Below are 72,089 nucleotides of genomic sequence, written 5' to 3'. Positions count from 1 at the left end.
CGTTCACACACTTAGTCACTTTGTTGAAGTTCTAACGACCTGATTCCCCTCTGACAGTCAGACCATCACCTAGCCATCGACTCGATCGACTGTCACCCAGAACAACGCAGAAGAACTAAGAAAGCCATTTCAAGTTGCACTACTCACAAGCAAATCAATTAACCTTCATGTTGGTCAACCAGAGAGTTTGACCCGTTAGCCACCCCTGGACTGACTCCCCTAAAAAATTGTGCTGAGGTTGTAGACCTTTCCCGTTCTGCTCACTGAGAAAACTGCAAAGACAGGTTGGACAGACACAAAGTGCCCGTCCCTATCCCCCTCATAAATTGCATAGTTTTTCCAATCAACCCTCCAGTCAGTCGGCCGGTTGCTCACCCGAAAAATTGTGTAATTTTAATGAGCAAACCCTCTTCTGCCTAGCAATCCACTCAGCTTAGAAACTACGCAAAGGTGATCAGCAGGCTAATCTCTCAACATCAGTGTAGATTTTCTGGCCAGCCGACTGCTAGTTCCCCTCAAGAATTGCGCAATTTTGGCTACCAAGCTCTAGCAGTTGACTACCAGTTCCCTCTAAGAACTGCGCAGTTTTTATTGACAATCTCCCGGTAGCTGACTACCAGTTCACCTCAGGAACTGCATAGTTTTTGCTTCCATTGACGAAGTGGCTAGCTGCGCGCTCCCTCCAGGAATTGCACAGATTTGGTTGCCAAGCTCTCGCTGCCCACTCATTCCAGAAATTGTGCAGATTTTTCCTACCCAGCCTTCTTGCAGCCTGAACTGTTCCTCTAAAATACTATATAGCTTTGTCCTCCAATTGAGCCAAACCCCGTGGACAGTCACTATCAATCCAGATTTCCCATCTCCATCACCCAATCACTGCTACGTAGCTTTCATCAGCAGTGCCTAGAACCTCCTCCCCACCTCGCAACCTTGTCTCCTCTCTCGGTCACCTGAATCTGAAACAATCATGCATCATGGTAGACTAGGAGGTTTATGGATTTGATGTCATCTCGTCATGAGTGGCTGCAGAGATAGGTACACAAACAAACATGGAATGACGACGAATGTGATGCACAAAAGAAGCACATGCAGAAGGACATGTTCACCAACAGATGAACAAATGATGCATGCATAAAGATGTGCTCGTGAATGGATGATCATGCAAAGATGTGTTCGCGGACGAACTAATGAGAAAATATGCAAGATGTGTTCATGGACAGATGAACAAACGAATATGCACATTTCTCGAACGGATGAACTTGTCGAGCTTCCTAACATACAAGCAAGGAGCAATGTGTGAATGCAACAACAAGCTAAACAAAAACCATCGAAAATTCCGTGCACTTTTCCACGTGGAGGTCAAGCTGTGATACACCATGAGGACATCCACCACTAGTAGCACTGTAGCTCAACATGCACACCAGCAACAACACTAATGTACCAGCACTATCATGTCGAGTCTTGTCATGCGTCATGTCGTCCACATCTCTACTATGGGCCACACTATCAAACAATGTAATGTAACATGGAAGTCCAAGAGACCCACTTGTTGTATGAAGAGTCATGAAAAGTCGAAAAGTCATGGAAGTCAAACAGTCATGAGGGTAGTCGAAAATCCACAAGGTTTAGTTTCTTGTTAAGTTTTTCTCATTTAACCGTGTTTCAATTTCTAATATCATGAAATTACAGGGAAAATTGTTATGCACATGAATTATTTCTATACCAGCCATGAAAGCCAGTTTTGATTATCAGATACTAAAATTGGGGAATATCCCATTGTAGGTATTGACAGTGGAATTCATTCCCTTCATCCTTATCTTTGGTTGCAATTACATATTGAGCTTGGTTCAGATCAAATGGTTAGGCATTTATCGGAGACAGTGGTGGAACAACATGTGCATGTGGATGATCGTCATACTAACTTCTGACGTGGTTGCAACTTTTGAGGTTTTTCTCAACCTGCTAGGACTCAAGGATTAAACATTCTTGATCTCTCCAAAGTCACCTCATGATGATCATGACAATGCTTCTGCAAGTGAAAGTACAGTAGGGGAAGATTTTAGTTTTGATTATGATTCTTCTATATTCATCATCCCAGCAGTGTATGCTTTGTTCAATATATGGGGATTGATAAACGGTCTGGGTGATTCCATGCTTCACGGAAACATATTAATGACTAGTGAACTCTTGTGTGTGAGTTAGATCGTGTTCAATCTATTCCCATTTGTTTGGGTATTATTTAGAGAGGAGATAGAAGTCGGTGCTCTCGGCCTCACAATGGCTCCCTATTCATTTAGAATTGTTGATGCATGTTCTTTTCTTCTACTTCTTTACAATGTTGTCTCAAATGAATTCTACAGCCGATAGAAAAGGTGGTGTCTGCTGCACAGAGAGAGAAATTATATTTGTATTGTATTGTTTGTGCATGTTATATTTTTGGCCTCCCGAAAGTGGCAATGAGTGGGGCCCTTAATTAATTACTTCAAGGTGGAGCTCATGGCGTAAGTACTTTTATTTATTATTCTCCTGTAACAGGCTCTAGTAGCGCACACAATGTAAACATTATGGAATTATATTTACTACAAAAGATGGTGAGAACCATTCATACTTGAGATTTGTAAATTGACATGTTTTCTTCACTAAATGCAGTAAGGGATTGAGACTTTTCATGGCTTCACATGTTTTCTGGACCAAATATTGCTGTTACATATTGAGATTTGTCATGGCTGGTTTGTTAATTCACATGTTTTCTTGACTGATTGGGTATTAACAATGCACTGTGTCGGCTAATATGCATTAAAGCGGATTCTACAACATTCTCCATGAGTCTTGGATTGATCAGCTCCTTATGTTAAGGATGAGTCTATGTTTTCTGTCATGATTATCGAGTGCCATGAGATGCTGACATACCTCTATGCATATATTGTAGTCCTGTCAATCTTAGTGATCATTTAATAACCGACAAGGTTTTGCCATATTATTCCTTGTGTTAGGTGCAAATTCGAACACACAGTCCTTAGCACCCTCATTTTTTGTATGTCATGTTCTATCAATCCTTCCCCAAATTCCTTTGGAAACAACTATTCACTAATTACCCATGCAAAAATACCTCATGCTTAGCACGAAAGTTAACGGAAAAATACAAGGTATGTATGACAGTTTGATTACTGGAGATGAAACAGAATTAACCCTCACCTCACCTCACCCAACAAATTACAAATAATTAACTCTCACCTCTGCCATGGAAGAACATGCAGTGCTATGCTTTTCGACTTGCACAATCTTAACAACTCTTAACAGCTGGGAACTAGTGTTATTACGTTACTATTGATAAGGGGTTTGAACTAGTGTGAAAAGGCAGTGTTATGTCATTTGACGTGCAGAATTTCCATAGTTAGGAACTAATGTTATGACTATGCCATTTCACTTTCAGAATTTCCATAGCTACTCATGTTATATCCTTACCATGGATAAATTTACCATAGCTAAGAATTATAATGTTATTACTATGCCATTTGAGTTGCAGAATTTCCATAACTAGGAACTAATGTTATAACCTTACTATGTATAAATTTACCATAGCTAGGAATTATAATGTTATTACTATGCCATTTGAGTTGCAGAATTTCCATAACTAGGAACTAATGTTAGTACTTATGTTAGAATTAATGTTATCCGAAACATGGGGAGAGAAGAATATTTAAGAGAACCCTTTCCTTGGATAAACATGTAATGATAAGAATATTTTTCATATTTATTATAGGAGAGGAAAGTTCTTTTGGCCAGCTTATCCTGTTTAAGTGAACCTGCCAACAACTTCAATGTAATTTTTCCAATGATTTAATGTGTTTGGAGTTTTCTTGTGACACTTTTTACCTGAATTCCTCATTTTTCTTTAGAGTCATCCAATACATAATTTGGAGATATTGGAATTTTCCAATACATGATTAGGAGATATTGGAATTTTCTTGTGACACTATTTATTTGAATTCCTCATTTTCTTTAGAGTCATCCAGTACATGATTTGGAGATACTACCCCTATTTTCCATATGTAGTGTCCACTCCCATGCCCCAAAGACATGGAAATCCTTTTTCAAAGAAGAGTAAGATATATGTACATTGTTTAAGACCTTAGTTTTTTACTAGGATATGTGTATTTTAAATATTTATCTTTTTCATTTTAGCTATTAATGGGTTTTGTTTAATATTTAATTAGAAATTTAAAAGAAGTATTTTTAATATTACAAATATCAATGGTCAAATATTATCATTCAAGTAAATTATTATATATTTCAATATACTTGTAACTTATTAATGAAAATTTGTCATCTTAGCAACAAATACACATTATTGAATTTCAAAATTGGTAAAAGAAATTTAAAAATGACAATTTACAAACTTATCCTAATAGAACATATACTAGTTGCCTAAGAATGCAATCCTTCTTTCCCCATGAAAATCAAATACGTAATACAACATCATTGTCTAAAAATAAAATATATAAAAAAGTTATGTATGTACACTGAATTTTTGGTCAATGATGCTTCATTGGATTACCCTCTAACAAATAAGAAAGAGTGAAATTCAAGAACCTTCTCATTTTTAACCATCTTGAAGAATTGAAAAATATATAAAGTAGAAAATGTAGGCCTCTAACATTACACAAAATCAAATGTTCACTTGGTGGAACAAAAGCGACTTCCATATCATTTGGAGGCTATCAACATAAAAAACTCCTCAAGAACCATGAGACAGATGATGATGAGTTTCCAAACTTCAAAATGTTGTTTGAATAACATAAAATTGAGTTAATAGGTTTTAACTCATTGCATTATAATTTCATTTTTAGCCACCCTTTTAGTATTAGAAATTCTTTCATAGGAACTCATATTTTCAATTATGCACAACATAGAGAGCATGTAGCAATGACGAATACTAAATCTCTCTCAGTGTACTTTTTTTTTGCCAAATAAGAAAGACTTCCAAATCTAATTTCTATAAAATTACATACTTGGTTTGTTTTGTACTCAAATTTAATACCTACATATGTGTATTTTAAATATCTAACTTTTTTTGGTTTTACTCCTTAATGGATTTTGTCTAATATTTAGTTAGAAATTTAAAAGAAGTATTTTTAATATTTCAAATATTAATGGTTAAAATTGTACAATTCATGTAAATTAGTATATATTTCAATATACTTGCAACTTGATAAATGAAAAAATGCAATTTTAGCAACAAACACAAATATGTAATTGAAGGTGGAGTTCATGGCGTTGGCCTTCAACAAATTGTTTTCAAAATGTACTTTTATTTATTCTCCTACAACAGGCCTGAGTAGCACACATAATATAAACATTATGGCATATTTACAAACAATGGTGAGAGCTATTCATACTTGAGATTTTTCATGTCTGGTTTGTTAATTGACATGTTTTATGTACTAAATGTTCTTAGGGATTGAGATTTTTCATGGCTTGACATGTTTTTTGGACTAAATGATATTATGTATTGACATGTTTTCTTGACCAAATGTTGTTACGGATTGAGATTTTTCATGGGTGGTGAAGAAGAAGAAGAACAAAATCGTTGGAAAAAGTAAAGTTTAACCACTTATTAACCCATTCCAATATATCAACATTTGCATGCACATATACATGGTCCAAAGCCCACATCCCTGTGTTCCTTATGGCTTACAATGTTTTCGTAAGGGAGAGGAAAACCTCACATTTGATAAGGGGCCATTGGAGATCTCCCTTGAACAAGTGGGAACAATCCATCCACAAAAATGTTGGGATCATCAATTTTATTTCCAAAATTACACATAACTACCATCTTGACATTAATCCCCATTTACTTATGCATTTTTCATAGATACACTCAAAATAACACCAAAGAAATATAATGTCAACCATTCTTCCAAACTGATATTCTCATCAATGAAAATGGATGGATAGTCACTACTATAAACATGCTAAGAATCAATGCCCAAATAAAATACATACCAATTTTTCTTTGTTGGTTTAATCAAAAAATTCAAAACTAATTGAAAGAAATAATGTCTTTCCCATCATAAAGATACAATTTCATTCGCTTAAAATTTTACTACAAACACAAAGCTAAAATTTATAAACAACCACAACTTTTTACCAAGAACAATGCCTTTAAAACAACTTCTTGAGTCTTATCACAATGGGTCAAAAATGTCACCCCATAGAATTTGAAATTGAATGGAGGGGATAGCATCCCATTGTGATGACCACTACGTTGTCTCAGGAGGAGACAACCCATACCTCTTATTTATCCAAAATATTAATACTTAACAGTAAGAAAAATTACCAACATTCAAAATAAGATAGAGTCTCAAACATCAAACCTAGACCTAAACAAAAACTCTATCTTATCACCCCCTCCCAAAAACTTAAACCGCAAAAATTTAAAATATCACCCGACCACCCTAAAAAGCCAACAAAAAAGACACCAAAACTTCAAAAAAGATACGAGGTGCCATGAGGAGGAAAATTGCCAAGTCCCTAGCCTAGCCATTTCACCCAACAACGTACACATGATGGACAATTTTTGGTTTTGAAATCCAAAGCATTACAGTTTCAATCTGCATGATTCATTGATTTAAAAAAAAAGGACTCTTTTCCAGTTTATTTTCCATATTTCATGTGAAACGCGAGGATTTTTTGGCTCTAGCTTTCTTATTATGTTTATTGTCTTATTTATATTGAATTTAAAACATTTTCGAGCTCTTCTCAATGGATTTTGGCAGTGCATGCTTTGATTTTATTTCCCACTATTACATAGATAACCACAAAACTCTGGAACCTCGCTCCTTTTTATTTCAAAATTTTGTCAATGGAAATTAAATCCAATTAACTTGTTTGATTTGAACTTTTATCAATGCATAAACTTAGACTAAATAGAAAAATTAGACTTGGCTAAAAATATGACAATATGGGTGCCACGTAGTTCAAACCATGTCCTTATGTTAGAAAAACGAGACTCGCTAAAAATATGCTAATCTGAGTGCCCTAGAGTCAATGCCATGCCCTTTTAGTAGAATCCAAGACATTTTAAATTATTATTTTGTCTTCTTCTATTTGCAGTGTTGGTTCTAATAAACCTAGTCACAACAGGTCATAAATAAAGGTTGAAAGTCGAAATACCCCCCAAAGAAACACAAAAAAGGAAAAAAATAAAATAACAACAGGAAGTTTTTTGAACCTCTACAAATGCAATAAAAAAATTTTAAACATTGTTATGCTTTAATTTTTACTGGACACTTCCATTTGACTATTTTTCCAAGCACTCTCTCTAAATTCCCGATGGATTTTTTTTTCAATAGATCATTGTACCAAATGTGATATTCCAAGCACTATATCCCTTGAAGACACTTTTAACGAACTTCTGGTTTTAGGTTGAAAGAACTTATACAAAAGTGTTGATATGAAGTAGTATATATCCTGATTTTATTTTCCAGTAAATGACACTTGTTTTGGTAATAATAGAAGCTATGACCTATATTCATGATAGAATGTTTTACAAATGTGGAAGTAGAAGGATTGCCCCTAAAGCAGCTTGGACATGACTTGGATATTAAAATTGTGACCTTGTTGGCGATTGCAAACATTCTAATTAATTTAAATTCTACCCATATCCCCAAGTTTGAAGTCCCCTTAATTGCATGACATGATGGTGTTCAAAGATAGATTCATTCCTCCTCAATTTTGGTTCAATAGAAAATCAATTGCTTGTAGAAAAATAAATGTATGCAGTATCGCAAAGTGATGGGAAAGATAATGTTGGTTCATTTGTTTTTCAACTGAAGGAGTTGTTCCCATTGGTTTAGGAGTAGCTCTAACTAGGCATTATGGTTGGGAAGTCTATGGATGGCCTTATTACGAGAGTGTTGAAGAATATTTGTTGCAATACAGAGGGGTTTTGGCTAACAACAATAGGAGGAGGAGGAGGTGTGGATATCCTAGTAAAATTGTTAACAAATGGGCATTATATTGCTAAATCAAATTCATGATGTTTTCTCCTTACTAGCATGATGTCAGTATACGAGTTTGTTTGCTCCCACACTTTGCAAGTTGGAGCTACTAAACAACTTATGATTTTTCAACCTGGAAATGAAATCTCAATTTGAATAGAGGTTGTTGGTGCAATAAAAACTCGTTTTTGGAGTTTAAGGATGCAAGAAGTGATACTCTAAATGCTAAAGGTATTTCAAGTTTGAAAAGTGTAATAATTACTTGTTCAAAAGAGTTGATGCAAGGAAAATTCCCACAAGCATTTCAAGAAAATGTAATGTGTAATATGGCTAACATATCAGGTGGACTATCTTTAGTAATTTCAAGTCCTAGGGAAAGTGTTTAGCCTTTCGCATCACATTCTCAAATTGTTGATATAATTAAGCCTTAGCTTTAGCCCCCATGGTCATTGAGGGGAGTGAGAAACACTCAATTTCGGTAATTCCGGTATTTATTAAACCATTATTGACTAACCAATTCAAGGCTCAATTATCTTTCTTGTTCAAGAACATACGATAGAAACATTTATTATCTTGTAAAGTAATAGGCACTTAATTAACAAGCTCCAAAATGTAGAAACAATGTGTTTTCTTGTGGGATTAATCACAGTGGCTGAAGATGATGTTTAAGAGGAGCTCATAAGGTCTCATGAAATTATTTGCCACAGTGCAAGTAATTTTTTGAATGAAAATGATAGGGAGAGGATTGGACCTCACTGCATTTCCTACATTGTTATTATTACAAGTCACTTTAACACTATGAATATGCATGATGCATATAGGATTAAGAAGGAAAGGTTAGAAAGAATGCCACAAAGTAAATGAAAGATTTTAGGAATCGAAGATGGTGAGTAACATCCAAGAGTGGAGGTGCAATCTTATTCATCCTCCTCCTTAGATCTATGAGTCTATATCTAAATAGAGTTTGTATTTGGGCAATAGAAAACAAACATTCTTTACATAAAGGATGCATAAAAGAGGCATTATTTCCAAGGGGAAGGTAGAATCTCCATAGTAAGATTACTATTGGGAGTGACCACTGAAGGCATATTACGCTTTGATACAAACTTTCAAGTTATGCCTTTCCAAAAAATGGGCAAAAGATTAATTATCTTTGTAGAAGAAGGTGGGACGTCGTTTCCAGCAGAAGTCTTCAATTAGAATCTTCACATGACAACGTGTACAATGTGATTCCATTCTGAATGTGGATGACAAGGTGAGCATCAGAAGATAACATTATCAATCCACATAGATGTTCACAACTACCTTATGTAGTTCCCTATACAACTAAACATATGCTTGAATTTGAGAGCAATTTGACATCCACGTAATGTGCTTAGTTAAGGACTAGTTTCAAGGATGCTAGGATTGTCCACATTTGAAGTTTCATAGACTAGTTGGTCTTGTACATGCTAGTCAATCTAGTATTGGTATCCCCTCATTGAATTTGTAATGCACAACCACAGATGTAACAACACATTGTCTGTGTATTTGATATCTATGCCTTGGGATATGGCATCTGTTTTTGGTCCCAAAGGAATGCCCCCTAGACTTCTGGAAAACCACAGCATACTGCTAAGTTTCTAACTATTTTCATCAAAAGAAGAATGTTTTTCCTTTCCAATTTATGTTATATCACTCTAACTGACTACACAATGAAACTACTAGTAAAAATTATACACGTACGTCAAAATTGGTAAATATTATTCTGTATCTCTACATGTAAATTGCAGAGACAAAACAATCCAGATGTTATAACAATATTAACAGATATAATCACACTAGCCATAAAAAAAAAAAGAAATAGTAGCACTATACAACAAAAAATAGCTACAATATTGGCTAAATTAAGCAATAAAGGTTTATGTCTTACAAATTCCCAAGTAGTGTCAATAGAATTCATTCACTCGGAGTGCTGACACTTGACTGGCTTGCCTACCATAAGATCCTGATGAAGCTTTGACAAGACAATATATTAACTCAAGCATAAAATATAATAATATTGCAATTAATATGATAACGGACTGCATGTCTTGTTTAAAATAGAATCAAAACTTTTAAATGGAGCCAGAGAAAGAAAAAAATAATGAAAATGGTTAACATCCACCAGAACATAAATGACTGAATGAAAGACATATTTATCGGTTTTGATGGGTCAAAATAGGTGTCGATAGGTATCATTCATATCAAATAACAATGGAAGATCCCAAAAAAACCTGGCGCAAATATCGAACAGAACAATTTTGTATATGTAATTAGACATTTTTTAAATCTATAGAAGCAGCCATCATGTCCTGAGCATTAGGGTGAATCTCATGAAGAATATAATTTATCCCAAGCCAATCCTGAGATCTGCAAATATGGATTTTGAATAAGATATTGGTTGGAAAAGAAGATATTAATACAAACCAAAGACCATGACGTGATGAAATAAACACCATTTCTTCCTCTTGATTCATAAAGAGTAAAATGCAGTTAATTGTTACATAATCTAGGTCTATTCTAGAGAGACTGGGGATGGAGGATTAGATAGCCCTTCTACATCTGTGTGACTAAGGATCTTTCATGTTTGTGGCATGCCTAGAAACCCCACTGAAATTGCCCGTCACTTGGACAAACAATTGATGGCCAAGGATCCTATGGCCTACTAGTTGACAAGGTACCCATCCACCTAAAAATAACATTCTTATAAGCACAAATTTTGGAGATAGATTCTACTACTAGAAGGGTCAGTGGTCAAGAGAATGGGGATGGATTTGGCTTGTGATTTGTGTCGCAAGGATGAAATGGAAGCTACAAAAATATTTATTTTGGACGTGGTATCAAGCTGATTTTGATTTCTTCAGCCCTACCCTACCTTCGTGGAAAGGTCCTCTTATGGGTGAGACTTGGATTGTTCATAACAATTGAAAATCTCTATGGCATCTAACACAAGTTATTGTTATTGCCTTTCTGCCGAAGCATCATTGTAAAGTTATTATTTTGGACCCCTCTTCTTTTAGCATAGGGGATTTTAGAAGCTTTAAACAGGATTTGGCTCTGCTTATGAGATTCAAACTCTGTCCATGTCATGATGTTGAGTCTCTCTCTTGGTGTGCGAGTTCATGTGCTTTTCCGTTTTGGAAATTTTTAAGGAAGGATTTTTATAAAATCAACAGCTATCACATTGCATGTGAGAAGGAACTAAGAATGAGGTTGTTATCCCTCTGAAGTACTTCCGCTTTGTTGTAATCTGGAATATTGGGGAATTTGCATCTATAACTACAAATTTCGTATGACACATGTTATGGCTAGATGATTCATGAGTTGCATGTTATCATGTGAAAACTAGATGGGTTGTTCATTCATTCAAAGGCTCACTACCTAATCATATTTGCTTATAATCTAATGTTATAATTTTCCTTCATCATTCTATGATTGAAATTATCTTTTGGATACATCTTCATAATGTCGATGGTGCATCTTATAGAAGGGCCCTCATGTACTCTCATTAACCTAAAGGATCTAATTGGACTAGTCGCAATACATCAGTGTATGGCATGTATACAACTTCTCCAAATAAATTCAAACCCTCTTTGTTTGTATTACTTGATTTCATAGCCCTTGGTTTAGCCTCTGCTAGAAAATAATCTTCAGGAATTGTAGAGATGCCAATAAAGAAAGACCACCCTCCATGCATCTGCCTGCTTCCTGCTGTAATTCCAAAAGGTAAGGAGGGGTAGTGATAGGGTCATGGAGGGACAAGTGGCTCGGGATATGGTTGACAAAGAAGAAAGGTTGCATCACCAAGTACCTTGTGTATTTTCTATCTTGATTTATTAAAATATAATTCCAATCTTAATTTCATTTCAAATTTCAAGTTTCCTACTAATTTCATAAACTTCCTTCATGTTCGAGATATGATTCCCTGTTGCTTCCTACTGTAATTCCAGAGGGTAACCAGGGGTAGTGATAGGGTCAATGAGGGACATGCAGCTCAGGATATGCTAGTTAGAGCAGAAAGACTACATCATCGAGTACCTTGTGTCTTTTCTATCTTGATTTATTAAAATATAATTCCAATCTTAATTTCATTTGAAATTTCAAGTTTCCTACTAATTTCATAAATTTCTAGCATGTTTGGGATACAATTCTCTGTTGTGGCCCATTCATAAGAGAGTTCTTGAGAAGCACCATTTATAAATAATTCAATGCTTCCATAGCTTAAGACTCTTGTTTACAAATATTCTGTCATTGGGTATTGTGACAAACAAAAAAAGTGAAGGCAAAGATGAAATTTTTTAACAACTCCCCACTTCCATAAAAAAGTTCCACCTAAATTTGAGGACTATTTAAAACTAATATTCTAGATTTGAAACAGAACATGCTAATTTGTTTGCAAACAATATATCACAAATTACTTCAAAATATCAAGGCAAAGATTGCATGTATAAACTTTATGCCAGTACCATGCTAAATTTGTCAAAATCATATAATGATGTCTAAGACAAGTCAATTATGAGTTCTGAAATCATATCCTTCGAAATTTATTATCGCATTCCTCTGCTGTCAAATAAATTTTCACTTCCTATCCTCTACAATCAAGAATAGTTTTAGTTATGGCACAATTTTCATCTGCTAGAATTCATCCTATCATAGTATGTATCCATGTATTTTGTTGCAGTACATCTATTCTTGAAGATCAACATACACAACAAAATGCATAGGCAGGAAGTAGTTTACCTTAACCAGAACTGGATGCAAGACTTATCTTTGTGCACTTGCATGTGATCACCATCAAACTTGCACTCAACAGTAATTTCTTTCCCTTTCATCTAAAACATGGGACAAAATGATCAGAATGCCTAAAAATCCAATATATAGTGGAACAAAGTTAAAACAGAGAATTTATACATTTTAATTTTGTATAAACACAGTTTGTATTTGGGCAATAGAAAACAAACATTCTTTACATAAACGATGCATACAAAAGGCCTTATTTCCACGGGGAAGGTAGAAATATCCATAGTAAGATTACCATCGAGAGTGGCCACTAAAGGCATATTACGCTTTGATACCAACTTTCAAGTTATGCCTTTCCAAAAAATGGGCAAAGGATTAATTATCTTGGTAGAAGAAGGTGGGATGTTGTTTCTAGCAGAAGTCTTCAATTAGAAACTTCACATGACAACTTGGACAATGTGATTCCATTCTGAATGTGGATCACAAGGTGAGGATTAGAAGATAACATTGCTAATCCACATAGACGTTAAAAGCTACCCTATGTAGGTCCCTATAAAAATAAACATACGCTTGAATTTGAGAGCAAATTTACATGCAAGTAATCTACTTAGTTAAGAACTAGTTTCAAGGATGATAGGATTGTCCACATTTTAAGTTTCATAGATTAGTTGGTCTTGTACATGCTAGACAATCCAGTATTGACATCCCCTCATTGAATTTTTAATGCACAACCATAGATGTAACAACACATTGTGTGTGTATTCGATATCTATGCCTTGAGAGATGGCATCTGTTTTTGGTACCAAAGGCATGCCCCCTAAGACTTCTGGTAGATCACAGCTTACTGCTAAGTTGCTAACTATTTTCATCAAAAGAAGAATTTTTTTCATTTCCAATTTATGTTATATCACTATAACTGACTACACAATAAAACTACTAGTAAACATTATACACGTACAACAAAATTGGTAAATATTATTCTGTATCTCTACATGAAAATTGCAGAGACAAATCAATCCAAATGTCATAATACTATTAACAGATATAATCACACTAGCCGTAAACAAAAAATAGCTACAATATTGGCTAAATTAAGCAATAAAGGTTTATGTCTTACAAATTCCCAAGTAGTGTCAATAGATTTCATTTGCTTGGAGTGTTGACACTTGACCGGCTTGCCTACCACAAGATCCTAATGAAGCTTTGACAAGACAATATATTAACTCAAGCATAAAATATAATAAGATTGCAATTAATATGATAACGAACAACATGTCTTGTTTAAAACATAAGCAAAACCTTTAAAAAGAGCCAAAGAAAGCAAAATAATGAAAATGGTTAACATCCACCAGAACTTAAATGACTGAATGAAAGACATATTTATCAGTTTTGATGGGTCAAAATAAGTTCTGATAGGTATCATTCATATCAAATATCAATGGAAGATCCAAAACAAACCTAGCATAGATATTGAATAGAATGACTGTGTAGATGTAAATAGACATTTTTTAAATCTACAAAAGCAGCCATCATGTCCCGAGCATCAGGGTGAATCTCATCAAAGATAGAGTTTTCTCCCAACCCAATCCTGAAAACTGCAAATATGGATTTTGAATAAGAGATTGGTTGTAAAAGAAGATATTAATACAAACCAAAGACCATGACCTGATGAAATAAACACCATCTCTTCTTGCTGATTCGTAAAGAGTAAAATGTAGTTAACAGTTACATAAGTCAGGTCTGTTCTGGAGAGACTGGGGGTGGAGGATTGGGTAGCCCTTCTACATTTGTGTGGCTAAGGATCTTTCATCTTTGTGGTATGCTTAGACACCCCATTGACATTTCCCCTCACTTGGACAAACAATGGATGGCCAAGGATCCTATGGCCTGCTGGTTGACAAGGTACCAGTCCACCTGAAAATAACATTCTTATAAGCACAAAGGTTGGAGATAGATTCTACTACTAGAAGGGTCGGTTGTCAAGAGATTAAGGATGGATTTTTCTTGTGCTTTGTGTCGCAAGGATGAAATGGATGCTGCAAAAATATTTATTTTGGACGTGGTATCAAGCTGATTTTGATTTCTTCATCACTACCCTTCTTTTGTGGAAAGTTCCTCTTATGGGTAAGACTTGGATTGTTCAGAACAACTGCAAATCTCTATGGCATCTAACATAGTTGATTGTTATTTCCTTTCTTCTGAAGCATCATTGTAAAATTATTATTTAGGACCCCTCTTCTTTTAGCCTAGGGGATTTTAGAAGCTTTAAACAGGAGTTGGATCTGCTCATGATAGTCAAACACTGTCCATGTCATGATGTTGAGTCTCTCTCTTGGTGTGCAAGTGATGGGAATAAGACCACAAGAAATAGAACCCAGTTCAGGGAGGTCACCAACCTGTCCAGTAGTCAACCATGAGCTAGACGCTTAATTTTTGTGCATTTGTGCCTCAGACTAGTCGAATTGGGCATACCTGAGATAAAAGCAAACAATTGTGTGAGTGATATGATTGAAAAATGAAATTGACTAACGATCCGTGTGAACATAGTGCGGCCCATAAATCCTACATGATGAATCAAAGAGAAAAGGGTCATAACAATAATTAAAACAATTAGACACCATAAATGGATTTTCATAACTACCCAGGTAGTACTGACCTGAGTTCAGGAAAGTGCCTAACCAAGGAGAGATGGAATAACGAGGAAGTTTGTGTATTCCTCTGTCAATAGAAGGAAAAAAAAATAATTAGCCATAAGTAGATGTTAAACATTGCAGGGAAGAAAACATTGGAGTTCATGGATATAATGAATAAACAAACACAGACTAAATATATTACCTACTTCGCCTGGGGTGGTAGCCTAGTAGAGTCGTCACAGGGATTATCTGTAGTCTGTTATACACCAAGGGTAGATGGAGACCAGGTAGCTATCCACGAGAGTCCAACATCGTGACAATAGTCGAACCCTCCTCTCCACTTCTGCGTTATAGATTGCAACAAGAATGACATCCTCAATGCAGAATATAAGAAAACAAGGGTAGGGTTTGTTTAGGACAATCTAAACCGTAGATTGAGCATAGTGCATCTAGGTGATGAGAGGCTTGCTTTCCAACTAAATGCTTGGGTTGTGTTCCCACTGGACAGGTGTAAAACATATAGGTCAGCAGAAATAAATGACAAAATAGTTGGTATGGAGGTAGTACGCATCCCGTTGGGTTCATGGTACAAATTAAATAGATACAAAAACTATGTATTAAAGAGAGAGCAGTAGATGTGGGTGAGATACGGAGGGTATTTAGGGTAGTATACATGTCATTATTTAACAAGAGGGGTTGCACGGTAGCTAGTCCCTGCCCTATGTTATTGTTGGTTCAAGTTGTATTTGGCACAAGTAGCATAGCAAGCAAAAACAATACTAGCTAGCTAGCTTTTATACTTGCAGGTTTGTGCTCTTTGTTCTCATTGTGTTGCACCAATTAAACCAATGGAAGCACCACTAATAGTAGAGTAAGAAGCAAGGGTTATAGTACCTATTGCATGACCCATTCGAGAGGTTGTGAAAGAGACAGTTTCTCAAGATAGAGAGTCTTTACAGTTCTCACCATGGTCCAAGCTCTATGCTATGAACCATGAACCTAGTACTTTGAACATTGAAGTCCCTGTTTTTTTCATGAACCAACCATCTTACATGAGCAACTCCTTTATTAAACCAGAGGGCTTTTATAAGACTAACGAAAATGAGGAACTATGTTATAAGAACATCTGTATGCCCGGGTCTTAGAGAGGTATACAGATATTTTTAACACCCACTAACAGCAGAGTAACTACATTGCCCCAAAAATATCCAATATACCTTTAGTGAGTTCAAGATAATGAATGAAATCACAAAAAGGGAGGCCGCTAGAATCTTGAAACCCTTGAGTTTCATGTCCATAGTACTTGCCTGATCAACAGAGAAATTTTGCAGTTGTGCAAGGCAACATTATGTCGTAATTGTACTCGCGAAAATGGGTAACATTCTCAGCATTGATTTTTTTTCCTCTACTTGCGTGACTGTGTAAAGTTTCCATTGACTTATACAGTTGAGATCCTTCAATCTAGTGTTGTTGTCAAGGATAGCTTCATTGTCCAAAACCCTGAACCAATACGACAAACCTTATACGCATTAGGTATAGATTTTGTAAAACAAAATTACGTTGCAATTCATACAACATTCACAAATAATTATTTTCCTGCTACATTTCTCATAACCAGTTGTGCAATTTAAAATTTATCTCCCCTCTTAAGCTAAAAGTTGATGTAGTTGATCGTTTATTTTTTTGGTTTAGTTATATGCAAAGGTTTTATAAAAAAAATTGCATTGTTATATGCGAAGGTTTTATAACAATTGCGATTACATTTAAAAAGGTATTTTTATCAGGGTAGATTTAGGAATATCTAGGAATCCAATGGATAGCAGAGTGGTTGAAAAATTGATCCACTACGAGAGCTAGTTCCCTCTATAAGGTTCTCTTAATGATGAAGTTGTGGATACTTTTAGGAAGGTAGGTTGGCTTGATTTCTTTGATAAGTTGGAAGGATATGATGATGCAGTAGCACTGGAGTTTGCCCAGAATTCCTAACATCCCCAAGAGCAAGACTCTAAAAAACATGAATTCTACACGACTTTTAGGGGATTCAAGATCTTTGTAAATAAAGAATTTCTCAGTGAAGTTATTGGAATTCCTAGGGGACAACCTTGGGAAAAGGATGATAGAGTACTCAACCTCAGAGCCAAGACCAACCCTTTCGGATCCTATGATAAGTATGAAGAAAACAGAGATGGGGTGAAAAGGGAGTCTCTTCCATATGAATGGGAAGAGATAGCATATCATTTCATTAAATATTGAACTTGTGAGGGAAGGCTAAGCATTGTATATTCTTACTATTTTCGAATTTTGCATAAAATTCGAACCCTGAGCCATCAAAAACCATAACAAAGGATAAGTATCCCCCATTTCCTACTGCATTCCCGATAATAAATGTGTGTTAGAATTCAAAAGGGGAAATTGGATGCTATAGCACATCATTGCCTATTTAAGTTGATCATTTGTCATGAGTTATAGTAAAAACTCCCTCTTCTATCATGGGACCAATTTGTCTCTTCAGGGTTAGGGCATTATAAAATCTAAGAAATAGAACACCCCACAACACCTCCTTTAGTGAGAGTAGAGGGTCATAAAAGTGGGAAGAAGTCTCGTCAGAAAGAATCCAAAAGGAAAAGGGCAGTAGTTTCAGATGAATAAATTGATCATACATTAATCCATCTATCAACTCAAGGCTTTACACCCCAAAGATCCAAGAATCCCAAGACTTCAGTTTTGGTAGTTCAAACGCTCAGGAAAAGAAAAATGATTCTTCAAGCGACACAAAAAATGTCAACCTGATGACCAAACAAACTCAGTTCATACATTATCTATTCATAAATGCAAATTGACCATTAGATTGAAGTACAATAAGAACTCAACAAATCATATCAATTAGACCATGTTAAATAAGGACCACAACCAAATGTAGATTAAAAAAGAAAGTGAAATTTGGGCAATTCTCGAACAAAGTAGCTTGAAAATTGACCGTGTGAAAATAAAATGACATAACACAACTAGAATCTGAAAACTTTGAACTATTGTTTATTGGGAGTGAAAAATCATGTGCTTAATTCCATTATGAACAGAAATTATGATAAGGACTCAGTAACAAATCATATCAAGTGCAAAATCTTGTGCTTAATTGCGTTATGAATAGAAATTATGATAACAACTCAATACCAAATCATATCAATTAGACCATGTTAGATAAGGACCAGTTCCAAATGCATATTAAGGAAGAAAGTGAAATAGGATCAATTCTGGAACCAGCTACCTCAAAAATTGACCAAATTGAAAATAGAATAGTGGTACAGGATTTGAAACTGAATAATTTGAGATATTGCTTATTTGGAGTGCAGAGTTATGTGCTTAGTTGCACTATGAAGAGAAAGCAAGCAAGGAGTTCCCTTTTGTACAAGAGATGTTGCTCTGTCTCTAGTTGTAGGCTTTGTACATAAATTTCAGTTCTATTTCAGCCTGGTCTCTAAACTGGCAATATCCACACTATATTTTCCACTCTATCACCTAACATTAAATATTAATTAACTCTTAACCATAAGTAAGGATCCCTTTCAATGCAGCGTCCTAACTCTCTAGGTTGTGGCAAAACCTCCATAACAAAAAAACTACCAAAATGATAAGAATGGAAAACATAAAAGTTGGTGCAAACAAGAAATAAAAAACAACAGAACCTCTCACAAAAGCACTCATATTTGGAATTTTAAACATACAATTTAGAAATGCATGTCTGCTTCTCTATATAGAAAATGTCAAGAATACTATAAGAATAGTGTGGCCATGTCGAAAAGACAAGTGTGTTAGCTTTTGAAGAATCTAAGCGGCAACGAAGTTGATTAGGTTAGCTCACAAACACAATCTGTGGGGTGCAATGTGATTGAAAGATCAAACATACAAGCTACCTGCCAATCTGTCCAAAAAAGCCCTCTTTCAAATGGTGTTATCTAGATCCTTTCAATGAGATGCCTTACAGAATTGTTCCACACAACAAATTACTCACTTCGTGTTGGATATGTGCTGAATGGTGAATAATGTCCATGGTTTGTTGATGGGATGCACACTATGACATCTATACCCAATGAAAAATGGATATTTGGCCTCCTCTGCCACTATCGTGGTTTGCACATAGGAATTTTGAAAATCATCAATGATGTGTCACACTTTTGAGCTCACACATATTTTTAGATACAATTAAGTTATAGTACATTGGTTCAACAACAAAGAGAGGCAATGAATACTCTTACTAGAGGCATGAAAGGTACCTTATAACTCAAGTGTTTGGTGAATTACTTATGTCACTAAGATTGAGGACATTTCCTGTGGTGCCAAGTCCACTGCTACCCCATCTCCCAAACTAGTCTAGGGTGTGGGCAAACAATTAGTGTGCATTTGAGCTCTGAGTGTTCGAAATTACACATTGATTAATAATAATAATAAAATTGCTCACTTCATATTTAGTGCCTCCGTGTGAGACAAAGCCAACTAAAACCTCCTTTTTGTTAACCATGCTTTATCATTAGATAGGAAGATTTACCAATGGTCCGCTTTTGTCAAACTCCACCACCCATAAATTGTCAACTTCTAGCAAATCAGCAAGAGGATCAGCCATCGTTTATGACCCAGTTTTCTAGCTATGTTTGTAGCACGTTGTTATGGTTTAGGTACAGATAGGTTTGGAAGAATATTTATATGCATGTATTTGTTGTTATGGTTGTTATCTCTTTTATTTTTAACAATTTGTATTTAAGTATGAAGGAGAAACTTGTTTTAGTTTGTAATTTTCTTATAAGGATAGGGATTGTGTAATGAAGAAGGGTTGGAAATTTTTGGCAGGACCTTGATACATTTTTTTTTTGTACACGTTTTGATATTAATTTAAAGTATTGTGATCGGTGTTATTTGTTCAGTGATGGTTTTCCGGTCTGTCTTCTAGTACTTGTTTGTCATTTCTTTTGTTTCGCAATCTTCGCCATATGTCTTTTACATTTTGGAAGTTAAGTTATTAAAAATGAACTCTATTTATCAGCTCAGGTTTACCATTTCCAAAGTGTCATATGTTTTCAACTTAAATATCTTTAACATAATTCATCATTTGCTCTATTTTTGGTATTTACATCTATGATAGCTAAATGAGAAATTGTCTAAGAAAGTTGCCGGTGTATTTTGTTCATATAGCTTGTAAGCAATAGCTTGATGTCAAATAGACTCCATGCCCAATGGTTTTTCATGTCTTTTCTAGACCAATTTTATATAATCCAATCAGATGTAGTGAATGCATTGAGTACATAATAAGTTAGATTTGAATAAATAAAATAAGTTTTTTAATTAAAATAAATTTTTTAAATAATTTTTAATATTGATCGAAAAACAAAATATTTTAATTTAAATATATAATTATTAATAAAATATATTTCTAAATATATAACTAACTTAAAAAAAATCATACAACTAATAATATTTTGATTAGTTTCTAACTGAATTATTTTGACATCACTGAGAGAAAGGACGTGGTTAGAAAATGTAAGCAAATCTTTTTAATAAAATCTAAATCTAAATTTAAAATTTTGGCTTTTCAAAAAATTAAAAAATTATTCAAAATAGTTTGAGAAGTTTTAACTAATACTTTCCACAATGAATGGCCAAAGTTATGAACTAAAATTTCGCTGCTAGTAGAACAGATTTGTATTCTTTAATAATTTTAGCCCAACAATGCTTTCCACATTACCCAGTCCTCCTCCTCTTTGCATTCCTCAGTACCCAGTCCTCCTCTTAATGCGTGGCACGCAGAGTATGGACATTAAACTATCACTTCGAATGTGTCAAGTTGTACTTTTTCAGAAAGAAAAAGCTGATTATATTTATATGAAGGATATAATGTTCAAAATTTACATCATGTGTACTCTTAATTAAGAGAATCATGGGAGCATCCAGTGAAATAGCAGGGAGGAAATGACTGATACATTGAGATCTGGGAGATTACCAAAACATAACTTGAGCAGATGAGAACCAGAAAGTATATGGTGTACAGTAAAACATCGTGTATCCCATCCAAAAATCAAGAAAAACATTCACATAAAGATCATAGACCTGTTCAAGAAAACCCTGTTATGAGTAAGAGAAATGAAACTAGAAGTCCGACATATTAAACTCCTGGATATGATAGCTTATTCCCTCAAAAAGGACCTGCAAAAAACAAGAACCAATAGCCTCTTGTAGTCCTGCTTTAGACAAAAAATCTGCCATATAATTTTTGTCTCTACGAATATGGTGAATAGAGTTATCATCCATGGAATCCCATTAGTATCTAATCCTACCCATCCGGCCATTCAAGTGAGATGCTGTGATATGAGGCTAGCTGTAAACTAGCGGTACTTTATCAAATAAATATATGATAATCAAATACATTCATTTATCAAATACAAATAATAATCAAATGCAATCCAAGTGCTTATTATTCATCATAGTCCAAATTTATGAATTTTAATATTAAATTTATTCATTATAGTTCAAATTTATGATTTTTAATATTAAATTTATTTATCATAGTCTAAATTTATGATTTTTAATATTAAATTTATTCATCATAATCTAAATTTATGATTTTTAAGCAATTCAAGTGCTTATCATTCACCATTGAAAAAAAACACAATATTAAATAATATTTAATATTTATGAAAAGAAACAGAATATTTTAATTCAAATATATAATTATCAATAAAATATATTTCGAGCTAATTTTAAAAAACCAATAAATTTTACAATCCTAGTTTAGTTCCTAACTGAATTATTTTAAACATCACATCACTGGTAGAAAACCAATAAATTTTACAATTGTAGTTTAGTTCCTAACTGAATTATTATATCACTTGTAGAAAAGAGGTGCTTAGAAAACGTAGGGTGCCCTTTTCAATAAAATCTAAATCTAAATTTAGAATTTTCGCTTTTCAAACCATTTTAAATTTAGATTTAGATTTTATTAAAAAGGGCAGCCTAGTAACATCATCAAGCCCTAAGTGCTTATTCACCTTCTGCATCTCGAGTAATGGCGATGGCGTACAATATTGCAGACGGCGGCTATGAATCTTTCCCTTTTCACAATACCATTGAAGTTAAAGGCCGTAACAGAGGCAAACTCTGTGCTCTGTTTTATTTGAGCTGTATAGTTTATTTCTTTTACCACAGATTCTTCGGAACGGACTGGAAGGCTGCCAATGCGTTAGAGTTTGTGGCGCTTTTCTGCGAACTTTTCTTTGCTTATCTTTGGGTTCAAAATCAGATTATGACCTGGTTTTTCACAGTTCGATACACTGATCCTGAAAGGCTTTGTCGAAGGTAATGCACTGCAATATTCATCAATTTCTTTCTTTATTATGTATGTGCTCAGAACAGAATTGTTGTTTGAACTTTGAAGAGAATTTTGTGATCAGAGTGTACTGTATAAATATAATATACTTGATTTAATGCAGTTATGGTTATGCAAACCTGCCTCCTGTGGACATTTTTATCACTACCGTGGATCCATGGAAGGAGCCGCCGCTTATTCTTGTGAATACTATTTTATCAGTCTTATCAGTGGATTATCCCTTTGAGAAGATATGTTGCTACGTCTCAGACGACGGGGGTTCTCCCCTAAACTTTTACGCCGTGCTCAAAGCATATGAATTTGCAGAAAAATGGGTTCCCTTTTGCAGGAGGTTCAACATAGAGCCTCGTGCTCCCATGGTTTACTTTAATTCTCGACCTCATGTCCTGAACGAAAGCGAGTCTAGTGTAAGCTGGTTCAATATTGGAGAGTGGGAGGAATTGAAGGTACGTATATATAATGGCACACTTTGTAATTATTTTTATTATATATATATAGTGCATGCGTTAGTGTTCAATTGGGTGTTATTTGTTTTTGGTTAGTTTTTGTTTATATATAGCTTCATCAGAAATAAGTCATTAACTTTGATGGCAAATTTTGGAATGCATGCAGTACTGGATAAGAATTATGTGAATTGATTTCCTGCAATGCAATGCAATTCTCTTCTGTTCTTCAAATTTCAGAATATTTTCTACAGCTGGTTTCCCTACCAGATTTAATTTAATGTTGCTAATTTCTTATGGATGCCTTTTCTTTTCCCTTCCCTTTGTCAGCAAGAATATGAAAAAGTGAAGTTGGATATAAGCAGAGCCATGGAGTCATGTGGTCAGGTGCCCACAGAAGTGCAGGAGATGTTTGACCAACTGTCCGGTAATCAGACAATTGAAATTGGCAATCATCCCGGACTCATAAAGGTATTTCATGTGAATATTAATTCTTCGCATCTAATTTGATTATATTATTGTAACTTGTTAGATGGAACTAGGGATTGTCGAAAATTAAATAATCTAGACTAGTACGTTATTGACACACAGCAAATTCCTAAAATTATGGTTGCACTTTGATCTGTGGATTCAATAGAGTTTCGACCAATGGGTTGATCATCTGCCTCGATTAATTTACGTCTCCCGTGAAAAGAGGCCTGGTTGGAAGCATCATTATAAGGCGGGTGCCTTGAATTGCCTGGTAATTACAGTACGCCATTCTCCGTCTATTCATGAATTTCTATGTCATGATAATTATAGTTAGAAATTCAGGAAAATTTAATATATGAAGTTAGTTATTATTTATTAATAATTGGAACTACTTATTTTCATGGTAGATTTGTTTGTAGAATTATATCTTATAAGAATTTCAGAATTCAAAGATTGCTGTAACTATCTAGTTGTTATCAGCGATCCAAATCTACAATCACATCATAATAATTCCCTTCCTAATTAATAATTCTAACCGCCAAGAGGGATTTAAAAATTGATCATGTGTATATAAATTTGCTTGGATCTATATATATGGTAGTTTCTGGAAAAAATACTCTAATCAAATCAAAGCAAACGGTCCTCTGCTAGTTTCTGTTTTGTCTATTCTTTTTTTTATTAATAAAATCCCAAGTACCGCTGCACGCAGGCAAGAGTGTCTGGCGTCATCACAAACAGTCCGTTCATATTAAACCTGGACTGTGACATGTACGTCAATAACTCAAAGGCTCTTCTTCACGCTATGTGCTTCCATCTTGACCCTCATATCCAAGAAGAGGACCGTCTCAGCTTTGTACAGTTTCCACAGCATTTTAGTGGCATTGATGAACATGATATTTATGACACCAAGATGACCTTCACTTTTGATGTAAGTTTTCTGTCTCACTGTTTCTTTTCTTTCCTCTCAAGTTTTCTGTCTCACTGTTTCTTTTCTTTCCTTTCCTCTCAAGTTTTCTGTCTCACTGTTTCTTTTCTTTTCTTTCCTCTCCTCCCAATGAGATTATATTATTGCAAATTAAAATTTCAATCTTTCTAACTGTAACACTAAATAAATATTGATTGAGATATTGTAATGCACATGATTATTGCAGGTGCTCATAAGAGGATTAGATGGGCTTCAGGGCCCTATTTACTTCGGCACTGGTTGTGTTCACAGGAGAAAAGCTCTTTTTGGAAGTAAACCAAGGTCACACCATTCCAACGGACCAACAGGTTAGGTTTCCACTACGTTATCGCGCTATTTCTTTCAAATTCAATCCTCCCTCTTCAGTAGAATCTTTATATAATTATACACTTTTTCACTACTGTTGTTAAAAGTCACTTTCTTTCTCTTTCTCTTGATCATCAAGTCTAGATCGACTTTGTTTGTTTAATGGTTGTTATTTTTAACATGAAATGAAATTTAATTTTCAGGGTTTCATCAAGTTCAGAAGTCTAAAATATCATACGAAACCTTGACTGAAATGTTTGGTGATCAAAGCCAAACTTTTCTTGCATCAGTTGTGCATGCCATTGGCGGTGGTGCAAGTTGTACAGAATCTTTAAACTATTCAACCCAGGACATCCTGCAGTTGATCAGTCCTAACTATGAGGTCAATACTAAATGGGGTGAAGAGGTAGGACTCACGGTTTCTGACCAAAGAACATCACATCGCTCTTAAGATGGCCCCGCCCATGGGTCAATTTTGTGTTTTCTTCTAATTCTGAAGAAACTTACAGCAGTTAAACGCCAAAATAATCATAAAAATAATCAACTGACTACAACTTCTACATATTTGTATTTGTTTTGCAGGTGGGATGGATGTATGGATCATGCACTGAGGATATATTGACAGGATACAAGATGCACCGCAAAGGGTGGAGATCAGTGTATTGCTGTCCTCACAACCCAGCTTTCATAGGCACTGCTCCATCAAAATTGGTAGATGTCTTGGAGCAAAAGAAAAGGTGGTCTAAAGGAATGTTAGAAGTTTTCCTCAGTAAAAACTGCCCACTATTTGGGGGATATGCAAACTTGAATTTCCTGCAGAGACTTGTTTATATCCATATTTGTTCCCATGCTCTTTACTCCATACCACTTATGGTTTATGGACTTCTTCCCGCAGCCAGTTTGATCCTTGGCAAACATTTCATTCCTAAGGTAATGTTTACCTTACTCAATATATTCCTTGTTAAGTTTTTCTGATTTAACTGCGTTTAAATTTCCATTATCATGAAATTACAGGGGCAATTGTTATGCGCATGAATTATTTCTATACCAGCTATGAAACCCAGTTTTGATTATCAGATACTAAAATTGGGGAATAGCCCATTGCAGGTATTAACAGTGGAATTCATTCCCTTCATCCTTATCTTTGGCTGCAATTACATATTGAGCTTGGTTCAGAGCAAATGGTTAGGCATTTATCGGAGACAGTGGTGGAACAACATGCGCATGTGGATGATCGTCATACTCACTTCTGACGTGGTTGCAACTTTTGAGGTTTTGCTCAACCTGTTAGGACTCAAGGAAGAAACATTCTTGATCTCTCCAAAGTCACTTCATGATGACCGCGACAATGCTTCTGCAAGTGAAAGTACAGCAGGGGAAGATTTTAGTTTTGATTATGATTCTTTTATATTCATCATCCCAGCAGTCTATGCGTTGTTCAACATATGCGGATTGATTAACGGTCTGGGTATAAATTCCATGCTTCACGGAAACATATTAGTGACCGGTGAACTCTTGTGTGTGGCTTGGATCCTGTTCAATCTATTCCCATTTGTCCGGGGATTATTTAGACAGGAGGGAGAAGCCGGTGCTCTCGGCCTCACAACGGCTCTCTATTCATTTAGAATTGTTGGTACATGTGCTTTTCTTCTCCTTCTTTACAATGTTGTTTCAAGGAAATTATACAGCCGATAGAAAAGGTGGTCTCGGCTGCACAGAGAGAGAAATTATATCTATATTGTATTGTTTGTGCATGTTACATTTTTGGCCTCCTTGAAGTGGCAATGAGGGAGCCCTTAATTAATTACTTCAAGGTGGAGCTCATGGCGTAAGTACTTTCATTTAGTATTCTCCTGTAAGAGGCTCTAGTAGCACACACAATGTAAACATTATGGAATTATATTTACTACAAACAATGGTCATGAGAGCCATTCATACTTGAGATTTTTCACGACATGTTAACGCTGTTAGGGATAGAGATTTGTCATGGCTTAACATGTTTTCTCGACTAAATATTGCTGTTAGGTATTGACATTTGTCATGGCTGGTTTGTTAATTCACGTGTTTTCTTCACTGATTGGGGTATTGACAATGCACTGTGCGGCTAATATTATGCATTAAAGGGGATTCCACAACATTCTGCATGAGTCTTGGATTGATCAGCTCCTTATGTAAAGGATGATTCTATGTTTTCTGGACTAAATATTGCTGTTAGGTATTGAGATTTGTCATGGCTGGTTTGTTAATTCACGTGTTTTCTTCACTGATTGGGGTATTGACAATGCACTGTGTGGCTAATATTATGCATTAAACATTAAAGGGGATTCTACAACATTCTGCATGAGTCTTGGATTGATCAGCTCCTTACGTAAAGGATGAGTCTATGTTTTTTGTCATGATTATCGAGTGCCATGAGATGATGCCATACCTCTATTCATTCTAGTCCTGCCAATGGTAGTGATCATTTAATAACCGACAAGGTTTTCCCATATTATTCCTTGTGTTATGAGCAAAGCGGAACACACAATCCTTAGCGCCCTCATTTTTTCTATTTCTTGTTATATCAATCCTTCCCCGATTTCCCTTGGAAACAACAACGAAACAAGGTCCATAAAACGAACGAACTCCCTTTCACTCATTACCCATGCAAAAATACCTCATCGTTAGCACCGCAGTTAACGGAAAAATACAAGGTATGTATGGCAGTTTGACTACTGGAGATGAAACAGAATTAACCCTCACCCGACCTCACCTCACCTCACCAATTACAAATAATTAACTCTCACCTCTGCCATGGCAGAACATGCAGTGTTATGCTTTTCCACTTGGAGAATCTTAACAGCTCTTAACAGCTGGGAACTAGTGTTATTACTTTCCTATTGATAAGGGGTTTGAACTAGTGTGAACAGGCAGTGTTATGACGTTTGACTGGCAGAAGTTCCATAGTTAGGAAGTAACGTTATGACTATGCCATTTCACTTTCAGAATTTCCATAGCTACGAACTCATGTTATAACCTTACCATGGATAAATTTACCATAACTAGGAATTATAATGTTATTACTATGCCATTTGAGTTGCAGAATTTCCATAACTAGGAACTAATGTTATAACCTAACCATGGATAAATTTACCATAGCTAGGAATTATAATGTTATTGCTATGCCATTTGAGTTGCAGAATTTCCATAACCTTTTCCTTGCGTAAACATGTAATGATGAGAATATTTTTCATATTTATTATAGGAGAGGCAAGTTCTTTTGGCCAGCTTATCCTGTTTAAGTGAACTTGCCAACAGCTTCAATGTAATTTTTCCAATGATTTAATGTGTTTGGAGTTTTCATGTGACACTTATTATCTGAATTCCTCATTTTTCTTTAGAGTCATCCAATACATAATTTGGAGATATTGGAATTTTCCAATACGTGATTTGGAGATATTGGAATTTTCTTGTGACACTTTTTATCTGAATTCCTCATTTTTCTTTAGAGTCATCCAATACATGATTTGGAGATACTACCCCTATTTTCCATATTTAGTGTCCACTCCCATGCCCCAAAGACATGGAAATCCTTATTGAAAGTAGAGTGAGATATATGTACATTGTTTAAGACCTTAGTTTCTCACTAGGATGTGTGTAGTTTAAATATTTATCTTTTTCTTTTTAATTATTAATGGATTTTGTTTAATATTTAATTACAAATTTAAAAGAAGTATTTTTAATATTACAAATATCAATGGTTAAAATTGTACCATTCAAATAAATTAATATATATTTCAATATACTTGTAACTTATTAATGAAAATTTTTCATTTTAGCAACAAATACACATTATTGAATTTCAATCATAATTGGCAAAGGAAATTTAAAAATGATAATTTACAAACATATCCTAATAGAACATATACTAGTTGCCTAAGAATGCAATCCTTCACATGACTCTTCCTTCATACATCAAAGTTCCCAATGATCGAACTTGATTACCAAGTTACCATTTTATACTTTATTATTATTCTAGAAAGAAAGTCTTAATATTCCATTTATTCTAGAGTAAGTCAAATTCATCCTACTATGCATCACATAACCAAATGAAATATTCACCATGCTTCACTTATGACCAAATTTTCTTACATGATTATGTGAATCCTTCCAATTGTTATTTTAAACATGAATTCTTAACCTTTCACACAATCATCTAGCTACATGTATTTCACAATGAGCCCGCGGTTTACCAATTGCATTCCTTCATCTTTTTTCAAAGTATTGTTTCCATTCAATATGGAGTATATACTAATCTTGTCATAATGCTTCTTCTAAGGGTCTTCCAAGATGACGACTCTTATAGGAACATGATGATCCATCTAAGAAGAATGACTTCCTCTAACATAATGTTAGACAATGTATGAATGAACTCTTGTGTAAAATTGTCCCTAGGCTTTTCATTCTTAAAAGACTAGATGATTAAGAAATTCAAACAAGTAGATTTTTAAATATGTTACTATCACATGCTTCTATCTATGATGCCATACTAAAACAAGATTCCATAATTATATATGCTTACTCCTTTGATGACCTTGTTAGCATAAGATTTTTCAAGGTCCTTACAATTCCCTCCTTCCATCATGCTTATTATTACCAAGCATAAGGACTGCTTTACTTATCCATCCTTCCCATTTTGCTTCCTTAATTGTGTACCTGCAGCATTCATTGACATGGAAAGGCAAGAAAAATATATACAAGAGCATGATGACGATCTAGGGTTTCCATGGATTCCTTAAAGTGTGAATTCCTAGGGTACTTAGACGGAAACCCTAAACTCCTTTATATTTCCCTTGGAAACATAATCCCTAGGGCTTAGATGTCATATCCTAGATTTCATTCTATTCCACCCTCGCCAAGTTTTACCATATACCCTAAATTATCTACCTTAGAAGTCAAGATCTAAGGTTTCTTATGAGGGAACAAACAAATTAAGGTTAGGGTTTCTTACTAGGCTTTTCTTATTCAAGTTTCCTCTAGGGTTTACAATCCCTAGATGCCAGAGGCCTTCAACAATATGAGGACTACAAACTATTGAAGTATGTAAGTAGTGTCGGTCTTAATAATTATATTTGAGTCATGATGTATTGTATTTGTCAAAATGAAATTTTTTTGTTAAATAAAATGGCCATTTAAAGCATGGGTTTCATGTTTGGGTCAACAGTCAATAGGTCAAAGCACCCATTGAATGCTCTAGGATTTTTGGTTGAGTAAAAGTCAAATTTATTATGTAAACCCTTCTTGGGATCATGGTATCAAGGAAAGAAAATTTATTTTTGTCATGTTGAACCCTCCATCCATCAAGTTAGCCTCAAAATCTCTTCTAAATTGTCTTCAATTTCACCATCTACAAGTCGGTTTGTCAACTTCTCAAGTCGGCCCAAAAAGTACAATGACAAACCACTATAAATAGCCAAGGTGAACTTGAACTATTGGAAGACACTCAAATCTGTGATTTGAAGAAAAATTATGAAGGGTGAAGTACAGAATGAAGGTTAATGTTGTAATTCAAAGATCTTCATTTCAATAAGAAGGTTGTTATTATAGGTCAAAGATCATTATTGTAGGATGAAGGTTAAATTGCAGGACATTGTTACTACTGCAGGATGAAGATTGAATTGCAGGAAGATTGCCTTCATGTTTGGTTAGCTTGATGGATGGACAGGTAAAATTTGTGTCAAAGGTCTTGGAAGAGTTTCAATGGGTTTTCCCCTCCATAGGGGCTTTTCCCTGGCTGAGTGCCTACCTTCGGTGTCCCTTTTTTATGGTTTTAATAATTGTTTGATGAACAAAGAAATAATTATAAGAAAAAGAAGAAGAATCTAGTTAAGAAATCAAAAGCATCTATCAAAAGTAAAGAGAAATCAATATAATAGATGACCTAACCTCATTGCCCTAGATTTCTCAACAGAAATCCTAGATGCAATAAAATCCTAATGCGCACTTTATATAGACCCTTAATCAAGAACAATATAAATGAGTATTTACTACCTTGAGATCACATATACCTTCTTGCAGCCTTACCCATCCTTTCATGTAAAGTATTTGTCTTCAATTTATTTGAAGGTGATTATTTTCCAAGGATTCCATCTCATAGTTGAATTTGTTTTGCCTTTAGAACTCCTTCAACAAAGGCTTTCAAAGATGTCAAGATGGGATGCTCTTCTCAAGGTAGCTAACCTCCTGCTCCTCTTTGACTTATAGTAAGGGCATGTTGTAGATGTTGTTGGATTCCTACCACAATTCCTTTCTTTATATGAATTGTTGAATGGCATTCATCAACCCTTTCTTTCTTTAATGCCCTTGTTGATGGAATCAAACCTACACTATCATAGTGCAATGTCAGCTCTCTTGTTAGGTCTTATTGCAGTCCACGTCGGCCCTTATTATAGGTTCCAAATAGGCCTCCTATTGTTTTAGCCTTCCTTTCTTAGTCTCCTACTTCCATACGTTGACACCTGGGCTAATATCCAGTCTAGAAATAGGCCTTTTTGGGATCCTTATTTGACATTTAACAAGATTTTTCTTTTCTACAATTTATTCCAACAGACTTTGACTCATACCATAGAGAGAGTGACCACCTATATCATGCAAAGATAGTCCCAAAAAAACATCTAGATTTGTCCTTCAATTCTCAGCCCGTTCCATAGATTAATTCAACCCTCAAATAATCATGAAAAAAATGCTCCATTCATATCTTTGTGTTTCAGCTGTGGATTCAGCTAGGTTTATTTATTCACTCTTCTTGTAACTAAGATTTTGTGCACTTATTTGAGAAATTAGACCTCTGATTATGGCACATTGTAACCATTGTTACAAATCTTCTAACTCATCCTAATTCCTTCTCAAGTGATTGTGGCTAGGTTTCTTTAATAAGGTTCTTAACTCGCTACCCCTTTATCTTCTTTCCGGCCTACTGTAGGATTTATTGATCCTTCAAGATGACACTTGCAGATCAGGACTTGCACCTAGGGCATACTATAGAGAACTTGAACCTTTTTTTTTTTTTTAAGAAAACCAATCACAGAACTCATTTTCCTCCTTATTGGTTGTTCCTCCAATCTTGGTCTGTTATCACAAAGGATAGACACAAAACAATCCTGTTTTTCTTAACTTTGGAAACTCTTGATAGTGATGTTCTTAGCTTCCATTCCTTTGTCCTAAGCTCTAATACCATGTTGGAAAAATTAGATTATGACAACATTTAATTCACTTTTTCCATTCATGACAATTATTTGTGATTTATATTATTCTTATTCTTTGTTATGTTTATGTTCTTATCATCAAATAAATTCCAAAAATAGGAAGATCACATATTCATAACCATACACAATGAACACAAGATATAATCTCCAAGCTAGGACAAAAACCCTCCACGGGGAAAACCCAGAAAGAACTTCTCTTCTTATAGAATCAACTTCAAAGGAGACTTCCAAGACCAAACCCTAGACCCAGGCTACGACCAAGAACCAAGTCAACCAACCAATATTCTCTTCTATAAGGGTAGTGAGGCAAGATTTCTCCTAGCCTTTTCATCCTTGCCAAAGAAACATGCAACCTCTTCGATAGTTTCGTACCTGTGGTAACCTTAGAAATCCTAGGGTACTTCCACGTGTGAGAAATAACTAACAATATTTTAGATCTTCACTTAATTATAGAGCTTCTTCCTTCTTCCTTATCCTTCCTTTGTATTATATGACCCTCTCATTCCTTTTTCATTTTCATATCAAACCAAGAATTTTCTTGCTTTAGTATCTCACAAAGTAGGTCAAATGCTTGCTTTATATATCCTTTCTTAGGGTTCAAATATCCCTCACAAGGCCAAATTCATGTAGGTTGGCCGACTTCGTTCTTAGGAGCCTTCTAGACATTTCCATATACAAAACATTTTTTAATGATACAAATGCCCAAAAGTGAGTTTAACAATAACACTGACTCTTTGACTCATGATTATCCTAGGAGACATAATGATAAAGCATGAAACCCATGCTTTTCAAAAATATAAATTTTCCTTTGTTCATTACATAATTTTCTTTGTCCTTTTGATTGAAAAATCATATTTACACCATAACAAGAGTCAAATGAGAATTTTGGAGACCGAAACTAGTTACAATTTCTAACACATTGTTCTCCAGGATACTTTTGATGGTGGATTGTCAATAAAAGAGGAGCATGAGGAGTTTTATTTCATTAAAGGTGGAAGTATTGGACCTAGTCTTTGAGCCTATAAAAAAGGAAAGAAAACTCAACATCACCTCAGTTTGACCATCAATCTCAATGTGGAACAAATTCAATACTAAATGTTTTATCCAAACTACTTCCATGAGCCTGCGAAAAATTGTTGAGAAAGCTCGAATCCCTATAGGACATGATTATGGTTGGGTGGCTAAAATTTGTCTAGACAAGCTAAAATAAGAGTGAATCACTATTTTTTGCTATAGGAATGAAAATAATTATTTTTGGTAATCATCACACTGCCAAAAATATACACCGATTTTGTAACTAAGTGATGAGTAAATCATTGATCAAATTTGGAGTGTGGTGCAATAGCAATTGCTCTCAACTACTGATCACCATTTCAAAAATGTTACTGACTAGGTTATCTAATATTAGCATATGCTTCATAGCTGCTTTAAATCCCAATATCATTTTTATTGGCTTTTGTTGGGATATCCATGCCTTGGTATTTTCATTACTTCAACTGAGACATAACTAAGATGAAGTTCTCACTAAACCACACATATATGCATAAATGAGTTATGTATGTCATTTCCTATAAATAACAATCGGAGGGAATACTATCTATGTGATCATTTCAATTTGCAAAGGCGACGAGATAATGCTCAATTATGCAAAATATTGTACTTTTTCATCTACATAATTCATCTTTAACGTTGACAAAACAAGATTGAGATCATTAACCATTGAGCTGTTGTTGAGTGTTATCTTGTACTTACCTCAAAATTTTCAAGAGAAATAAGAAAAATGTATTTGTAAGGCTTAGGGAACCTATATAACTCATGTATTTATTGTATCTAGCTAGTATATATCATGAGTTGTTGATGGAACAACAATAATGTTACATTTGTTGTTCAAGGTAAACATAGTCAAATTTCCCCAGGTTGTAGGTGGTTCTTTAAAACCTACTCTTTACATTTACTACACTCTAAGGAATTCCATGGATTCATTCTTGAGTCCTCACATAGTTATGGGGATAAAAATATGCCCACAAAACAACAGGGGAATTCATTATTAAGGTGATAATGGTGGTGGATCTCATTGTTGCTGGGGATCTAGTGTGGCCTAGCAACAAGGTACTAAATTTTGTGGTAATAGGACTAAACAAAGATGATTGATGTGATGATATTTTCCCTTCATTTTACATATTGTACATGTAGCTTTATACAAAGTCCATGAGATAGAGGATGATTTTGGGCTTTGGGAGTGTGGTATGGAGGTTGTTCTTGTTTCTTTGCAAAAATATTTAATCCATAGCATATACAACAAAGAAGGAAGGTAATAAAACAATCATGTTATGTGTCAAATGATATTTGCATCTATAATGTTCATTCATAATTTTCTTTTGCTAAAAGTGGTGGACGAGATTAGGCAAGGAGTCCATCAAAGTGAAAGAGTACATCAGGTGGAATTTTTAGTGTTGGGTCTACAACGGTTTCTTGGTACAACAGGAAACAAAGATTTGTGGCACTCAGCTTGGCAGACGCAGAATACATGGCTGCTAGTCAAGCAGCATGTGAAGCGATCTGGATGAGAATGATACTTGTTGCATTGTTTGGTAAAATGATGGATCCAAATATGATCTACTGTGATAATCATAGTTGTATTAATCTATCTGAAAATCATGTTTTTCACGATCGATCCAAGCATATAGATATCTGCTATCACCATTTGCAAGATTGTGTGTAGAGGTGAATAATGTTGTTCTAGTACATTCTGATATAGGAACATGATGTTGACATTTTGACAAAGGCCTTATCAAAAGGGAAGTTAAAGTTACATAAGTGTATGATAGGGGTGGTTGATAGCCCCTTTCTGTCTGAGAGGGAGTGGCAGAAAATGCAGCAATAAATTCTCAATTTGATTTTTCCTTGATTAAATTGAGAAAATTTAAATTTCCACATCAATAGATAACGTGGATGACATGTCTTGTGTCATCCATTTTACTCATCAAATTTGAGTTGGAGGACTTAGAGTTTAGTTACACATGTGTGATTGATAATTTGTAGCAATCAAGGTCAGTTATCTACAGTTTTTTTCACTTAAACTAGTTCCAACTATTGGAGGAACTAATGGAGGGTCAGGTTGTGTGGTGGGACTTCAGTCAAACTCAGTGTTCATCTAGTTAACTGATCAATCAACCCAAAATAGCTACTTCATGCATAGACTTCGAGTTTCACAAGCTTGGTGGAGATTCCAAGGTAGTGTAACATCAGTTGTAGGCTAGTCTTGAGTGTACACATGTTTCATGCAGTCAGTTGATCAACATAAGGAATTGTGCAATTCAACTTGAGTAATTTCCTAAATAATAAGGGCATAAATACTCGAGGAACAATACAAGGAAATAACATCTCAAGCAGAGGATAAATTTAACTAATTTTGGGTTAGAGGCCTTCAGTGAGTAGAGAGATAGGTTATGCACTTGCAGGGTGTGCTCAGTTGAGCAAAGAAATTGTAATACATCTCTATTCATTTGATTAATGCAAGTAGGCATTAGAATTTTTTTAATATTTCTTTCCCTAGATAAAAATAGTTCATGCATGTGTGTTATTTATTCTTGAATATCTAATATTTCCTTTTAAATTGTGAATTAATGTCCTTAGAGTAGTAGAATAGGTTTGTGTCTTGCGATTTTGATTAAAATTCATGAGCAGTTGCAAATCTACAACCTAATTTCTACACTTCCTAATAGGGGAGGAATGATCCAGGTGGATATTGGTGGCAACCCACCTATTACACTTGGACCCCCATCATTGATTCTTTTAGTTTCCTTAATTGTAGCATAATTAAGTATTTTTGGTAGTGTTTCGAGTCCTAAACTTCTGAAGCTATTTTGAGGCCTTAAACAACATTTTTTTGGAAAATGGGAAAAATATGAGCATACTGTGGTGGTTTGTAATAAAAATTTGTAGTCATCAAATAGATATTTCTAACGAGGTATCGGGAGCATCAAACAGAGATCATATGCCAAATTTATGACCCCAGGAAGTTGATGTACTAATTTACCCTAATGGGGCCCACAGACTTTTGGCGCTTCATCTCCTAGGGTTAGTTTTTTGGATGTTTAAGTTTTTCCATTATTTGTCAACAAAAAATAGGCCTTTGATCCTCATTGTAACATAATTCACAATGCATGTAGCCACCACATCTCTTCTCAGAGATAAACTATCATTGCCTGAGCTAGTTTATTTCCATTCTTCATGTAAACAATTTTCAGTACTTTGTTATTAATGAATTGAAGCTATGGTTTCATTGTTTCTCTGTGTTTCTATATTTGTATTTTATTTCATTCCTTCATAAATATGAATCATACTTACATCACCTTGAGATTATGTTAAAAGACATCAATTCAAATAGAAAGCATTAAAAATAATTAAACTAGCCATTCAAGTGCAATTTTGTAAATTTGTATGTGTCCCAAGGGATATTATGCAATTCTCATGAACATAATAAGCATGAAAGGATAAAAAATATTGAATAAGTATGTTACTCTTTGCCTAACATACCCCCTCAGTTGAAAAAATATGTTGTCTTCAAGGGTAGAGTTTAAACAAAATCTCCTATAAAAGTAATAGTTCGATTCTAGGTGGCATGTTTAGGGTGCATACCATTCCATTTTACCTACCACTAGATTTAACCAAATGGGAATCACTTTACCAAATTCAAGAAGGATGTTCTAAGTGCACCAACTTGAGTCTATCACTTTATTCAAAGACAATAGATGAAATGTGGGATGGATTTTGGAGTGTGCTAAGAGATCCAATTTGTCAGCTACTTGTCCAATCCACTCAAGGATTTTATAGGGGCCATAAAAATTTAGTGCTAGAATTTGGTGTCTCTTTTCTTAAGATATGTTTGCACATAGGGTTGAAAACAAAGAAGCACATAATCCCTTCTTCAAAGTAGCATATAATGTGATGCTTATCTACCTATTGCTTCATTCTATTTTGATCCAAGGCTAAATTGTCCTTAATTGTACAAAGAATATAAATTCTTGCATTAATAGTTATACCCACTTCCTAAACCTTAGAGGATCTTGGTAAATACAAGGCTATAAATATGGTTATTTATCTATTGCAATCCTCATAAGGTGACAATTAGGTAGCACCATCATAAGTGGTATTAGTCCACCATTTTTTAAGGATTATGTAATGCTTCCTCCCACTTCCTTATACTAACTCAAGATATGGGAGGTGTTACCTGTTGACTTTAACCCAACCTCTAAGGTCTGTTATGAAGACGGGGTTACAAAAGTACTATTTTTCCAATGTCAGCAAAACTCGATAAAAAATGTCACCATCATGTCCAGCTCATTGAGAGATTTATGGAAATATAAAATTTATCCCAATATGTCTCCTATATTGAATGTTATCCCCATTTGAAATTGGACCAATTATATAGAGCCACATTAGTATTAAGATTCCAAGTGGATCCTACCTAGTCCACATAGCACCACCATGTTAACATAACATGGGGTCCACATCATCATACGACTACTAGATGGCATGCATGTGTATTCCACATAGCACTAACATATCATCACAATGCAAGTCCTCATCATCATGGACTCATACATGGAATTTATGTGGCCACTACCATATCCCTGTGGAATTTTCCATATCAATGCCAAGTCAATAAGGCTTGCCTCTTAGGAGAAAGGAAATGAGAAATAAATGGTATCACTAGTCACATTTCCATCCCTTAATGGAACCCCTGAGAGATATATATAATCATAACTTAAACTTTTGTTTGTATCTAGCTATAGTGACATGTACAAATCCCTTTTATATTCCCCAATCATTCATGCTCCTTCATATTGTCTCCCCTCCCCTCCTTCCTAGCTCCTTGTATGACCATAAAGCATAAATGCAATGAGGATTACAAGACAATGATTAAGTGTGAAGCCTTGTACCAGCCCAACGTGTCATACCTAGAGCATCGTCTGCAAGCAATCGTGCCACATTTATTGGCACCTATGTCACCCCATTTTATCCTTCAGAAAAATCCTTTACTATATTGCAACATCATCTCTAGCACTGTGCCACATTTATTTGTACTGAGGAATATTAGACTGTAATGGAATATAGATCTCATGGCATATGAGGAACGTGTTTTCTCATTTAGTTGGGTGATGATTGCTTCATCTCGGGACCTTGGATTATGTGATATGGGCTTACAGAATTGCATGGGGTCATTTGATGGTAGAAAGAATAAATTGAGGAATGGAGGCCATGTTATCTTTTTTCCTTGTGAGTAGGGTTGGTTATGGTTTTCCCACCTTCTGTGAATTAGGCAACATGAAGTTTGGTTTGTAAGGGTGGTGTTCAGTCGGGGAAAGTGGAATCTCAACGATAAACTTCTAGCAACAACTTGGGTATTATTTCGTAGTGAAATTTGCTAAGGAGTAAAGCACCACTACAACTGGGAAGTGCGGTGTCTCACACTCTCTCTCTTAGATTAAATTGTGTCCATACTCTTCTTAATTATTTTTGTGCAAAGCTGGAGCCATCCTGTCTATTTAGAGGCATTAGTTTATAGTATAGAAAAGGGAAGAACCCTATGTCGTGGTGTAGACTACCTTTTCCTCCTGTATTGTCCTTTCCTATTTGGGTCTATAGTTTCTAATTTGGAATTGCATTATATGGTCAAATCTCCTTCTGCATAGGAAATAAAATTGGAAGCTTTAGTTCTGATACAGTCTTAGTTGGTCCTTCCCTTCTCTTTTGGCTTTGATCTCATTATGTATTATTGAAGGATTCAAGCCCAGATTTAGACTCTTCTGCCTCAACTATATGCAAACACTACAGTTGACCTGAATTGGATCATTATATTTTTTTCATCCATCTTGATTAATTTGGAGTGGAAAAAGTGGAGGAATCATCTCACACTACTGTTTTTACTGGCAGAACCCAGTTTGGGGAAACGAGGTCTAAAACCTTGCGGGAGCGTATTGAGGCATCAAACAACTTTTTTTGGGGGTAAACTTTGTCGCTTATGCATAACACCTTTTCATGCTATTCTACGCACAAAAATATTTCCAACGATGCAAGAATCATGTCAATCGGAGTTCATATGCAAAAGTTATGCCACTCAGAAGTTGGCCTTCATGTTTTCACGCCTATAATTTGGGAGGATGTCATGTCAGCCCCCATTATTTATGGAAAAGGGGCTAACCATGTGTTTGTGATGTCAAAAACTCTAGAAGAGTCTATTTTATAACTCTAGTTAAGAGATGATGTAGTCAAACTTAACCACTAGTAGGCTATCAGGCTGTGTTATAACCGGGCCACTAGGAGGAAGAGGGATTCCATTCTTTCAAGAGTATTTTGTTCCATAGTTGAGAAAACATAACCAAGAGAGATAGGAGGTAGAGTACACAAAGAGGATCTGTGCATTGTAGCAGCCCACGGGCCACAAACATTACTTCTTTGTACCTGCAGCCATATTTCCAAATAGAGAAAGAGAGCGAAGCGACCTCACCTTCCAGCTGGGTTTTCTCCCGAAAGGGTTTCCCAGAGAGAATATATTATTTCTTATGTGTGTGTGATCTTGTTTTATTCATTCTCTAATTTTCTGCATAATTTATATTCACATGCATGCACTAATTACAGTAAAATCTACGGATCTAGAAATTAAGTAAAGTTGAAATAGTGTAGAATCTCAAATCTATTGTGACAAATTGTTGAGTGGAATATCCACAGCAGTTTATGGATCAATAGGAAAACACATGCAATAATGAATTATGAAATTTACAATCTATATGTCATGTTGTATCAACGGCGAGTCTCTAATTGCAACACACTAGATTTAATGGAGGCTCAATGGTAGCGAATTGCATTCTTAGAGGATGAAATTGGTGCTCTTAATAGCATTATTATGGATTTCCAAATTCAGAACAATCAACTAGCAAACCCAATAGGGGAGCCTCCTCAAGACATTGACCTCAATCGCCTTGCAAATAGTATTAATTAAGCATTTATGTAGTCGCTGGTGTTAAATGTGTATGTATTTTGTTTCTATTTTGCCGAATATATACTTCTAGTACAGTAAGGGTATTCAATGAGTTTGGGAATTTTGATGTAATCTAGGTGAGCATAGATAGTAGAAAATTGACATCCTAGATTTCCATGAATGGAACAGCATTGTGAATCTCTCAGGTAATTTTTTGCGACCGGACGTGGATTTCATACAATGAGTACTCATTCCCATGAAGAAAGAAAAAGAAAAAAAACATAATTACAATTTTTACAAATAGCTATTATCAATGATACATTTCTGATAATTAAAATGTCCATATGTTTTTCCTATAGCATACTCAACCAATTAAAATAAGAAATAAACTTATGCACAATTATTTACAATCACATCACATTGAGACACACGACAAATTCTGATTGGACAAATCCAATTTATTTCTAAAATTAAAACTTAATTCCCACTTATTGATTATTGATGATGTTGTTCTTATGCATATGAGACGTGGACCAACACTTTTGTGCCACTTGGATGCCAACTAGACATCTTATACTTTACCTTTTCCCCACTTCATCTTTGCAATTGTCAAATGTGATGCTTTGTTGTCCCATGGTGGTCCCACCGCTTACATCATCGAACAGTATCGATGGAGGTGAGTCAATGGTTTCAAAAACCTAGGGGGGGACAATGAGTGGAAAGGGAGGAAGGTACTCCTTATTAACACAAATGGATTTTTATAGTTGCAAAAAAATACTTCAAACTTCAAACTAATACATTATGAACTTTTACAGTTACAACAATGTGTATAATAAAAATCCAAGTTATATCCACTTGGTACCATGGTGGTCAACAAGATAGGTCAACTTGTGAAGGACATAAATTTTTCTTATGAACTTTGATACATTGAGCTGATATTCATGTAGTTGGAAAGCTCTCAAAGTGTATAATGTCATTAGAGACATTAAAAACATGCTGACAAAGTTTTGACCCCAAACACAACTATCAAAATATTTGACATCAAGTTTTGAACCTAAATCTTTAAAATGAAACTTACCCATAAAATAATTTGTACAAATTAATATCTTCATTTTTTGATCTAGAACAAAACACAAAATAATAAATAAATTACATAACAATTTAGTTTAAATTACTAATTAGTAATATGTTGCACACCAACATATCTCCTCTAACTTATTTGTTTTTACACAATGATAAAACTTATCATAAGTGACTTGTCAAACTCACTACCTCATCACCATTATTCAAGGAAAACCATGCCACGTGGAATGATCTCTAGTAGCCCGTAAGGGGAGGCAGACTTTCACTCTTGCCAGATGCCATTGAATCGTAGGTTGTTAACTTGTTGTCTACTCTAAATTTAATCCTTTTATGTTTTGGTTTTTTTAATTTATTAATATTTTTTTTACAAAATTAATATTTTCTATTTTAAATATATTTTTCGATATATTAATAGATTTAATACTATGAAAAAATCCTCAAAAATTAAACTAACTCAAATTTGTGAACAAAATTAATCCAAAAATATATTAAAAAGTAATTGTTTTTTATAGTTTTTTTCCACAATTAGAAACAGTTATATATATATCTATATATATATATATATATATTCAAAATTGAATGTTTAAAGTTATTTTATAAAATTAAGATTAATTCTAAATTAGTGTATAATACTTTGTAATTTATAAAATAAAATATTTTCTTAACGTTTCAAATATACTTTATTAAAATAAATTCTGAGTTGTCTTTAGTGAGACTTTTTGGAAGTTTTTTCAATCTAATTTCTCTAAAATCCGACATGAATTTATTGAAATCACAAGCCTCATGGGTAACCCCTACACAACCGAAGTGCCCTAGGGGTTTTTCATGGTGCTAATTTTATTTTTAGTGCCTTTCTATAATTAAAATGCAGATATTTTTTAAAATTGTTGTGAACTCATCCTAGCGAAGTGATTATTCGTTCTCGCGTAGCAGTAGTTGTGGCAGACACAACAGATGGTGGTTAGAAAGGCTTATGGATGACTTGGGAAAGAAGCAAGAGATGGGCATGTTAAATAGTGAAAGCGAGAGTGTCATTCATCTCGCAAAGAATTCAACCTTTCATTCTAAGACTAAACATATACAGATCAAGTATCATTTCATATGGTTAGTTTTGGATGATGCACAGTTGAAGAGGGAAAAGATACACACTAGCCAGAATCCTGCAGATATGTTGACAAAGGTTGTAACCATGGAGAAATTGAGTTGTTTTCCATTTTCAATTGGCCTTCAAGAATGATGATGAAGATGAGAAACAACCAGTTCCAAAGTGGAAGCATTGTCCAACAAGTGAAGCAACGATGGAGTTGATATAATGAGTCTCCAAGTGGGAGATTGTTGGATGTGGAGCCCGATTATCTTCTTGATTCAAAGGTCTTGTTTTAGTTGTGTTTGAATCCAAATCCCTGACGGAGGGGTGTGGGAGGAGCTTTCCCCCCCACTATTGCTATCTAGGGGTCCAAGGGGGGGAGGGAGGTGAGAGGGGGAAGGGTGCTACATGTTTGGATCCCCCCCCGGTAGGGGTTCTGGAGCAGCCCCTCGAAGCTAAAAATATATGAAAATTTCCTTGTAAAATATTTTAATTTCGTCGTCAATATGGTTCGTTCATTAGGTAGATGATATGACGGTAGAAGTTATGTTTAATTTAGGTTTTTTTTCCCTAGAAGGAAACCCCTTAGTTTATATGAGGGAATTTTATTGCGGATGTGGATAATTATTCTAAGTGAGAAAGAGAGATGAGTTTGTGTGAGAGTGAAAAGGAAATTACACCGGATCTGTTATAGGTTGTATCTCTTCATTTTGTTGTATAATATAAAAGAAAGGACTGGTTGTTTCTCCATGCAAGTAGCTCAAATTGGGTGAACCACGTATATCTGTGTCTCTCTTGTTCTATGCATTTATGTTTTTATCTTTCCACAATATTTTATGTATTTCATTGCTCCATTAATTAATTTCTAACATTCTCTTCCTCTTTGAGTTACTTCCTTCAGTATTTATAGTTGTTGATTCATTTGTTTGGCGTTTACATGAGCTATCCTTCTTTTGGCTTTTGTCATGGAATTTATAGATCAGGTATTATTCTCCACAACCCAAACATTTCAATAGCATTTTATTCTTCCCAACCTTATGAGATTTTTCTTGGATCTTTTGAATATAACATTCTTCAACTCAAGTCTCAAGCTCTTGAGAGCATATACTCCATTAGGGGAACTTTCTTCTTCTTGTTCATGATGATTTTGATATATATTGTGTTGTACCATACTATTGTTGGTTCCTTTAATTAATGTTGCAAGTTGTATCTTCTTATGTGTTGTCACATACACATTTGTTAGTTATGTTAAGCATAAACATACTAATTCATTACCTTATCATTCCAACACTAAGCATGATGATATGAAGTATTTCGATCTAATGTTGTTTACACATCTAGGACAAAAATAAATCACACATTCCAATAAAGTAAAGGACATATTAGCATGTTAGTAACCACATCAATAGTAGGTTTAAACTTGTCATTTTATTGACTAAACCTTCCCCTTTAATGTTTTCTATGGGGATTTTTCTCATAAATGTTTGGATCAAGGCCCAATCCTAGTGAGGCCCACCTGCCACATCACATTAGACTTGCCATCACCTAATCGACTTCCCCTTTGTAATGTGCAACAATCACAATGGTTGTGGCGTTGGGTGGTCTACTGTGCCAAGGTTCTGAAGGGACAAAACCATGGATGGATTAGTCAACTGGTATCATTCAGTGCAAGTGATAATGTGCAAGGTCTCTGAAGCAGGAGATAAGCAGAGAGGTAATTTCCATTTCTCTAGGTTCCACCCTCATCCCACATAAAAATAAGCTAAGTTTTGGTCTCTGCCTCTATTGGTATGGACAACATATAAGCCTATAAACTAGGAGCACTAATGTTGGGTTTTCGTGATACGAGGAAGCAACCACCTTGCCTATGCCTTGCTATCTAATGTCTTGAGATGACTTATATCCCAAGGCATGGAACCTAAGCCCTTTTCTTTGTGTCATTGCTATATCAAAGGGGAAACCACAAACCTTGACTTCTAGGAGCTATGGCCCTAAATCTCGGTGCCTGAATCCTTCAAATTTTCATGGAAACCAACATGGGAATATGATTAAACTATAATTATTCACGAGCTTGACCTGGGATCAAGTTCTCACATGGAAATCTGAGAATTGGGAGTGGATTCCATGAATTTTGATTTAAAGGGCATTGATCTAAGCATTTCCAATGTGCTTCGCACGGTAATGATAGTGGAGGTGGCCATAGTGGCCATCGATCAAATATATATCATGGCCATCACGAGCATGCTTAGGGATGAATTTTTGGACCAAAGATTCAGGCTTATCCCTTTCTTCAGTGTCTCCTCACTCCACATGCAATACACTAGCGACTATGATGCCTACAATGGCGTTGGTAGTTGCAAATATTATTTCATCAAGCTCATCCTCGATGTCACTGCACAAGAAATGAAAACATTGAAGTTATTGCCATCGATCTCTCATTCACGTTGATAAGAAAATTTGACATGGAGCCTGTAAGAACCCATAAAGGTACCTTCCTTGCCCTCATATCAGATCCATTGAAAATCTGGTTCGATATGTTGTTCAAGCAAGTGAATGATCACCTCAGCTTGGTCAATGCATATGATACATATGCATGAGGACTTAAGCTAAAGAAAGTGAAGCAGGTACGAATCTTCATAGATACTATGGTAAGGAAATTTGAGAAGGAGGTGAAAGAAAGGATCAAGGTCACAAAACAATTGATTGTGAGCTCTAAGGAGTCGTTTGATTACTAGTGGAAGATCCAAAAGCTTAAGGGCACAATATTTGTTGTGAACAACTAGTTAACTCGAGCCAAGAAGTAGGGGGATTTTGCTAGGTTAATTACAACTAATTCCATCCCAAAGAGCATCCATTGCATGCCTATGATGTTAATGGAGGAATAGATATCACATCAGAAAAGCATATTGATAAAGGTCTGGTTTCACTCACTAAATGTATCACATGTTGAGATGTATCACATGTTGAGGATTACAAGTTCTTGAATTCTTCTTATGTTTCGTTTTTGCGGCTACTCAAGTCCGCTAACTTGCAAAAGTTTTAGTTCAAGAATAAGTTGGAGAATACAACAAAGGATGCTCCTAATTTATGAAGTTTAGGAATCTTAAGTATATTTCCATGTTGTATCAATTATGCATTTATTTTACTGAGATGTGTGTTGTTTCTAGATGATGATGTTATTGTTTTGAAGGACATGCACAGTGGTCACCAACTGCAACAGTCAGGTTTCCTTTAGTGCCTGAAATTCATATGAACTTGTAAATACATTAACGCTCGAGAAAAAGTAAGGATTTTTGTATAGTAGTCCCACTTTAGTGTCTCTTATTAACCCTGACTTCAAATAGTTTGTGTTGGAGGTTCAGGAGTTGCAGTTCGGTTTTTGGAATTTTTTATCAAATGCTCTTTGTGCAATGGCACTGAACTTCTCCATTTTGATCATCATTGATAGAAATGGAGTAGTCAATGTTAGAGTTGTTGGTGTTCTAAAATATTGGATGTTGAGTGCTCTTTCAACAGTAGCTTTCCCTAAATCAACAATCAGAGGCCATGACATCATTGGATATGTTATTGCTCTTTGTGGTAATGTATAACTACTTGAAGATAATGTTATTAAATTTTAATTAAAATGAAATATATAAATAATTTTTAATATTTATGAAAAACAAAAAATATATTAATTTAAATATATAATTATTAATAAAAGACATTTCTAAATATATAGCTAATTTAAAAAAAAAAAAAAACAGTAAAATTTATAAATCTAACAATATTTTGTTTAGTTTCTAACTGAATTATTTTAAACATTACTCGAAGAAAGGACGTGGTTAGAAAATGTAGGCAAATCTTTTTAATAAAATCTAAATCTAAATTTAAAATTTTGGCTTTTCAAAAAATTAAAAAATTATTAAAAATAGTTTGAGATGTTTTAACTAATACTTTCCACAATTAATGGCCAAAGTTTGAACTAAAATTTAGCTACTAGTAGAACAGATTTGTATTCTTTAATAATTTTAGCCAACAATGCTTTCCACAGTGAGTGGCCAACAGCCACTACCCACTCCTCCTCCTCTCTTTGCATTCCTCCGACAGTCACTACCCACACCTCCTTTAGTGAGAGTAGAGGGTCATAAAAGTGGGAAGAGGTCTCGTCTGAAAGAGTCCAAAAGGACAAGGGCAGTAGTTTCAGATGAATAAATTGATCATACATTAATCCATCTATCCACTCCGCGCTTTACACCTCCAAGATCCAAGAATCATAGGACTTCAGTTTTGGTAGTTCAAATGCGCAGAAAAAAAGAAAAATGATTCTTCAAGTGACATAAAAAATGTCAACCTAATGACCAAACAAATTCAGTTCATACGTTATCTATTCATAAATTCAAATCGACCATTAGATTGAAGTACAATAAGAACTCAACATATCATATCAATTAGACCATGTTACATAAGGACCAAATCCAAATGCAGATTGAAAAAGAAAGTGAAATTTGGGTAATTCTGGAACAAACTAGCTTGAAAATTGGCCATGTGAAAATAAAATGACATAACACAACTAGAATCTTTAAACTGTGAACTAATGTTTATTAGGAGTAAAAAATCATGTGCTTAATTGCATTATGGACAGAAAGTATGATAAGAACTCAGTACCAAATCATATCAAGTGCAAAATCTTGTGCTTAATTGCACTATGAATAGAAATTATGATAACAACTCAATACCAAATCATATCAATTAGACCAAGTTAGATAAGGACCAACTCCAGACGCAGATTAAGGAAGAAAGTGAAATAGTATCAATTTGGAACCAGCGACCTCGAAAATTGACCAAATTGGCAATAGAATAATGGTACACGATTTGAAATTGAATAATTTGAGATGTTGTTTATTTGGAGTGCAGAGTTCTGTGCTTAGTTGCACTATGAAGAGAAAGCAACCAAGGAGTTCCCTTTTGTACAAGAGATGTTGCTCTGTCTCTAGTTGTAGACTTTGTACAGAAATTTCGGTTCTATTTCAGCCTGGTCTCTGAACTGTCAATATCCACACTATATTTTCCATTCTATCACCTAACACCAAATATTAATTAACTTTTAACCATAAGTAAGGATCCCTTTCAATGCAGCATCCTAACTCTCTAGGTTGTGGCAAAACCTCCATAATAGAAAAACTGCCAAAATGATAATAATGGAAAACATAAAAGTTGGTGCAAACAAGAAATAAAAAAACAACAAAACCTCTCACAAAAGCACTCATATTTGGAACTTTAAACATACAATTTAGCAATGCATGTCTACTTCTCTATATAGAAACTGTTAAGAATACTACAAGAACAGAGTGGCCATGTCAGAAAGACAAGTCTGTTAGCTTTTGAAGAATCTAAGCAACAATGAAGTTGATTAGGTTAGCTCATAAACACAATCTGTGGGGTGCAGCATGATTGAAAGATCAAACATACAAGCTACCTGCCAATCTGTCCAAAAATGCCCTCTTTCAAATGGTGTTATCTAGATCCTTTCAATGAGATGCCTTACAGAATTGTTCCACACAACAAATTACTCACTTTGTGCTCGATATGTGCTGAACACTGAATAATGTCCATGGTTTGTTGATGGGATGCACACTATGACATCTCTACCCAATGCAAATCGGATATTTGGCCTCCTTTGCCACTATCGTGGTTTGCATATAGGCATTTTGAAAATCATCAATGCTATGTCACATTTTTGAGCTCACACATATCTTTAGTTACAATTAAGTTATAGTACATTGGTTCAACAACTAAGAGAGGCAATGAATACTCTTACTGGAGGCATGAAGGGTACCTTATAACTCAAGTGTTTGGTGAATTACTTATGTCCCTAGGATTGAGGACATTTCGTGTGGTGCCAAGTCCGTTGCCACCCCATCTCCCAAACCAGTCTAGGGTGTGGGCAAACAATTAGTGTGCATTTGAGCTCTGAGTGTTCGAAATTACGCATTAATTAATAATAATAATAAAATTGCTCACTTCATATTTAGTGCCTCCATGTGAGACAAAGCCAACTAAAACCTTCTTTTTGTTATCCATGCTTCATCATTAGGTAGGAAGATTTACCAATGGTCTGCTTTTGTCAAACTCCACCACCCATAAAATGTCAACTTCTAGAAAAGGGCCAATGTTACTTCACACGAACTCCATGATAGGGGTAATTGTCGCACCAAAATAGCCTGGAACATACACCTGGCCTCAAGCAAGCCGTCAATAGTGAGGGAAAAAATTTGTGCGTTACATGTAACTGCCTCTATGCATCATCATTATGTGAAACCTCAAAGTTCAACTCACTAATCCAACAAGGTGCTTGAAGCCTGAAAGGTTATCTCAAGGGATGACACCCGCTGGATCCCACCAACCTGAAAATGGTTCAAAACCCTTGGCTACAAATTTTAACCTTCCTCATCATAAAACCCTTGGCTACAAATTAAAATTTCCATCTTTCTAACTGTAACACTAAATAAATATTGATTGAGATATTGTAATGCACATGATTATTGCAGGTGCTCATAAGAGGATTAGATGGGCTTCAGGGCCCTATTTACTTCGGCACTGGTTGTGTTCACAGGAGAAAAGCTCTTTTTGGAAGTAAACCAAGGTCACACCATTCCAATGTTGAAATTATAATTTCAACTGCAGTGAACAGAACAGCAGCAACTACTTTATTCATTTGTCGTGATCCGGCGCCCCACATTTTTTCCCGATCTTTTAAATCACCGCCATTACCATCTTTTCACTCTTTAATTATTTTTGAGTTCCCGAAGGATGAAGATCAGATACAGCACTACATCATTACTTCTTAACAACCATATTAATGAGCAGAACGGCTGAAAGAGAAAAGAACCAGCCTCGAGCCGACGTAGCATTTATCAGTCATAGATTTCATTGCCACCGACTCAAGAAATACAACAAAAGATCAAATCTGTTAATCATGAGCAGCAGAGACTTCATCAGCAAGTTAAGGCAGTGAAGACCCTTTCTCGCATTATAAATAAAAACAGAAACAGAAGTAGAAAACAGGGGAAATAGATTGAAAGTCCTTTTGTAACACACCGCAGTGTAGAACAAGAGAGTTTTTTTTTGTATTGCACAGCAGTGCTGAAATTTTCTGAGATAGATGTTTTTGGAACTGAAGCGTTCCTGTTGTAATCCCTCTGTCAAGAGGAAGATGCTCTTAAGCATAATCTTTTATGAAGATCCCTCTATGTGAGGAAGACTTAGTTTTAGCACTTAGTTTATTTTTATAAATAGAAGTTTCTTTTTGCCTGTTGCTGTTACACCGTAAGTCGAAAAATACTTGACGTCAAAAATCCCTGTTGCTGTTACACCGTAACTAAAAAAAATACTTGACGTCAAAAATTTACGTTGCTGCAACACCACGAACAGCGTTGCTGCAACACAAGTTACAGCAACTGAAAAAAACTGTGTTGTTGCAACACCGTTTCCAGAGAACGAATTTTTCTGTTTTTCTGAGTTAAAAACAGAGTATTTTTCTATGTCAAAAACAGAGTATTATTTTGATCAGTTTTTGATCCTGAGGCAAAGTAGAGTATTATTTTATGCTCAGTTTTTTGTGTTTTTGAATTATCAGAAAACAGAGTATTACTCTCTGTTCATATTTTTGTTGTTTCGGAATTTATCAGAAAATTCTCAACAGTGGAAACAGAGGATTTTTCCACTGTATTTTGTTTGGAATAACCAGAAATTCCCGACATGGTATCAGAGCTTGTCCAGGCTCTTTGAAGACATCAAAGAAGCTGAAAGAAGATTTGTTGCTGTAGCAGATTATCCAGCAGAGCGAAAACGCTGTCAAGGTATTTTTCAGATTAGTTTTTTGTGTAGTTGCTGAAGACAATTAAGTGATTTTTCTTACAGTCAAGTATTGCAAGAATGGCCAGCACCAACGTGGGTATGTTTAGTACCCAGCTCCCACAGTTCAATGGGAAAAATTATGACTACTGGGCAATAACCATGAGAGCCCTGTTTGCCTCACAAGATTTATGGGAACTAGTTGAATATGGATTTGAAGAACCAGCAAATGAAGAAGAGTTTATTGGATTAACTCAGGCAGAGAAAGAGCTGTTGAAGAGAAATAAGAAGAAGGACTCAAAAGCCTTTGTACTTTTATATCAAGCAGTGCATGAGAGTGTGTTTCCGAGGATAGCAGCAGCCAAGACATCCAGAGAAGCATGGCAAACTCTCAAGACAGCCTATCAAGGCATGGAGAAAGTGAAGACAACAAAACTACAGTTGCTGAGGATTGATTTTGAGAACCTGCGTATGAAGGAGTCAGACAATATTGACTCATTCTTCACACAAGCAATTGGTTTGGTCACACAGATAAGGTCTCATGGAGAAACTCTTGAAGAAAGGAGGATTGTGGAAAAACTATTGAGGTGCCTACCCTCAAAGTTTGATGTGATTGTCACCACCATAGAAGAGACAAAGGATCTCTCAAATTTTTCAGTTGATGAACTTTATGCATCACTGATAACACATGAGCAGAGGTTGAGTAGAAATGAAAACTCATCTCTAGAGCAAGCCTTCAAGACCCAGATGTCATTTGGAAGAGGAAGAGGTCAAGCCAGAGGAAACAAGAGAGGAAGAGGCAGAACCCAATACAGAGGCAGAAGAAACAGTCCAGCAAACGTTCAAGGAAGAGGCAGCAATCCAAATCAGAACCAAGGCCATGGCAGCAGTCAAAAAAGTGGACAACATCATGCTCAAGGACAAAGGTATGAAAAATCCAATGTCCAATGTTATTATTGTAAAAAATATGGGCACTATGCAAATTAATGTAGGAAGAAGCAGCATGATATGAGTAATAGATCTAGTGCAAATATCACTAGAGAAAATATCAGTCAAGATAATGTGTTGCTAGTTTGTAATATGGCTGAAACAAACAGTGAAGATATATGGTTTCTAGATTCTGGTTGCAGCAACCATATGACAGGAAACATAGCCCTGTTTTCTGTTTTAGATCAGAGTGTGCAGTCACAAGTCACACTTGGGACTGATAGTAAAATTTCTGTTATGGGAAAAGGAGAAGTTAAAATATTTACAAAGAAAGGTGAAAAGAAAACCATAGCAGATGTCTATTATGTTCCTGGAATGAAGTGTAATCTCTTGAGTATTGGACAGCTTGTTCAGAAGGGTTACAATGTTTTCTTTAAGAATGATGTATGCACCATCATGGACAGATTACCCAGCAAACATTGTATTGCTGAAGTGAAGATGACAAGGAACAGGATGTTCACTCTCAGAATAAAAGCAGATTTGAAAAATAAAGAAGTAGTTGCAGCAGTGACACAAGAGGCTCTCCAAAGTGTACCAAAGGATGAAAATTGGTTGTGGCATTTGAGATTTGGACATCTCAACTTTGGAGGTCTTAATTTGTTGAGTAGAAGAGGAATGGTAAGAGGATTACCATTGATAGAAAATCCAGACAGCCTTTGTGAAGGTTGTATATTGGGAAAACAACACAGAGAAAGTTTTCCAACTGGGAAAAGCATAAGGGCAAAAGCACCTTTAGAAATTTTCCACTCAGATTTATGTGGACCGATGCAGGCTCCATCACTTGCAGGCAGCCAATATTTTCTAACATTTATTGATGACTTTACTAGAAAGACTTGGGTTTATTTTCTGAAGAATAAGAGTGAAGTGTTTGAAATATTTCAAAATTTCAAAGCACTTGTAGAAAATCAGAGTGGGCTGCGTATCAAGATTTTGAGAACTGACAGAGGAGGTGAGTATATCCCCAAAGAATTTTTACGTTTTTGCAGAGAAAATGGAATTCATAAGCAATTTACAGCAAGGTACACCCCGCAGCAAAATGGAGTTGCTGAAAGGAAAAACAGAACAATCATGGATATGGCGAGGAGCATGTTGAAGGCAAAGCATTTGCCAAATGATTATTGGGCTGAAGCTGTACACTGTGCAGTATATATTTTGAATAGATGTCCTACAAAAGCAGTGATGAACAAAGTAACAGAAGAAGCATGGAGTAGGAGAAAGCAAGGAGTCACCCACATGAAAGTTTTTGGTTGTGTGGTTTATGCACACATTCCAGATCAGCTAAGGAAGAAATTGGACAGCAAAGGGGAGAAATGTATTTTCATTGGATACAGTGAAGAATCCAAAGCTTACAGGTTATATATCCCATCCACCAAGAAGTTTTTTGTGAGCAGAGATGTTCAATTTATTGAAGAGGAAGCTTGGGATGGAAGCATAGAGAAAACAGTTAATGTTAAAAACTGTTTGTCTCATAATGATGAAGATGAGGAGTTGGCTGAAACACATCCCCAAACAGCAGCGCCAACAACATAACAGCAAGAGACACCCTTGAGGAGAAATGAGAGTGCTTCTCCAAGCACACCACAAGGAGGAAATTCAAGTGCATCTACAAGCACTTGCACACCGAATGAAAGAGGTAAGAAATTCAGAAATTTAAGTGATATTTATGATGAAGGAATGAATTCCATGTTTGCTTTGTATTGTCACGTTGATGACCCTGTTCATTTCGAAGATGCAATTAAAGATAAGAAATGGATAGAAGCTATGGACGAGGAGATGAATGCAATAGAAAGAAATAAGACATGGGATATAGTTGAGCTACCAAAAGGTAAAGAAGTCATTGGAGTTAAATGGGTCTACAAGACCAAGAGTAATGCTGAAAGCAAGATAGAAAGGCATAAGGCAAGACTTGTTGTCAAGGGATACAAGCAGCAGTATGGAAGAGATTATGAGGAGACTTTCACACCAGTTGCAAGAATGGAAACAGTAAGAGCAGTGTTGTCCATAGCAGCACAAAACAAATGGAAAGTTTACCAAATGGACGTGAAGTCAGCATTCTTGAATGGAGTATTAATGGAAGAGGTTTACATCGAGCAACCTCTAGGCTATGAGAAGAAAGGCCAAGAGCACAAAGTCTGCAGATTGAAGAAAGCTCTTTATGGGCTAAAGCAAGCGCCAAGAGCATGGTACAGTAGGATAGATTCCTATCTACTGGAGAACGGATTTGAGAAGTGTGAGGGAGAACCCACTGTTTACATCAAAGAAAAGGACTGTAAAATTTTAATTGTTGTGTTATATGTTGATGATGTGATTTTTACAGGTAATGATGATTACCTCATTAAAAATTTCAAATCAGTCATGAAAGAAGAATTTGAGATGACTGACATGGGTTTGCTGAGATACTTCTTAGGAATAGAAGTAGATCAAAATGAAATGGAATTTTTATTTCACAGGCAAAATATGTAAATGAAATGTTGAGCAGATTTAACATGCAGGACAGCAAGGCAGCAATCACTCCCACAGTGATGGGATTAAAACTCAGCAAAGAAGACAGCAGCAAAGATTTTGACCCTAGTGTGTACAAGAGCATAGTTGGCAGCCTTATGTATTTAACTGCAACTAGGCCAGACATAATGTATGCTGTTAGTTTAATTTCCAGATTCATGGAGAAGCCAAAAGAAACACATTGGTAGGCAACAAAGAGAATTCTGAGGTATGTTAAAGGTACAAAAAGGTATGGCATATTTTATACTGTTTCAGAATGTTCAGATTTAGTTGGATACACAGATAGTGATTGGGCTGGAAGTGTAGATGACCGGAAAAGCACATCTGGTTACATTTTTCACATAGGTTCAGGAGCCATTTCATGGGCTTCCAAGAAACAGCCAATTGTGGCATTGTCTACAACAGAAGTAGAGTATGTGGCAGCTACAGCAGCAGCATGTCAAGCGGTTTGGATGAGGAGAATGTTGAGAAGTCTATGCCATGAGCAAACAACAGCAACAATTATTTTTTGTGACAATAGCTCAGCTATTGCATTATCCAAGAACTCTGTATTCCACAAGAGAACGAAACACATAGACACAAAGTTTCACTATATCAGAGAATTGGTGAACAATGGAGAAATCATTTTACAACATTGCAGGACTCAGGAACAGGTTGCAGATATTCTGACAAAGCCATTGGATCAGAAAAGTTTTGAGTTTTTAAGGAAACTTCTGGGTATGACTGATAACCCAGCAGTTGAAATTAAAGGGGAGTGTTGAAATTATAATTTCAACTGCAGTGAACAGAACAGCAGCAGCTACTTTATTCATTTGTCGTGATCCGGCGCCCCACATTTTTTCCCGATCTTTTAAATCACCGCCATTACCATCTTTTCACTCTTTAATTATTTTTGAGTTCCCGAAGGATGAAGATCAGATACAGCACTACATCATTACTTCTTAACAACCATATTAATGAGCAGAATGGCTAAAAGAGAAAAGAACCAGCCTCGAGCCGACGTAGCATTTATCAGTCATAGATTTCATCGCCACCGACTCAAGAAATACAGCAAAAGATCAAATCTGTTAATCATGAGCAGCAGAGACTTCATCAGCAAGTTAAGGCGGTGAAGACCCTTTCCCGCACTATAAATAGAAATAGAAACAGAAGTAGAAAACAGAGGAAATAGATTGAAAGTCCTTTTGTAACACACCGCAGTGTAGAACAAGAGAGTTTTTTTTTGTATTGCACAGCAGTGCTGAAATTTTCTGAGATAGATGTTTTTGGAACTGAAGCGTTCCTGTTGTAATCCCTCTGTCAAGAGGAAGATGCTCTTAAGCATAATCTTTTATGAAGATCCCTCTATGTGAGGAAGACTTAGTTTTAGCACTTAGTTTATTTTTATAAATAGAAGTTTCTTTTTGCCTGTTGCTGTTACACCGTAAGTCGAAAAATACTTGACGTCAAAAATCTCTGTTGCTGTTACACCGTAACTAAAAAAAATACTTGACGTCAAAAATTTACGTTGCTGCAACACAAGTTACAGCAACTGAAAAAAACTGTGTTGCTGCAACACCGTTTCCAGAGAACAAATTTTTCTATTTTTCTGAGTTAAAAACAGAGTATTTTTCTGTGTCAAAAACAGAGTATTATTTTGATCAGTTTTTGATCCTGAGGCAAAGTAGAGTATTATTTTATGCTCAGATTTTTGTGTTTTTGAATTATCAGAAAACAGAGTATTACTCTCTGTTCATATTTCTGTTGTTTCAGAATTTATCAGAAAATTCTCAACAGTGGAAACAGAGGATTTTTCCACTGTATTTTGTTTGGAATAACCAAAAATTCCCGACATCCAATGGACCAACAGGTTGGGTTGCCACTACATTATCGCACTATTTCTTTCAAATTCAATCCTCCCTCTTCAATAGAATCTTTATATAATTATACACGTTTTCACTACTATTGTTAAAAGTCACTTTCTTTCTCTTTCTCTTGATCATCGAGTCTAGATCGACTTTGTTTGTTTGATGGTTGTTATTTTTAACATGAAATGAAATTTAATTTTCAGGGTTTCATCAAGTTCAGAAGTCTAAAATATCATACGAAACCTTGACTGAAATGTTTGGTGATCAGAGCCCAACTTTTCTTGCATCAGTTGTGCATGCCATTGGCGGTGGTGCAAGTAGTACAGAATCTTTAAACTATTCAACCCAGGACATTCTGCAGTTGATCAGTCCCAACTATGAGGTCAATACTAAATGGGGTGAAGAGGTAGGACTCACGGTTTCTGACCAAAGAACATCACATCGCTCTTAAGATGGCCCAGCCCATGGGTCAATTTTGTGTTTTCTTCTAATTCTGAAGAAACTTACAGCAGTTAAACGCCAAAATAATCATAAAAATAATCAACTGACTACAACTTCTACATATTTCTATTTGTTTTGCAGGTGGGATGGATGTATGGATCATGCACTGAGGATATATTGACAGGATACAAGATGCACCGCAAAGGGTGGAGATCAGTGTATTGCTGTCCTCACAACCCAGCTTTCATAGGCACTGCTCCATCAAAATTGGTAGATGTCTTCGAGCAAAAGAAAAGGTGGTCTAAAGGAATGTTAGAAGTTTTCCTCAGCAAAAACTACCCACTATTTGGGGGATATGCAAACTTGAATTTCCTGCAGAGACTTGTTTATATCCATATTTGTTCCCATGCTCTTTACTCCATGCCACTTATGGTTTATGGACTTCTTCCCGCAGCCAGTTTGATCCTTGGCAAACATTTCATTCCTAAGGTAATGTTTACCTTACTCAATATATTCCTTGTTAAGTTCTTTTGATTTAGCTGCGTTTAAATTTCCATTATCATGAAATTACAGGGGCAATTGTTATGCGCATGAACTATTTCTATACCAGCTATGAAACCCAGTTTTGATTATCAGATACTAAAATTGGGGAATAGCCCATTGCAGGTATTAACAGTGGAATTCATTCCCTTCATCCTTATCTTTGGCTGCAATTACATATTGAGCTTGGTTAGAGCAAATGGTTAGGCATGTATCGGAGACAGTGGTGGAACAACATGCGCATGTGGATGATCGTCATACTCACTTCTGACGTGGTTGCAACTTTTGAGGTTTTGCTCAACCTGTTAGGTCTCAAGGAAGAAACATTCTTGATCTCTCCAAAGTCACTTCATGATGACAGCGACAATGCTTCTGCAAGTGAAAGTACAGCAGGGGAAGATTTTAGTTTTGATTATGATTCTTTTATATTCATCATCCCAGCAGTCTATGCGTTGTTCAACATATGGGGATTGATTAACGGTCTGGATATAAATTCCATGCTTCACGGAAACATATTAGTGACCGGTGAACTCTTGTGTGTGACTTGGATCCTGTTCAATCTATTCCCATTTGTCCGGGGATTATTTAGACAGGAGGGAGAAGCCGGTGCTCTCGGCCTCACAACGGCTCTCTATTCATTTAGAATTGTTGGTACATGTGCTTTTCTTCTCCTTCTTTACAATGTTGTTTCAAGGAAATTATACAGCCGATAGAAAAGGTGGTCTCGGCTGCCCAGAGAGAGAAATTATATCTATATTGTATTGTTTGTGCATGTTACATTTTTGGCCTCCCTGAAGTGGCAATGAGGGGGCCCTTAATTACTTACTTCAAGGTGGAGCTCATGGCGTAAGTACTTTCATTTAGTATTCTCCTGTAACAGGCTCTAGTAGCACACACAATGTAAACATTATGGAATTATATTTACTACAAACGATGGTCATGAGAGCCATTCATACTTGAGATTTGTCATGACATGTTAACGCTGTTAGGGATAGAGATTTGTCATGGCTTAACATGTTTTCTGGACTAAATATTGCTGTTAGGTATTGACAGTTCTCATGGCTGGTTTGTTAATTCACGTGTTTTCTTCACTGATTGGGGTATTGACAATGCACTGTGCGGCTAATATTATGCATTAAATGGGATAGTCTTGGATTGATCAGCTCCTTATGAAAAGGATGAGTCTATGTTTTCTGTCATGATTATCGAGTGCTATGAGATGATGCCAATACTAAATCTCTCTCTATGTACCTTTTTTTTGCCAAATAAGAAAGACTTTCAAGTCTAATTTCTATAAAATTATATAATTGCTTTGTTTTGTACTCAAATTTAATACTTACGTTTGTGTATTTTAAATATTTAACCCTTTTTTTTTAATCATTAATGGATTTTGTCTAATATTTAATTAGAAATTTCAAAAGAAGCATTTTTAATATTACAAATATTAATGGTTAAAATTGTACAATTCAAGTAAATTAGTATATATTTTCAATATATTTGCAACTTGATTAATGAAAAATTGCAATTTTAGCAACAAACACAAATCTGTAATTGAAGGTGGAGCTCATGGCGTTGCCTTCAACAAATTGTTTTCAGAATGTACTTTTATTTATTCTCCTGCAACATGCTTGAGTAGCACACACAATATAAACATTATGGCATATTTACAAACGATGGTGAGAGCTATTCATACTTGAGATTTTTCATGTATGGTTTGTTAATTGACATGTTTTATGTACTAAATGTTGTTAGGGATTGAGATTTGTCATGGCTTGACATGTTTTTTGGACTAAATGCTATTAGGTATTGACATGTTTTCTTGACTAAATGTTGTTACGGATTGAAATTTGTCATGGGTGGTGAAGAAGAAGAAGAACAAAATCGTTGGAAAAAGTAAAGTTTAACCACTTATTAACCCATTCCAATATATCAACATTTGCATGCACATATACATGGTCCAAAGCCCACATCCCTGTGTCCCTTATGGCTTACAATGTTTTCGTAAGGGAGAGGAAAACCTCACATTTGATAAGGGGCCATTGGAGACCTCCCTTCAACAAGTGGGAACAATACAACCACAAAAATGTTGGGATCATCAATTTTATTTCCAAAATTACACATAAGTACCATCTTAACATTAATCCCCATTTACTTATGCATTTGTCATAGATACACTCAAAATAACACCAAAGAAATATAATGTCAACCATTCTTCCAAATTGATATTCTCATCAATGAAAATGGATGAATAGTCACTACTATAAAAATGCTAGGAATCAATGCCCAAATAAAATACATACCAATTTTTCTTTGTTGGTTTAATCAAAAAATTCAAAACTAATTGAAAGAAATAATGTCTTTCCCATCATAAAGCTGCAATTTCATTTGCTTAAATTTTGACTACAAACACAAAGCTAAAAAGTTATAAACAACCACAACTTTTTACCAAGAACAATGCCTTTAAAAGATTTCTTGAGCCTTATCACAATGGGTCAAAAATGTCACCCTATAGAATTTGAAACTGAATGGAGGGAATAACATCCCATTGTGCCGACCACTAGGTTGTCTCAGGAGGAGACAACCCATACCTCTTACTTATCCAAAGTATTAATACTTAACAGTAAGAAAAAATACCAACATTAAAAATAATATAGAGTATCGAACATCAAACCTAGACCTAAACAAAAACTCTATCTTATCACCCCATCCCAAAAACTAAAACCACAAAAATTTAAAATATCACCCGACCACCCTAAAAAGCCAAGAAAAAAGACACCAAAAATTCATAGAAGATACGAGGCACCATGAGGAGGAAAATTGCCACCAAGTCCCCAACCTAGCCATTTCACCCAACAACGAACACATGATGGACAATTTTTGGTTTTGAAATCCAAAGCATTGCAGTTTCATTCTACATGATTCATCAATTTAAAAAAATGGACTCTTTTCCAGTTTATTTTCCATAGTTCATGTGAAACGCAAGGATTTTTTGGCTCTAACTTCCTTATTATGTTTATTGTCTTAGTTATATTGAATTTAAAACATTTTCGAGCTCTTCTCAATGGATTTTGGCAGTGCATGCTTTGGTTTTATTTCCCACTATTACATAGATAACCACAAAACTTTGGAACCTCGCTCCTTTTTATTTCAAAATTTTGTCAATGGAAATTAAATCCAATTAACTCGTTTGATTTGAAATTTTATCAATGCATAAACTTAGACTAAATAGAAAAATTAGACTTGGCTAAAATTATGACAATATGGGTGCCATGTAGTTCAAACCATGTCCTTTTAGTCAAATCTACATGTTAGAAAAACGAGACTAGCTAAAAATATGCCAATCTGAGTGCCCTAGAGTCAATGCCATGCCATTTTAGTTGAATCCAAGACATTTTAAATTATTATTTTTTCTTCTTCTATTTGCCAGTGTTGGTTCTAATAAACCTAGTCACAATAGGTCATAAATAAAGGTTGAAAGTCAAAACACCCACCAAAGAAACACAGAAAAGGAAAAAAATAAAATAACAACGGGAAGTTTTTTGAACCTCTAGAAATGCAATCAAATTTTTTAAACATTGTTATGCTTTAATTTCTACTAGACACTTCCATTTGACTATTTTTCCAGACACTCTGTCTAAGATCCCAATGGATTTTTTTTTCAATAGATCATTGTGCCAAATGTGTTGTTCCCAGCACTATATCCCTTGAAGACACTTTTAACGAACTTCTAGTTTTAGGTTGAAAGAACTTATACAAAAGTGTTGAGATGAAGTAGTATATATCCTGATTTTATTTTCTAGTAAATGACACTTGTTTTGGTAATAATAGAAGCTATGATCTCTATTGATGATAGAGTGTTTTACAAATGTGGAAGTAGAAGGATTGCCCCTGAATCAGCTTGGACATGGCTTGGATATTAAAATTGTGACCTTGTTGGCCATTGCAAACATTCTAATTAATTTAAATTCTACCCATCTCCCTAAGCTTGACATCCCCTTGATTGCATGACATGATGGTGTTCAAATATAGATTCATTCCTCCTCAATTTTGGTTCAATAGAAACTCAATTGGTTGTAGCAAAATAAATGTATGCAGTATCGCAAAGTGATGTGAAAGATAATGTTAGTTCATTTCTTTTTTCAACTAAAGGAGTTGTTCCCATTGGTTTAGGAGTAGCTCTAACTAGGCATTACGGTTCGTAAGTCTATGGATGGCCTTCTTACGAGAGCATTGAAGAATATTTGTTGCAATATAGAGGGGTTTTGGCTAACAACAATAGGAGCAGGAGGTGTTGATATCATAGTAAAATTGCTAACAAATGGGCATTATATTGCTAAAGAAAATTCATGTTTTCTCCTTACTAGTATGATGTTGCTATACGAGTTTGCTTGCTCCCACACTTTGCAAGTTGGAGCTACTAAACAACTTAAGATTTTTCAACCTGGAAATGAAATCTCAATTTGAATAGAGATTGTTGGTGCAATCAAAACTCGTTTATGGAGTAGAAGGATGCAAGAAGTGATACTCTAAATGATAAAGGTATTTCAAGTTTGATAAATGTAACAATTTATTGTTCAAAAGAGTTGATGCAAGGAAAATTCCCACAAGAATTTCATGAAAATGCAATGTGTAATATGGCTAACATATGAGGTGGACTATCTTTAGTAATTTCAAGTCTGGTGAAAGTGTTTAGCCTTGCGCATCACATTCTCAAATTGTTGATACAATTAAGCATTAGCTTTAGCCCCCATGGTCATTGAAGGGAGTGAAAAACACTCAATTTCGGTATTTCCAGTATTTACTAAACCATTATTGACTAACCAATTCAAGGCTCAATTATCTTTCTTGTTCAAGAACATACAACATAAACCTTTATTAGCTTTTAGAGTAATAGGCACTTAATTAACAAGCTCCAAAATGTAGAAACAATGTGTTTCCTTGTGGGCTTAATCATAGTGGCTGCAAATGATGTTCAAGAGGAGCTCATAAGGTCTCATGAAATTATCTGCAACAATGCAAGTAATTGTTTGAATGAAATGATAGGAAGAGGATTGGACCTCACTACATTTCCTACATTGTTATTATTACAGGTCACTTTAACGCTATGAATAGGCATGATGCATATAGGATTAATAAGGAAAGGTTAGAAAGAATGCCACAAAGTAAATGAAATATTTTAGGAATCGAAAATGGCAAGTAACATCCAAGAGTGGAGGTGCAATGTTATTCATCCTCCTCCTTAGATCTATGAGTCTATATCTAAAAAGAAGGAAAATAGGGAGAATACAACTTTGGATAGATCCAATATACCAAAGTCGGTGCAGGAAATTGAAAAAAAAATGGAAAAGATAGGGCTTTAGAAGAACAAAATATCAATCATTTGGAGTCAAACTGTTGACAATGGCTACTTATTTTGAGGGATCTTTGTTGTAGCAAAATTTCAACATTACAAGTGAAATCCCTTGCAAGGATTTGGCTTAGAGAATGGCTCGAGGGATTTGAGGCCATTGTTGTGTTGAAAAAATTAGATTATGGCAACATTTAATTCACTTTTTCCATTCATGACAATTATTTGTGATTTATATTGTTCTTCCTCTTTGTTAGGCTTATGTTATTATCATCAAATAAATGCCAAAATAAGGAATATCACAACCATACACAATGAATACAAGATATAGGCTCCAATCCAGGGAAAAACCCCTCCAAGGGGAAAACCCAGAAAGAACTTTTCCTCTTCTAGAATCAACTTCAAAGGAGACTTCCAAAATTAAACCCTAGACCTATGTTGCCACCAAGAACCAAGTCAACCAACCAATCCTCTCTTTTGTAATGTAAGACAAGATCTCCAAGGGTAGTGAGGCAAGATTTCTTCTAGCGTTTCATCCTTGCCAAAGCAGTCTGCAACATCTTTCGTAGTTTAATACCTAAGGTAACCCTATAAACCCTAGGGTACTCGCACCTATGAGTAATAGCTAACAAGATTTCAGATCTTAGGCTAATTCTAGAGCTTCTTCCTTTTCATTATCCTTCGTTCGTCTTCTGTGACCCTCACATTCCTTTTGCATTTGCAGATCAAACCAAGAATATGCTTGTGTTAGTATCTCACAAATGAGGTTGAATCCTTCCTTGATATAGCCTTTCATAGGGCTCAAGTATCCCTCACAAGGCCGACTTCATGTAGGATGGACAACTTGTTTCTTAGGAGCCTTCTAGACCCTTCGATATACAAAATAAATTTTCTTTTAATGATAGAAATCTCCAAAAGGATCTTTAACACTAACATTGACACTTTGACTCATGATAAACCTAGGAGACCTAATGGAAAATCATGAAACCCATGCTTTTCAAAAATATAAAATTTCCTTTACTCTTTACATCATTTTCTTTCTCCTTTTGATTGAAAAATAAGATTTACATCATGACAAGAGTCAAATGACAATTACGGAGTCCGAAACTAGTTACAATTTCCAACATTCCCTCTTAACTAGGGAGGTATTCATAATTTACTGTTAAAAGGACAATACAGCCTTTGAAAAGTTCTCATAAGAAGATTCAGATTGGTAAGCCATCTGTAAACATCAACATTACGATCAACCAACACTATCTTGCAGGCCTAACTAGACAAGCTCCACTTTATTCAAGAGCATTATGCTGGGAGGCTTTACGTGTGATACCACACTACCTCTACAAGGAACATACTCCATTCGAATGTCTACAAGGTATGTCATTTTACGACTATTATTATATTGGATTTCCAATCCTCAATCGTCAAGAAATATCGGTCCTCTTCGACCACTCTTATCTTGTACACTTTTCCTATCCTCAAAGAGTGTCAGTTTCTTTCCTTTCTTAGATATTCCATCCTCAAGGAAACCACAAATGCTTATCCAATCCTCCACCATTCTCTCTTCAAGGCCTTCACTTAGACTTACGATTGTTAGTCTTGTTCAAGTTCTTGACACATGAAGATGAGAATGCACATGTGATTTCCAACATCACTCCCTCTCAATTAGAGGGGATATCCCTATTCTCCTTTTATCTTGAGAATAGATCCTTACTCCTATTCAAGGAGACTCTTTCACTCCCTCTCAAATCTAGAGGAGATTCCTTACTTCCTTTCTAATTGGGAAGTCATATCACAAGCTCTCTAGCTTGTCTTTATAACTACACATGGTTCCTTCTTTATTTTTCATCTCATCATATTGAGCCTACTTCCTTCTAGGTATCATAGAGCCATCTTCTTCCCTTAATCTTAATACAGGTTCTAAGTCATCGCTCTTGCATAACACTTTCATTTTGTCATCATTATATAAAGGAATTATATTGAACCTTTTCAGAATTCAAGCTAATGATAGCTTTATCATGAAAGTGATCTCCTTTGACCTTCAAGTTATCTTCTTGTACTACTACCTTTCAATCCCAAGATGAGCACATCTTGAATTCACAGTTGCCGGGTACTAGATATTGAGCTTCCATAAAAATTCTTCATATAATTTCATTATGTATTATTGCAACATCCTTCCAGGTAGAAAACAATATGTTAACCAGATAACCAATAATAATCATTAACATTAGACTTGCCTCATCGAGACAACTTTCTCATCATCAACATCCTCAAGGTTCATCTCCAAATGACTCTTCCTTCATGCATCAGAGTGCCCAAGGATCGAACTTGATTACCAAGTTACCATTTTTCTTCTGGAGATTATACTAGATGTTTATTATTATTCTAGCAAGAAAGTATTAATATTCCATTTATTCTAGAGTAATTCAAATTCATCCTATTAGGCATCACATAACCAAATGAAATATTCACCATGCATGAATTATGACCAATTTTTCTGGCAGGATTATGTGAATCCTTCCAATTGTTATTTTAAACATGCAATATTAACCATTCACACAATGATCATCTAGCTATATGTATTTCACAATGAGCCTACAATTTACCAACTGCATTCCTTCATCCTTTTTAAGAGTATTGTTTCCATTCAATATGGAGTATATACTAATCTTGTCATAATGCTTCTTCCAAGGGTCTTCCAAGATGATGACTCTTACAGGATCATGATGATCCATCTAAGCAGAATGACTTCCTCTAACATAATGTTAGACAATATATGAATGAACTCTTATGAAAAATGGTCCCTAGGATTTTCATTCTTAAAAGACTAGATGATTAAGCAATTCAAACAATTAGTCTTTTAAATATGATGCTATCACATGCTCCTATCGATGATGCCATACTAAAACAAGATTCCATAATGATACATGCTTACTCCTTTGATGACCTTGTTAGCATCATATTTTTCAGGGTCCTTACAGTTCCCTCCTTCCATCATGCTTATTATTACCAAGCATAAGGATTGTTTTACTTATCCATCCTTCTCATTTTGCTTTCTTCATTGTGTAACTGCAACATTCCTTGACATGCACAACCAAGAAAAATATATACAAGAACATGATGATGATCTAGGGTTTCCATGGATTCCTTAAAGAGTGAATTCCTAGGATACTTAGACACAAACCCTAAACTCCTTTATATTTCCCTTGGAAACATCAGCCCTAGGGCTTAGATGCCATATCCTAGGTTTCATCCAATTCCACCCTCGCTAAGTTTTACCATATACCCTAAATTATCTGCAAACCTTAAAAGTCAAGAGCTAAGGTTTCTTATGAGGGAACAAACAAATTAAGGTTAGGGTTTCTTACTAAGATTTTCTTATTCAAGTTTCCTCTAGGGTTTACAATCCCTAGATACTAAAGGCCTTCAACAAGATGAGGACTACAAACTATTGAAGTATGTAACTAGTGTTGATCTTCATAATTATATTTGAGTCATGATGTATTGTATTTGTCAAAATAAAATTTTATTGTTAAATAAAATGACTTATTAAAGCATGGGTTTCATGTTTGGGTCAATAGTCAATAGGTCAAAGAAACCATTGAGTGCTCTAGGATTTTTGGTTGAGTCAAAGTCAAATTTACTATGTAAACCCTTCATGGGATCATGGTATCAAGGATAGACAATTTATTTTGGTCATGTTGAACTCTCCATCCATCAAGTCGTGCTCAAAATCTCTTCTAAATTGGCTTCAATTTCATCATCTATAAGTTGACCTGTCAACTTCTCATGTCGGCCCAAAAAGTGCAGTGACAAACCACTATAAATAGCCAAGGTGAACTCAACCTATTGGAAGACACTCGAATCTATGATTTGAAGAAAAAGTATGAAGTGCAAAATACAGAATGAAGGTTAACGTTGCAAGTGAAAGATATTCATTGCAGGAAGAAGGTTGATATTATAGGCCAAATATCACTATTGTGGGATGAAGGTTAAATTGCAAGACATTGTTACTATTGCAAGACGAAGATTGAATTCCAGGAAGATTGTCTTCATGTTTGGTTAGCTTGATGGATGGAGGGGTAAAATATATGTGAAAGGTCTTGGTTGTCTCATTGTGATATGAATCTACTAAGGAATAGTTTCAATGGGTTTTCCCCTCCTTAGGGGTTTTTCCTTGGCTGAGTGCCTACCTTCAATGTCCTTTTATTTTATGGTTTTGATAGTCGTTTAATGAACAAAGAAATAATTATAATAAAAAGAAAAAGAATTTAATTAATAAATCACAAGCATCTATCAAAAGTAAAGAAAAATCAATATAATATATGACCTAATCTCATTGCCCTAGATTTCTCATCACAAACCATAGATGCAACAAAATCCTAATGCACACTTTATATAGAACAATGTAAATGAATATTTACTACCTTGACATCACATATACCTTCTTGAAACCTTACCTCATCCTTTCATGTAAAGTACTTGTCTTTAGTTTATTTGAAGGATACCATTTTCCAAGGATTCCATCTCATAGTTGAAGTTGTTTCTTCTTTAGAACTCCTTCAAGAGAGGCTTTCAAAGATGTCAGGCCAAAATGCTCTTCTCAAGATATCTAACCTCCTTCTCCTCTTTAACTTCTAGTAAGGGCATGTTGTAGAAGTTGCTACAGATCCTCAAATTGAATGCTTGCCATAATTCCTTGCTTTAAACGAATTTTTGAATGACATTCATCAATCCTTTCTTTCTTAATTCCCTTGTTGATGGAATCAAACGTACACTATCATAGTAAAATTTCAACCCTCTTGTTAGGGTTTATTACAGTCCATGTTAACCCTTATTATAGGTTCCAAATAGGCCTCCTATAGTTGCAACCTTCCTTTCTTAGCCTCCTACTTCCATACGCTGTCACCTGGGCTAATATCTAATCGAGAAATAGGCCTTTCTGGGATCCTTATTTGTCATTTAACAAGGTTTGGCTTTCCTACAATTTATTCCAACAAACTTTGACTCATACCATAGAGAGAGTGACCACCTGTACCATGTAAAGATAGTCCCAAAAAAACATCCATATTTTTCCTTCAAGTCTCAGCCCACTCCATAGATTAATTTGGCCCTCAAATAATCATGAAAAAAATTCTCCATTCATATCTTTGTGTTTCAGTTGTGGATGCAACTAGGCTTATTTGTTCTCTCTTCTTGTAACTAGGATTTTTTGCACTTCTTTCATAAACTAGACCTCTAATTAGGGAACGTTGTAACCATTGTTACAAATCTTCTAACTCGACCTAATTCATTCTCAAGTTATTGTGGCTAGGTTTCTTCAACAAGCTTCTTAACTTGGTGCCCCTTTATATTCTTGCCAGCATACCATAGGATTTTGTGGTCCTTCAAGAAGACACTTGCACATCACGACTTGCACCTAGGGAAAACTACAGAGAACTTGGACCTATTTTTGTATTTTTAAGAAAAACAATGAACTAATTAATTATTTCCAAGTAGCTGGTGAGACTAAATTCGATTTTAATTCACAATTTTAATTTAAGGACAAATTAAAATTGGAATATACTAGATTCTATTTTTATAATTTCTTGTTGCTATTTTCAACACTCCCTCTCAACAAGAAAGGAATTCAACTCGATCCCGATCCTGAACCTTTGGAATGTTCTACATGCAACACTTCTCTCTAGTGTTGTTGCTCCAGCAACTCCAGGAGCAAAAAAAAAAACATCCAACCTGAATCAGTATGATGCATCTGTCATCAAAGTCTCTGACTTCTTTTGCCTCTGTCAACTAAAAACTTTGCACTTCAACGGACTCTGCCTTTCTGCACTGTTAAATCCTTCTCTGCACTCTTCAGTATCTGACTGCTCTAGCCTCTGTTACTTTGATCTCTGACTACATCAATCCCACTGATTCCTCCTGCTACTATGTACTTTGGGCTCTCGTAGCAAGGTGCGATCCATGAGATAAAACCTCTCAATGAACCCTGCCTAATTTTAGCCTTCTTGACACTATCACTTCACATCGCCCCACCTCACACCTAGAGGTATGGCTGCATGTGATCCCCCTGCCCACTTCTCCAATTGTGGCTCCTCCACAATTGTCTGAGACTTCTTCTGAGGCTAAATGTTGAGAGGTAATTTACTCTCCCTCTCAACCACCAAGTCTCTAACATTTTCCTTACTCCTCAAGGCTTTTCATGCATCTTAAACCTTAAGAGCATACGGGTTCTTAACTCGTGAACCGATCTGTTTCACCTATCTCATGGTGATGTGTCTAAGGAACGCCTTTCCTTTACTGAATACAACATTGTAGCCTTTGTCCTCCAACATCACAACTGATACCAAGTTCTTCTTCAGTCCAGGCACATACTTCACATTATTCAAGGTGGTAGGAGGTCCATGTTCCCTCTAAAAAGCAACCATGCCCACTCCTGAAACACTATACTTTCCATTGTCACCCATCTTTATGCGCATATTGAGGTCTTTCTCCTCCAAGGTACTGAATAAACTTTTATCACTGGTCATGTGGAATGAGGCTCCACTGTCAAGATACCAAACACAACCTATCATCAATGACACCATGCATGCGATGAGAGTAAAGTCCATTTCAAACTGAGAGGCTAATGCCTCACCTTCCGATCCTTCCAAGGATCCCTTCTTGGACTTCTTCGATGGGCAATTAGTCACATAATGTCCCATCTCATGACAATTAAAGCATCTCACTTTACACTTGTCACCCTTCTTCCTTCCATGAGAAGAATTCGATTCGGAATGGGACGCCTTCCCCTTCCCTTTCCTTTCCTTACTTGCTAAGGCCAGATTTTCTTCATCATCATCCTTGGATGAAGAGCCATCTCGTGTGCTCCTCTTGATCTCCTTCTGCATGAGATCTGACCACAGTCGTTCCCAATCCGACAGTTTCTCCCTTCCATTCACAGATTCCTGGTAGCTATTCCATCTCTTTGGAAGGCCAAAGAGAGCGAGGCTCACCATATCATCATCAGCAGTAGTTATTCTCACACTTCCAAGCTCATCTCTAAAAGCGGTGAGCTTGTTCAGATATGTGGAAATAGTATCGTCGTTATCCATCTTGATTCTTCGAAGATTATCCTTGAGCGCCAATTTCCTCTGGTCGCTATTGTTTTGGTAGAGGTCCTTCAATGTCTTCCACATTGAATATGGAGTATCCTTTCCATGGAGACTCAAGACAATATGTTCTCGAACTCCCTCAAGGATGATCTGTCTCGCCCTCGCCACACACTTCTTCCACTCAGCCAACTCTTGTGCATTAGTTGAACCTGGCTTTGGGATTTATTGATCAATGAAATCCTTCAAGTCGTTTTCTTCTAATATAGCCTCCATGTGATCTTTCCATGCTATGTAATTCGAGCTGCCTTCCAAGGAATACTCGAGTCTCAATCCATAGAATGCCATTGGCCAACCTTTAAGTATGATAAGAATTCGATTTGCACCTGCAACCCCGAACTTCAAACTTTGAATTCTCTTCTCCGTATACTGTTCACAGCTCCAAGAAACTCAGATCTGATACCATGTAGAAATTTCTCTATAGATCAGCTAGCTCCGATACCATGTAGAAATTCTGTAAATTCTCTACAAATATTGCTCTGAGACCTCTGTAGAAAATCTAACTGTAGATTAACCCGATAATGCCATATAACCAAAGCAAAATACTATAATCTACTTCTACTATAAATTTGCGGAAGCTTAAAGATTGAGCTGAATCAGAGTTGAACACATATAACCAGAAGAAGAAGAATCAATACACAATACACATGAAAATACTTTGGGGAAAGCCTCACCTAAAAACTCCACTATCTGTATTATCATACAAAGTGGAAATACATCAAAATTGTACAAAGCCTTAACTATCACAGCTAGCCAGCTCTCAATACAATCCTCTTGGATGCTCACATGCAATCAAAGCTTCTCACAAGCCTTCCTCTCCGCCCTCCAAGCTCCTATTTCCTTGCGCAGTTACCTCTGGGATGATCTCCTTCACCCAGTGTAACACTGCTCTCACAGACTGCTCTAACACACCATTAGAACTGCACAATCCTCAAGGAACCTTTTCCTTCTGCATGCATGAGTTTCCTTTATAGGAAACCTCATGCAACTGATAGTACATTGTCCTTGACTTTAATCTCAACTGGGTCTTTCTCTAAATAGACAGGCATGAGTTTTTGATGAGGGAATCTTCAGTTATCTCGAGTACACTAGCTGAGTGCATGCATGCATCAACTGGCTGATAACTCACAATTAGTTCCTCAAATAGTTTGGAACTAATTTAACTGGAATTAACTCAATAAACTGAGCTAACTAATTACAACTCAAATATAACTCAATCTTATCTCCTTAATTAAGGGATAATCTCCTTAATTTAAGGGATAACTCTTGCATGACTTTAGAAAGACTTCTAACTTGAATTTCTCCGACTATTTAATCCATAATGAATTAATTAATTATTTCCAAGCAGCTGGTGAGACTAAATTTGATTTTAATTCACAATTTTAATTTAAGGACAAATTAAAATTGGAATATACTGGATTCTATTTTTATCATTTCTTGTTGCTATTTTCAACATCATCAATATGCTCAAAATAACACCAAAGAAATATATTGTCAATCATTCTTCCAAATTGATATTCTCATCAATGAAAATGGATGAATAGTCACTACCACAAAAATGCTAGGAATAAATGTCCAAATAAAATACATACCAATACTTCTTTGTTGGTTTAATCAAAAAATTCAAAACTAATTGAAAGAAATAATGTCTTTCCCATCATAAAGATACAATTTCATTCGCTTATAATTTTACTACAAACACAAAGCTAAAAATTTACAAACAACCACAACTTTTTACTAAGAACAATGCCTTTAAAACAACTTCTTGAGCCTTATCACGCTAGGTAAAAATGTCACCCCATAGAATTTGAAATTGAATGGAGCGGATAACATCCCATTGTGCCGACCACTAGGTTGTCTCAAGAGGAGACAACCCATACCTCTTACTTATCCAAAATATTAATACTTAACAGTAAGAAAAAATACTAACATTAAAAATAATATAGAGTCTTGAACATCAAACCTAGACCTAAACAACAACTCTATCTTATCATCCCCCCCAAAAACAAAAACCGCCAAAATTTAAAATATCACCAGACCACCCTAAAAAACCAAGAAAAAAGACACCAAAATTTCACAGAAGATACGAGGCGTCGTGAGGAGGAAAATTGCCACCAAGTCCCCAACTTAGCCATTTCACCCAACAACGAATCATGATGGACAATTTTTGGTTTTGAAATACAAAGCATTGCAGTTTCATTCTGCATGATTCATCGATTTAATTTTCTTTGGAATCTTTTCCAGTTTATTTTCCATAGTTCATGTGAAATGCGGGGATTTTTTGGCTCTAGCTTTATTATTACGTTTATTGTCTTAGTTGTATTGAATTTAAAACATTTTTGAGCTCTTCTCAATGGATTTTGGGAGTGCATGCTTTGGTTTTATTTCCCACTATTACATAGATAACCACAAAACTCTGGAACCTCGCTCCTTTTTATTTCAAAATTTTGTCAATGGCAATTAAATCTAATTAACTTGTTTGATTTGAACTTTTATCAATGCATAAACTTAGACTAAATAGAAAAATTAGACTTGGCTGAAAATATGACAATATGAGTGCCATGTAGTTGAAACCATGTCCTTTTAGTCAAATCTACATGTTAGAAAAATGACACTGGCTAAAAATATGACAATCTGAGTGCCCTAGAGTCAATGCCATGCCCTTTTAGTCGAATCCAAGACATTTTAAATTATTATTTTTTATTCTTCTATTTTCCAGTGTTGGTTCAAATAAACCTAGTCACAATAGGCCATAAATAAAGGTTGAAAGTTGAAACACCCCCCAAAGTAACATAGAAGAGGAAAAAAATAAAAGAACAACAAGAATTTTATTGAACTTGTACAAATGCAATCAAAATTTTTTAAACATTGTTACGCTTTAAGTTCTACAAGACACTTCCATTTGACTATTTTTCTAGGCACTCTCTGTAAGATCCTAGTGGATTTTTTTTCAATAGATCGTTGTGACAAATGTGTTTTTCCCAACACTATATCCCTTGAAGACACTTGTAATGAACTTCTAGTTTTAGGTTGAAAGAGCTTATACAAAAGCATTCAGATGAAGTAGTATATATCCTGATTTTATTTTCCAGT

General features: G+C 35.4%; 3 protein-coding genes across 3 annotated transcripts; all 3 read left to right on the top strand.

Annotated features, from left to right (window-relative positions):
- Positions 1-22,439: 22,439 nt before the first annotated feature.
- On the top strand, positions 22,440-24,960 carry LOC149261332 (cellulose synthase A catalytic subunit 7 [UDP-forming]-like). Its single transcript, XM_089368522.1, has 6 exons — positions 22,440-22,738; positions 22,873-23,215; positions 23,543-23,683; positions 23,850-23,954; positions 24,393-24,611; positions 24,835-24,960. Exons 1-6 carry the CDS (start codon positions 22,449-22,451, stop codon positions 24,958-24,960), a joined length of 1,224 nt encoding a protein of 407 aa, XP_089224648.1. The 5' UTR covers positions 22,440-22,448.
- A 246-nt stretch (positions 24,961-25,206) lies between these two features.
- On the top strand, positions 25,207-26,736 carry LOC149261331 (putative cellulose synthase A catalytic subunit 8 [UDP-forming]). The gene is made up of 3 exons (XM_089368519.1): positions 25,207-25,359; positions 25,536-25,883; positions 26,061-26,736. The coding sequence occupies exons 1-3, from the start codon at positions 25,207-25,209 to the stop codon at positions 26,646-26,648; spliced, it is 1,089 nt and encodes a 362-aa protein (XP_089224645.1). The 3' UTR covers positions 26,649-26,736.
- Positions 26,737-50,268: 23,532 nt separating this feature from the next.
- On the top strand, positions 50,269-56,558 carry LOC149261330 (putative cellulose synthase A catalytic subunit 8 [UDP-forming]). The gene is made up of 4 exons (XM_089368514.1): positions 50,269-50,287; positions 55,727-55,929; positions 56,106-56,453; positions 56,538-56,558. Exons 1-4 carry the CDS (start codon positions 50,269-50,271, stop codon positions 56,556-56,558), a joined length of 591 nt encoding a protein of 196 aa, XP_089224640.1.
- The last annotated feature ends 15,531 nt before the right edge of the window (positions 56,559-72,089 follow it).

The sequence above is a fragment of the Pinus tabuliformis genome, chromosome 6 (assembly GCF_031772625.1).
Source record: "Pinus tabuliformis cultivar Carrire ecotype Pingquan chromosome 6, CPIR1, whole genome shotgun sequence".
NCBI classification, from domain to species: domain Eukaryota; kingdom Viridiplantae; phylum Streptophyta; class Pinopsida; order Pinales; family Pinaceae; genus Pinus; species Pinus tabuliformis.
This window is presented reverse-complemented; position numbering and strand designations above follow the sequence as displayed.

What these genes read in the sequence shown, in the direction of transcription:
- LOC149261330 (XM_089368514.1), top strand. An exon ending in ATACTAAATGGGGTGAAGAG is followed by an intron (nt 55,930 to 56,105) that starts GTAGGACTCACG and finishes TTTGTTTTGCAG; the next exon opens with GTGGGATGGATGTATGGATC. An exon ending in GCAAACATTTCATTCCTAAG is followed by an intron (nt 56,454 to 56,537) that starts GTAATGTTTACC and finishes ATGAAATTACAG; the next exon opens with GGGCAATTGTTATGCGCATG.
- LOC149261332 (XM_089368522.1), top strand. Translation starts at nt 22,449, where the DNA reads ATGGCGATGGCGTACAATATTGCAGACGGCGGCTATGAATCTTTCCCT. An exon ending in CCTGAAAGGCTTTGTCGAAG is followed by an intron (nt 22,739 to 22,872) that starts GTAATGCACTGC and finishes GATTTAATGCAG; the next exon opens with TTATGGTTATGCAAACCTGC. An exon ending in CGGGTGCCTTGAATTGCCTG is followed by an intron (nt 23,955 to 24,392) that starts GTAATTACAGTA and finishes CGCTGCACGCAG; the next exon opens with GCAAGAGTGTCTGGCGTCAT.
- LOC149261331 (XM_089368519.1), top strand. Translation starts at nt 25,207, where the DNA reads ATGTTTGGTGATCAAAGCCAAACTTTTCTTGCATCAGTTGTGCATGCC. An exon ending in ATACTAAATGGGGTGAAGAG is followed by an intron (nt 25,360 to 25,535) that starts GTAGGACTCACG and finishes TTTGTTTTGCAG; the next exon opens with GTGGGATGGATGTATGGATC. An exon ending in GCAAACATTTCATTCCTAAG is followed by an intron (nt 25,884 to 26,060) that starts GTAATGTTTACC and finishes AGCCCATTGCAG; the next exon opens with GTATTAACAGTGGAATTCAT.